Here is a 72,089-nt window from a genome sequence, read left to right as displayed (position 1 = left end):
CGATAAAATTTAAATTTATGTATTAGTTTAGATCTCGGTTTAGATTTTTGTGTAATTTTATTTTGACGATTGTATGTAACTTTTTTCGGTTACTTAAACATAATAAAAGTTATTATTATTATTATCTACTTTAGTTCTTCCTTAATTGTTAAAAAAAATACGGAAATTGTGCTGGCCGATGAGAAATTATTTATATTGGCTTAAAGCAACTTACTTGAATAAATTATTATAAACCAAAACCACAGCTAAGTATAAATTTAAAATCAATAATCGTAACCATTAGCTGCTATTATCAAAACTTACATGCGACTTATTTGTACTAAATCCAAATGCAGTTATAGAAAAAGAATCTTAGATATTACTTCCATTGACATTTGTTTAAAAAATTCGGTTAATGCGTAGTTGATTAGAACCTTTCGTGACTAACTTTTGTGTAATATAAATGTAAGTAAACTAATACAGTAAAGTACATTTTTTGTCATATATGCTTCAGAAAGTTTCTTTTTACAGCATTTCGGGTGGGAAATATTTCCAATATATAGTATAGTCACTATTATAGTACAAGCGCTAGGAAGGGTGACATGCTTTTAAATTTTTATTTAAAACTACCTAAAAAATATTCTCAGTGAAATTGAATATTCTCAGTGTAAAGGAAAAAATTTCTTTGTCTCTTTATGGTTTTTGACAGGACCCGCCTCCATGTTGTTTTTTTTTTGGACTACAAAATACCTGCAATTGCCTTAGTAATGTTGAATTTCTTAAATATCACCTTCACTCAGGCCATAATAAACTTCTTTAATAGGCAAAAACAGACGTATGTATGTTGCAAATAGAAAACTGGTAAACAAACTTTTTTTTTTAAATTTATTTATTATCCCCCTCTTGTTCTGGGCCCTCAACAGGCTTGCGCCCAATCTTCATTGTAACTAAGGCGATGAAAAACACTATCCAAGAATTAGGAATTCTTAACAGTAATTATCAGTAGCTAATTAGCTGTGTTACAGAAAACCTCGTCTGATTAAGTTGTTTGCTATCAAATGAATGGCGCTTAATTAACATGAATTTTAAGACTAGTCCCTGATTTTTATGAAGACAGAAAACCGATAAATTAATTACGGGAGCTTTTAATTTTGAGTGTTATTATTCCCGAGTTCGCCGTGTTGTTTGTGGAACACGGTGTGCCTAATTCCCGACAGAACAGCTTCCCAGATCAAACAAAGAATCTTAAGATGGGAGGTGTAGGCGAAACACAAAATGTTATTATTTTCCGATGTAGAATAAGAATACGCAACCAAAAGTATATGTTTCTGTTTGAAAAAATTAAATTGCTCTACACTCGACCCTTAAGGAATATGAGGAATCATTTACATAAATCACTTTTTGATATCTCCGCTAGTGCGCAATAATCGACTGTCTCAAGATAAATGGAACACCCTGTATAATTAAGCGACATTCCAATATAATAGTACGAAACTGGTGGTAGTAGCAAAGTTTACAGCAAATCACAAAATAAATGACCGCTACACCCCAATTCGTCTCGTTTATACATAGGCAGTTAAATCGTCCCTAGAAATTGATATCTTTTCTTGGCAAAGATGCTTGCTTCAAAAGTAACGTATATATCCCGTTATTCCCAATTACATGCCTTTGTTATACTTTGATAAATTGATTATTAGGATAATTATGAAAGAATGTAGTGCACGTAAATTGATTATTAAACATTTGCTTAAATTAGAAAATTTTATAAATCGTTAAGTTAAAAGTGTTACACGGAAGACAGCTTGTGCCTTTGTACCCATTAGTATCACATTTAAGGAAAGTTCTAATTGGAAGGCGGATACCGATCTCCAAGTGGGTACTAAAAAATGTACGATCCCTCTGATAATGGCTTGAAATGCTAGACGATTGTGCATTATTAAAAGTTTTACATTTGATCCGACAATATGCCATTGTAAGCGGAAGTTTGAGTTTAAGATCGAGTTTCAACAACATCATTATAATAATCCAATTTACTGATTTTAGATCAACCCGCAAGAATTATTCTAGACACTTGCCCCTAAAAGTTTTATATACTGCGCCACTTTATGTACGTATAACGAAATTTTTAATCACGAGCGCGGCGGCGCGGTAGTTAGAGTCGAAGGGATGATCTTTTGACCGAAAGTTTTAATCGTTATAATAAAACGCCAACTTGTACCAGTAAAACTTTAGCCCGAATTGATATACTTTAGCATGGGATAATCAAATGGAAAATAACTACCTTCGGGACCATAACATATGGCTCTTTAAACTAATTAAATTTTATCACTGGCGTTTAAGTGGGAGTCGTAAAACGGGATAATAACTCTTCACTGCGAATATCTGCCAGACAAGAATTTACTCTAAACAAAATTCAGGGCACTTGCTTCGAACTTTACGTATTGGAAGGACTTTCAATGCAAATCCAAGATTTCAACTTCTTTACAAATCGTCAATTAATTTAAATTAAACCTGCCTACGTAGATATTTTGGGAGCTACAAGGAAGTATTGAGATGATAATTGACAAAAATTGATTTATGGCCCAGTTGTTGCCATCGGATATTGAGAACTGGAGAAAGGAAAATCTCGAAGTAAATTTTACAAAATTGAAATTATCCAAAAGTATAACTGAAAGCCACCCTATAATAATCACATCAACACCTTTAATTATGTATTGTTACATTTTAAAATAAAAAGGACCCTCTTATATTGGTCGATATTTTAGAAAATATAGTCACGAAAGCTTCTAATCAACTATGTTATAGATGTATTTGGTAACTAGGTAAATGGTAGGACTTAATAACGTTGTTGATATTAGACAAATTTAAGCATTGTACATCTTTAAATTATATTTGCAATCCTTATAGTAATTAATATCAAGAATTATAACAAACTACAAAGTAATCCTAAATAAGCAACTCTGTGCCCAAAGTATTTTGTCCTGTAACTACGTTTCAATTTAGTACAAATACATCGCATGCAAATTTCGATCATATCACCTACTATAGCTGTAACTATTGATTTTAAAATTACCCTTTATCGGTAGTTAGTTTATTATAGTGAATTCGATATGTCGGTTATAGCATAAGAAACGTACACGTGACAAGCGACTTCTATTGCTCCTAGCAGAGAAATAAATTGCTTGCGCATTAAATTTAAATAAGCAAAAGATTGGAGCCCGCTTTTAAATATCATTAGAAATATTACACCCTGAAAAGATATATGTACTTGAAATGTTTTTTTTGGTCGATTTTTGGTGCTTTGTACGCACAATTTGATTTTCTGCGAATTTACCTAAATCTGACAACCCCAAAAATATTCTTGGGCGATTTTAGAGAATATTCTTAGTAGTTTTGTGTAAACCACGTCAGGCAGATTTTTTATTTGGCTTCAGCACCTGCAATAACGAGTGCTTGTTAAGTTCTTGGTGCGACAGAACGTCACAATTAGCGACCAGGTTTTTGGGTTATGAAAAACTGTAAGTAATTAAAATTTCGATTGTCTATCGATCGCTTGCATGCGTGGTATGTGTCAATCTTGTGCTCCGAAAGCCGCTCTTTCTTTAAACCTGTTTTTAATTTTTTTATGTTTTACTGAATAAATTTTTATCTTTGTTTTTTGCAAAAATTGCCTTGCGGTGTAAATAAATAAATAATTTTAAAAAAGCGACATCGTATAGGGTTCAACGGAAAGAGAAATTGTTTTAAATAGCAGATACGGGCATGAAACGAGGCTTGTTTGGTGGTGGACGTTAATCGTTACTGTTTGGTAGCCGATTATTGTTTAGGTGATTTACAGCTCAACAGTATTTAAGCGTATTCTGTTACAAAACCGCCGGTTTGCCATTTGTAGCATGTTACAAAAATGCTATTCGAAGTGTTGTCTTCCGAGCGGTTGTAGCTTATGTGAACCCATTCTCAGTACACATTAAAGGGAGTTTTTACATCATCAAAGAACCAATCATCAGTTATAGAAAGCACAACTGACCGGATATTTTGAATTATTAAGACGTTAAGGTAATTTTGAGGTTTTAGGAAGAAAACCAAGTAAAGTTTCGGATACATTTTATGCTAAATCAAGATCATTTTCTGCTAAATCAGGATTTAATCCAAAAGTATTTGTTTTCTGGTCAAATATTGTAAAAGAAATCTACCGATTTAGTGAAATAAAACTTAGTAAAATTGGATGGATTTACTTTATTTAAAAAGTAGGTACATGAAAATTGAAGTACTGAGAACCATGCCGTGTAACCTAAAATATAATTATGCGGTTTCAGATTAACTAGTAAATCGTGGTCTACAATTCCAAATTAACAGGAAGTAGAAATGCAAAACGCCGTTTTCGCCATGGGAAGGATTTTCAATATACGAACACCGTAATCGTATTTTTCTTTTATCATAAAGCGTTTTGTACACCTAATCCGCTTTGGCTTAGAGGTTTACACCTATCCTACTAATCCGAGTTGTTATTTCATAAGCGGCAACCTGCTCTCCGACTTTCCATTTGCCCTTAGATTGGGTTAAATTGAAGTTATGTAGTAAACTGCTTTATTATTTAATACAAATTAAGCTATACAAAAGATTTATATTCACAAAAGACCCTTTCAGAGCAAAAATAAAGCGATTAAGGCCTTATATGCTCATTTCGAGTCTGATTCGGGGCGCGTTTAATGTTTCATCCTTATTAATTTTTAGTTATTTCCTATATGCGAAGGATAGAAGTAATGTAGTGGCGCTCTAACAAATTTTATAAATATTAAAATGTAATTTGCGAAGTTGGGGCAATTTAAAATGAATCGTATGAGTGTATCAGTCAAAGGTACTCGTTTAAAATTCCGTATTTACAAGTGAAGAGGAAAGTAATCGTATCCATCCTCTTTCCGTAATCCCTTTAAACGGCACAAATTGAGTTCCCTAAGCGGGTCATTCATTATTTCACTTGATTCCACCTTTTCCACTTTAACCTACAAAAGCTAGAGGACCATAATTGCAAAATTTGTATGCTATCCTTTTCAAATGCGCTCTTGGATTTCTAGTTCCTAAAATTTTATGTGAATTGCACCTTCTTGTAACAATTTTGCTAAACCAATGGGTGGATAAAGGCTATTCAATAGCACAAAGTGGATTTTTACCTAGACTTTCTTCAATACTTCAGGTTAATTACATCTTAGCAAAAGACAAATCCAATTTGGTCTTATAATGAGTGGAGCGTTACTAAAAATATACACAATGTGCGAACTCACTACTGGAATACTCCACTACAAGGTAAATTCCTTTCAATTAACATTAATTAATTGAATTAGAGCTATCATATTTGCGAGTAGCCTTTATAAGGATAATACATAATTAATCTATACTTTATCGGGATTAATTAAAATTAAGCCGTTCGGAATTTGAATTTGAATTTAAGTTGCAAAGTCATGCTACCAGCTACGAACTTAATTTATATTAAATTTAACTGGACGGATTAGTTATCTCATTTTGCTTACTTCCCTTCTATTTGACTTAATTTTATTTTTAATATTTATTGATTCATAGAGCAATTATTGCATTTTAAACGTTGAGTTTACCATTCGTAAATGGATATATAAATAAGCAGTACCTTGTTCTATAAATTTGCCGCGTGTTGTTATTATTTCGCCTACGTTGCTCCGCTAATGAAGTTTGGATAGTCTATACGAAAATCGAGACTTTCTGATTTCAGCATTCCACTACGTGTAAAGAGAACTGCTAGTACATCTAACTCAAACCTGAATTAAATTAGATCGCGTCTAGTTTTGTGCGCCCTATTTAACGATTAATTACTTAGATTAGAACAATCGTTAAATTGTGAACTAATACGGTTTAATCATCTGGCCAGCAGGAACATTTTTATTTCAGTTAGGATTAGACTTTGCGCTTCTTTTTGAGGATATGTGACTTTAATTCAGTTCTTCTTAGAACCAAAAGAACGAGAAAAAAGGATAGGATCCATTCTAAGCAGAAATAATGCTTGAGATACTCGATCTCTATAAATATGCATTGAGAAAACTATTGAAATGATATGCACTTGCACTGTTCCTGTAAGTAGCTGGTAAGGATTCCAACCATCAATCAGCCTCTCCTTTTTGAATTGTATTATTAAGCTTAACGTAGTATTCTATCGTGCAATTCAAGCAACGTTAGAATCTAGATGCTGAAATACGTACCTCTTTACATAGAATACCGCAAGATTTTTCCTTCTTTTCTTTGTAGAAATGCATTCTTCCATTTTATACACGTAACCTTTCCACTTAAGTAAAAACTTTGCAGATGTGTAGCGCAGTTTACGTACACATCACGTACCCTATAAAAATAAAGCGTATGTGTTTATGTCCATCTTGGCTTTGGAAGACAAATAATTTCTCCTTTGGCAATTACTATTCCCCTTTAATAACCCCAAAATTCACGACAAAAGAGTAGTATTCTTATATTAGGCATTATTACAGTAATACCGTATTATTTATGAATTCCTTACAAATGCAGGCCACTTCAATTTGTGGCTTTCCTTTGACGAAACGCGAGCCATTTCGTAAATTTTCTTTGATAAATTCGTAAAAAAAAAGGTCTCGTACGCTTTTGATGTTGACAACGGCTGCACTTTACTGAAAAGGTGAAGTGGGCGCTTGTGCTTTCTATACCTATAATTTTAGAACACGCAACATCAATACCTTGCTTCATGTAAATGAGGAATGTATTTATGTACTTTAAAACTGCTCTTCATAGGCTTGCACTCGTCCTCGCATTGAGATGAAAGTCCTTGCGCAAAAACCATTAAATGGAGAGCACTTGAACCAAAATATCTTTAACGTCATCGTACTTGATTTGAAAGTTACATTTTACGAAGCTGAAGTGAGTCGAATGGAAGCGCAGCTTCTCTACAGACGGTCGTACTCTCGTTTAACGAGGTCGCTATTTTCATCATCGGAAAAATGAGTAGCGGATCTTGATATCATATCGCGCACCGTTCTAGATTGTTTTTGTGGATAGCCATTGTCTAAGCTCCTCTCTAAGGGCACAATCTAACAAACTTCTTGGGTTTGAGTAATTGCGTATCCTGGAAACTTACCGATTGCCAAAATTTAGAGGTTCCAAATGACTTTCGAGAGTAATAGTGGTTTTGAAAAAGTAAATTGGTCAACTGCAGTGCAACGGACGTGCATTTATTTCCATGAGGCTTTATTTCTTAATTGCTTTCGCCAATCGTGAGAGCCATAAAGTTGTTTTTGGGAATATGTATCTTGAAATCAAAGCTATTTAGGGAAAAATATGAAGATAGAAAAATTAAACCATATATAGGTATATATTTTCCTATAAAACCTACCTATATATTTTCCTGTACCAGTGGCGGAGTTATGATATTAATTTTGGTTATTTTTAAAAAGACTTTAATTTTTTAATTTTTGATTGAAATAAAAACAAATTTTTCAAAAATATTTAGTTCATTTAGTCACTATGCCAAACAAAATTTATATATGTTACGGCCAGGAAATTGATATCCAAATAAAGTCACGGATATTTAAAAATTTCAACATAAATTAGGACCTCTAAAAATGTTATTTTTGCCATGCACGCCATTTCTGGATCCGGCGCGCCACATTTGGGCTTTTCAACATAGGAAATATTATTTTGTTTATACTGTAGACCAGGAAGAAATATAACAAATGCCAGATTAAGGACCTTGACGTTCTCTACCAGCAATATGTAGTACAGCAAAATTTAAAATAAGGATTCTAATTTAGCATAGCTTTCACCGACTCTAAAGGCAGCTCAGTACCAATTACCATGCATTTAGGACTTTTAACAAGATTTTCTTTGAAAAGATTAATTATTATTAAAAAGCTCCTAGCGAGTTCAGAATTTTGGACTTTCTGTCCGTCCGCCCGTCCGTATGGGGACCAGATAACTCCCGAATGGTTTCGAATTTTCCAATTCTGTTTTCATTATTTTGTTTATCATCACCCAAGAAAAAGATGTTTAGTGATTCAGGAGCTCGTTTGCTATATTTGTTACAAGTTTATTTTTATTTGACTATATCGCTTCAATTCATCTGTATAGTTTCATTATACTTTCTTTACAAAGGCCTCAAAGCTGGAAAGTAATACTGACCCGGATGATTTTCATTTTTAGGTTCAAATATGGCTGAATAATAACTTACCAGTCCGGTAATGGACCAAGACATGGACCCCGAAGGGATTCTAAAGCAATTTTTTTACAACTGTTCGTCAGGCGTTTGCAAAAAAGCATGCTCGTGGCAAAAAATTCATTTAAATTGTACCCTAGCTTGTAGAATTGTAGACAGTTAAAGATTCTGACGAATTAGTATACTACAGAAATATCTAATCAGGTACCTAATTAAAAACTTATGCTATGCTAAGTATTCATTTGCCTAAACGGAACTTAATTTTGTTTAACTACCCCAAAATAAGTTACCCTACCGCACTGCATAGATATCTACCTACTGACTACAATATATTATCGTTTTAATGTACATACATATTTAAAAATGGATGACATAAAAAATTAGTACTTACGCCACTGTTATGATTTTTTATTTCATGAAAATAGGCACGAGATGAAGGTTTTTTCCTAAATATTTTTGAGAAATTTCTCTAGATTTCACAAAAAAATAAAAAATTAGATTTATTTTTTAAAATGCCAAAATTAACATTATAACTTTGCCACTGGTACAGCACCATACCTATATACGCTTTCATTCGTCTATCTTCACATTCTTTTGCAAATAGCGTTGTTTTCAAGATATTGACAAAAAACTAAAAAAAAGTCCGATTTTCATCACTTTCAAGGATTGTTTGGAGGTGACAGACACGGCGGTTCACTTATGGGGTTTGGTGGTATTTTAAGGACTCCAAAATCAACTTATTTATCAAATTTCAGCTTGTCACTAATTTGTTCACGGTTAGACTGACGCTTTATGGTGTAATCGGGGTTGGAAACTAATGGAAAGTTTCCACAATTTTTAACATAAAAAGAGGGATGTATGACAGATTCCCACATCAAATTTAAAAACAATTAATTTCTCTACAAAATGGTATTTACCTCGAGCTAAAGTGCAACTATCAGTGTTCGAAGCATTGTGTTGTGAATTTTCAATCGTTTTTAATAAATTTACAATATTAGCGGTCATTTTCGGAGATCCATTTTTTGGTACATTAATCAGCAGAATATCTACTCAGTTATTTTTTGATTGACAGAAATTTTATATGAAGGTTTTTATGGGGAAACGGAATAGATTGACTGGACTAGTATACAATATATTGCAAATCGCAGTAATTATATAAAGAATTAAGAAATAACGAAAATATACCAGCGCACGCCTATGACTGCTCACGTCCCCAGCATGTATTTCCGAAATCAGTACCATCCCCATACATTGGATGCTGCACACTTTTAATTTCTCACTTCAAATACCTTATGTTTGGTGGAAAATATTTGTTATCCGCTACGGCGCTACTTCTATGTAAAAATAATTATACTCTTTCGTGGGCCGGGTGGTTTATTACTCCTAATGCTGAGACGTACTATAAATAAATTTGAATGTTGTACGAAATGTAGCAAAAAAATTGCAAACATTCTGACGGAAAGACCAACCTTAATTACATACCTATACCTTTGTGCAAATTAGGCACATTAATTCTGAAGAACAAAAATACTGTTTACTTTTAATAAAAATTGTTGTTAATTTGAGGGTTCAAAATTGTGCTAACCAACGATAAATTTCGAATAATTTCAATGCTACTTTGTTTTGAGGTATAACAATTTTATCGTTGGACGGAATTGTCTCACATTTGTGTCCCATGTAATAATTGCCTAGGACGCAAATGAAGCGAGCGAAAGGTTTCCGACACATAATCACAGTTAAAAGATAAGAAAATTTCTTTGCATTTTTAGCACCTCCCATGAATGCATTTGTCTCACAAGTTTCTCTGTCTATATAAAAGTTCGGTAATTTGCCGTAATGTGACGCTAAGATACAGAGTTAAATATTGCCAAAACAGTGCTTCCGTTCTCCCCATAAAATTACAAAAACTGACTGTTCTTTCAATGATCTTTTTCAATGTACTAATAAATAAAGAGCTAATGTATGCCTCTCTAATAGTAAAATTTTTATTTTTTGCTTTTTTAAGAAGAAATTGATCTTTAAAAATCACTAAAATGTCGCAACTTTAACGCCGTATATTTTGTTTTTTTCGCTTGTTTTTAAAAACAATGGCATTAGAGAAGCACGGCGGCATTCTTGCTGAATCGATTTCAATCAACACATCAGTAAAATACCTTTGTCATACCTTAAATTTATTTATGTTTAGGCATTAAATATACGGAGTCATGTCCGAACCAATTGGAACCAAATTTTGTACACATATTTTTAGACATAAAAGGAAGAGCTTTTGTGGAACCAAATTTGGTACACATATTCTTAGAGATAATATGGCAGAATAGCGCATGTGCAGGTGTTCGGGTGATATCTATGCTAGTCCTAGCAAATTTATTTTATATCTTTTCAGAAAAAATGAAGAAAAACGAGTATGGAACTGTTCGAAATTTCCGAATTTTTAAAACAACTTTATAAAGCCATAAAATACGTAATTTATTCATAATCTAATGGCCTGTGTATCTCTTGTGTTCGAATTTTTCAAAGATTCGAACTAAGGAACCCCTTGGTCGTAATCCAGCCACACCAAGCTAGCTCGCAATCTTCATTCTCATTTCCAATTCTTCAATTTCAGGAAGTAGTAAGATTTTCACCCCAAATAAACACCCTTAGATAGCTTCTGTAAGACTAGAAACATTTATGTTCAATCAATAGAACATCCGTGACGGGTTAATAATAAACGAATGTAATTCCTATTACACGCGAATGCTATGACTCCAATAATACTCATAATAGGTAATTATCGATTCCTTACTTGAAAAACAAATAGCCCGTTTGGTCAGTATGTTATCCCATTTCTCTTACTTCCGCCAATGACGTTTGTCCATTAGTTGGAATACATTTAATTTGGTAAGCACCGTCCCATTAAAACACTATTTAGCACTGTCACATTATAAATATGAGTTTGGTATTTATATATTTTATAAGTCAATGTGGATGTGTAGGGACGATAATATGTCAATATTTTCACTATGTAAATGTAAGTACACTAATTACCGGAATATAGATTTTTTACTGTTGACGCACCTAGCAACGACAATTTTCTGGTAACATTATTTTTCATAAGGCAGTTCACTGACAGTAGAGCGAAAAGACAACCTTTTTGCCAGTTGGCCAAATGAATGAAGAGTGGCTATTCCGCATAGCACCTCGTGACGGATGAGATGAATATTTTAATCGTCTAGCGCCGGAGCGTCTTGTGAAGAATGTGTTAAATTTACTCCCGTGCAAAATATACAATCATACTGAGTGATAAGAAATACTCACTTCAAAAATCTTGAATGAACTCCTGTTAATTATATAAAAACCACCACAAAGTAACCCACAACTTGAACAAGAATTACGAATGAATTACATGAATTCCGACATGAATTCTAAATAAGTTTCATGAATTTCGTGAGAATTCCATGAATTCCAAAAGGTTGCACACCAGAATTCCAGAGTGGTTTCTTCTCGCTAAAAACTGAAGGCCTTGCGGAAGCAATCAAAACAAAATTACTCAATAATGGGCTGCCAAATCAAAAAAAAGGCACAAAAAAGCTACATTCGCAATTAATTTGGACATTTTCTAGGGACTGCAAATTGGAAAAAATGAATTATTGTTTGACTAACTGTCGGCTGTTCGGGCGCCTTATAAGCTATTTTTAAAAAATAGAATAGAACTTACGGGTTCTCAGCTATTGTGCTATTCCTGCATCGCTTAGTCTAAAAGCTAAATTTCCTTTAAATATCTCCGTTTATAAATCGAACGAGAGAGTCTTGGGGTTTTCAGCATTAGTTTCGTATTATAGAGTTGTTGCTGCATCGATTACACTCACGGCCGGTTACAGGAAAGCGAATTATAATCAAAATCCTACATTATTTTCCAAACAAGAATTTTGACATTTGATTGGCTGCATACTTCAGTATAAAGCCAATCAAATGTCTTAATATCGGTCTTTTTGTGCAACTGACTGTCAGAAAGCTAAAAGCCGTTGCTGAAGTCCTTTTAATTTACGAATTTTGATTTCATATTAAAACAAAGGGCGCCTGATAATTTGATCGAGCAATGGAACACCGTATAGCCTTGGGGATCACAGTAGGTTCGTAGTATCGAGTTATTCCTGCAGACTTAGTTCGAAAACAAGATATTGCAGAAGTTAGAAATGGATTGGTACCACCTAAGAGTCTATAACGTGGACAAAACCCGTACCATCTCTGCAATATCCAAGATTACTAGAGTCGTCCCCTTTAACCTTGCGTGGGGCGCAATAGTATTTGCAACACCACCGGGCGTAATGAATGCAATACATTGTATGCAATTTTTATTAAGTTTTGGCAAGTATCACATTCAAAATAGTTGGTAAATATACAAAAATAAATGAAAATGAAAACTTATAACAAAGTACACAGGAAATATGGGGCTTGGCTAACAAATTGGCACAAATCAGCCTCATGACCAGAGTTGTTAGGAGTGTAACCTTTTTCGAAACTACGATTCAGGAGGGTTGCTTATCCCACCCTATTTTTTCGTGATTTTGCGCTCAATTATTAAAAAAGTTATTTAGACAACGAACTTTGTTTAACAAGCGTGGCTATTTGTGATATGGATTCACTCGGAAAATCAAACGTGAGTTTTCCAAATAGCTTCAGGCCTCTTCGACTCGGATCTCGCCGATTATGGAAAAACATTTATACGTAACTGTTTGTCGTTACAATCTTTCAAATGAGGATTATCACATTTACAAAATAAATTACACATTAAAAAACAAAGGGGTTGTATCGTATAAATTAAATGAATTACATTTCAACAGTGGGCGAACTGCATCAGCTGTTTTTTAATGGCAAGCGGTGAATTTACCAGGTACTAAATTGTTCGTTTTAAAATCTGCATGCCCTTAGTACTCTTTGTCAATAATAAAAGAAGAGGAAATACGCAAAAACGTTCCTAAATATTTCATAATGATGTTCATTGTGGTTCACGTATCGCAAAAACGACGGAATGGAATTTTATGACGCTTTAAATTGATAATTGGTGAAAATCGTGAAGCGCTTCAATGGAACACTAAATGTAAAACAGGCCCAATTAAACCGTAATGAAAAAGCTCCAGATTTGGTAACCTCCACTATTAATTTCTCTTCTTCACGCACGTTGTCGCAATGTCTTTAGAGCCGAATTGAAACATGTAAATTTAATCGCATTTTACCATTTCATTACCCGGTCTCGATGTTGCGCTCTTTCCATTTGCGGCGACAAAGAAAAATGGTGGAAACGACGTTTTAGATAAATAAGGCCACCTGTTGCACTATTACAGTTGCTTTCGATAGACATGCTACATTTATATCATTTTGCTCTTGTTTTTTGTTACCAAATTACATCATTTGTCATCGGCCTCAACGTAATAAAAGTCGCTGTTCGCACGATACTGGATTGCGACACCCTCTCCCAATTTATGTGAAAGCGTCGATGTGGATTTCGGTACTGCCACGCGAATTTCGAAAAAAAATGTAGCTTTAAAATTGTTTTCCATAACTTCGTGCACTTGTATATAATGAGAAATTTGTTCGAGTGGAAAGTCACCATGAAACTAACGTCACATCTTGAACAAAATTCGAACTCGGACGGAGCTGTACCAAATGTAACGTACGTCGTAGATTAAATTTGTAAGTGTACATCATGTGTAAGTTGATCGAAGTTATTGTGTAATGTGAACCATTAAGTTTGACGCCATTCCAAAGTGACCTTGACTCGAGTGAGTTCTTCATCTCGATTTCAAGTTTTTCAATATTGTGTGATCATAAAAAGCGCAAGTAACAATGATATTACAATACCGAGTAACCAAAATTCATCACGGCGATGCGGGTAAACAATGACAAAAGGAGAAATGTATTTAAGTAAATAGTTGCTCGGCTTTTTTACAACGCAGCGACCAAAGTTTCTGGAAAAGTTTGATTTCCCAAGAGCTTTAAAGTGATTACACAATCGCGAAACTTCTAATTTGTATATTTGATTTAATTTCAACGTTAACAGTTGTCGGTTTTGCATAATTTTTTTTTACGAGGAGGATTCACAGATTTCAGTTTTGGTGAAAACTATTACTCACCAAAAACTAGTAGAAAAACGAAGGTGGCAGGAAACTGGTAGAGGTTGCTCATCATTGTTTTGAGCTCTTCACATATTGGCCGACAATTTACAATTCACCCTTACATTTAGGACACAAAGTTTGCGCGTGAAAGTTCACTAAGAAATTATTTTGTGCACGACTTTTGACCGTTTGGAGCACGTGTTGAGTTCAGATTACGAAGCGTCATCTCGTACGCGACCGGCACTAACCGTTTTCTACAACCACCGACGCGAAACTAAACTTAAAAGGCGGAATCGCGGCGGACGTCGCTTGCTGCCATTACGCGCTACTGCGCCGTTGCGACGCTAACCAGCAATTTGATCTATTTTCGAAAGTCAATGGTTTTCATTAACACATTTAGAGATACACCGTGAGACTTCAAATAGACAATCTAAACCTAGTAATTAACCGCGTTGGTACATCAAAGGCTGTCCAAATTACAGCGGTATGGCTGTCATCTAATTAGTAATATGGGTCCACACATGGAACACAAAAGATTTAATCATAGCAGAGCCATACAGGTTACTCCAAACTTGAATCAACCCTATGTCCATTCCATTTACACCTACGGAAAATCTCACAGTTCCATTCAAAGTGAAATTTTCTAATCGGAAGATTCTTAATCAAGAGTATGGGCACGCATCTCTAAAAAGGAGCAATAGGATAACCCCGATCCTCTATAGTTGGGTAAGTTTATTTATAATTTCTACCTTCACGTTATGCAATAAACTTTACAAATCACTTACAGGTACTGGGTTGCTAACAAAGTTATTTTCTACACGTATTAGCATATTAGTTTGGGAGTTGGCTCTCGAAACTTAGTTTGATTGTACAACGCCCGTTTTCGAACTACGTACACTTTCCTCGATTGGTAATAAAGATCTCTCGAGTTATTGGTTAATAATTGGGCAAATCTGAACGATCACTGTTGCCCAACAACGTTATGACGGTTATTGAATGCGGTATCACCGAAAGGGAACTCGCTTCGCATATGTATTGCCAAAAGGGATTTGATAAATTAGCTGTCATTGGGAAATTGGGTTCATTTAAGTGAATACACATGACGCACACATTCGTGTATTAAGTAAATGGACTCAAACGTGGATTAGCGTGGGTTTATAATTATGGGATGAAAATGTACTCGTAGGGAAAAAAATAAGCCCGTGCGGAATAATGCAATAAATTAATGTGGATGTTAGAAAATTGCGGAACGGCACAAAGATGCATTAAAATGTTTAGCACAGTTTCGAAAGACGTGTGCTCACTTTGCATCATGTGTTCTCTTATGTTTTAGAGCACACGGATCGCAATGAATCAGTAGTTGGTATTTTTTACGATTTCACCCGTGCTTTCGAGACTGTCAATCATAAATTGCTACTAAACAAACTGTATGGATATGGTGTTAGAGGTATAGTTGCCGACTGGTTAAGCTCATACCTGGTAGGAAGAACTCAGGAAGTGAAAATGGTTTGGCAAGGAGGAGTGGTTAAGTCGGACAAAAAAGTGGTGTCACATGGTGCTCCTCAGGGCAGTACGCTGGGACCCCTTCTATTCATTATTTTTATTAATGATATATTAAATAATAATAATAAAAGTTTTTTAACGTTATTTGCTGATAATATAATATAATATAATATAGTATAATCACCGGTAATGAGCCAGACACCCTGTGTAGCCGTGCCAACGAGAGTGTCATGGAAATCAGCAGGTATTGTGCAGATAATGGGGTTTTCTTGAACTCGAATAAAACTCAAGCGATTCAATTCTCAAAAAGTGGTCTTAATAGCAGTCTCCTAATTAGACTAAATAATCATACTATCAGGCAAAGCGATAGTATAAAATTTCTTGGACTCCACTTGGACAACAATTTCTCTAGGAATACCCAAATAAACATAGTTATTAAGAGGTTAGCTACTCATTTTTACTTAATTCGACAACTATATGATGTGGTTCACTATGACTGTCTGACTTCTTACTACTATGCTCATGTTCAGTCTACTCTCAATTACGATATTATTTGTTGGGGTACTAGTTGCAGAATGAACGAGGTAATGATTAGCCAGAAGAGAGTTTTAAGAGCCATGCATGGTAAACCAGCACGATATTCATGTAGGGAACTCTTTCTACAATCTAATATACTTACAGCTGTATATCTTTATTTATTCTTAACAATCTTGTATTCATACATAGTAAGAAAGATCTACATCAACCCGACTCGGTAGTTAATAATGTTAATCTAAGAAACAAGCGGAATTTGAGAATACCCAAGCTCAACCATGCTTATATTGCCAATCATTTTCCCGCCATTGCCATTAAACTTTGGAACAAACTACCGGAAAACGTAAAATGTATCCATAATCCATCTAGGTTTAAACAAACTATAAAAAACATGTTGGTAAAGATGTGCATTTATAGGTTAGCCGAATACTTGAACAGTAAAATTGTTGCAGGTACGTAATGTAACGTGTAGGTAGTGTATTTTTATTTATTTTTTACTTATTTATAATTTATACTTAATTATATAATTTGTAATTTATAATTTTGACGTTCCAATGCTTGTATACAAGTCTCATGGAGTAAACGGTATTATTATTATTATTATCATTCAAAAAACCGCAAAATTTTTGCAGTTGTGCCGGTTTTTTCAATATAAGCTTTATTGAAAAATATTTTTTCTATTTCGGTGTTACAATGAGAATTTTGTGCAACTGTTTTCGGCAAAAACAGTGTTTCAATGAGTTCCATTGTAACATTGTTTTTGGTAACTTTTCATCTCTAAGTTGGCAGTTCGCGAAGACGTCAACGTCAAATCATCCGATGTGAAATCAAATTACGTAAAATTTATGTGTTTTCCTTGATTTTTGGTACACGAAGAACTTAATACATTACAAATCAGCAGTTTTACACATCCACCATAAATAAATTTATTTACGAATAAAAAATTACACATTCGCGGAATTTAAAGTTTCCAAAGGTCAGTGTTGTGTTTATCTGCGCTGCCAACTTAAAATTTATCAACATAAATGGTGTTGCCAACTTAAGACATTAATTCTAAAGTTTCCTGTAGTTTTTCATAATTACTTTTTAATTAAATTAAAGCCCCGAAATAGAAAAAATAGTATGAAAAACACGTGTTACAATGCTTTATTGTAATACTCCTATCTTGTGGACACTCGTGGCTCCGCTTCGCTACGCCACTCGTGCCACAAAATAGTCGTATTACAATAGGTCGCATTGTAACACTTGTATTTCAATATACTATTCTACCTGTATTCCGTTTCAAAGTAGACTAATATGCTACAATCAGACCAAAATCATCCCTGTAGGATCAATAGTTACCAAGATACAACCCTCCAAAAATGAAAAATTTTTCCAAAAAAGTGACATTTTAAGGTTTGCTCAACTTTCGACCCCCATATCGATTAAAATACTACTTCAACGGGAAAAGTCATGGAAAACGATGTGGAAATGTAATTCGCTTTAATTTAAGCACCGAACCGACGTCTGTAACCCATATAGTTTACTCATGAAAATTCAAAAAGTGCAAAAACTGCATTTTTCTCTGTTATATACGAGGGTTGTCCAGAAAGTAGCAGACGCTTTGAAATAAAAAATTTTAAACTTGTAAAGAAAATCTATTATTATATACAGTCTTGGGCTATTTATCAACACAAGCGCCATTCAAATTGAGTCACCAGTGGTTGAAGTCTCAGGCGGCGGATTTATAACAAATGGAATCAAAACACTTGTGCCACGGTATGATAAGTGCCTCAATTTGAATGGCGCTTGTGTTGATAAATAGCCCAAGAGTGTAGCCCCCAAATGTATACAATAATAGATTTTCTTTACAAGTTTTTTTTATTTTAAAACGTCTGCTACTTTCTGGACAACCCTCGTATAATGGTTTGAGGGTAGTTTGAAAGGAAAAACCATATACATCCACAAGAAATTTATATTCAAACTATTAATACTGTATTCTATACTGAATGTAATTTTTGGTTGATTGTTCATTTTGAACGCTTCGTAGGTAGTTCAAAATTTTCTAATTCGGCTTGAAATTGTCGACGTCTTCTTCTCCTTCCTCGTCAATTTGAAGCTCAGCGACGTTATAGGTAGCGACACCGGAGTAACATTGTTGTTGGAATGAGCTCCTGTTGGGTGTTCTTCCATTCCCATTCAGTGGCATCAGTACGATCTCCTCCATACAGAGCTATTAAGCACTTCGCTCCGGCATCGGTTTGGTACACTGAATTAGGTTGGAGGAACACTTCGGCTGTGGTCATAACTTCAATGTTTTTCTAAATTGCAGACCACAGTTTCTTTTTCACACGTCAGAAAAGAGCTTGGAGAGACGACTCGAATCCTGGGAGGATTTCCAAATTTCCCCGATTGAACGAGGTGGATGAATCTTCCGTTCCACCGAATTCTCGCTTGTTTATTCCTAGAATTAATCCACTACCACAGTTTTTAACCGGATTAACTGGAAAATCGGCCCTGTAATTTTGGACTTCCCATAGAGTTTCTATGATATACCATATCTAAACTGTTCTACCCTTAGAAAAATCAAAAAGCACAATCAAATTCGAAAAAAATTTAAATGCAAATTTAGTTTCTCCTACAAAGATAAGTGCGTGTAAGTAGCGGAGTGAAGAGAGTACTAAGAAGTTATCTGAATAGGGAAATAGTTATTATTTATTTAATTATTTTAATTTTTTATTTATTTATTTGCCTTTATTTTTGATTGGGCGGGGTTTCAGTCAAGGCTGCTCTACCAACCCAACCCAATATACATTTACAAATATCCATGCCCGAACCCGGATTCGAACCAGGGACCCTTAGCACCACAATCCAGTTTAATCTAAACTGCGACACACGGGCCGCCTTAGTGAACGAAAGGGTGGTAGGTGAAAGGTAACGGTACACGTTCCAGAAACACGTCCATTTTTATTCCTTCATCAATTACAGTTAAAAAGTACGACTATTCGCATTATTGATATTCCTCTGAAATAACGTCGTCTTTCCAGATTTTAAATGAGACGGTATAAATACGTTGAATGGGGTTTCACTATCTTTCACGTAGGGCTTAAAATTTACAGATGCATTCAGGTAACCGCAGATATATATTGTCACGGCAGACATTGGACTGCGCTGTACCAAGAATTTTAATTAATTTAGGAATGCTATCGGAATAATGTGCAATTGCGTTTGAAATTAATTTACCGAGAACTGGTTGTGTAATGTGTGTTAGCAGTTGGAAATGTTATCTCGTCTCTGAGTCTCTAAATTTTTAACTCAAACAGTGTCCTGAAAAACAAGAAGTTGAAAGAAATGGCACAATGGACTGTAAATAGGGAGTTTAAAGGGTTTAATTTCAGTATTCCTTTCGTCCAATGTCGCTTGTGTAGAAAGTGAAACGCATTGTAAATTTGGGGCATTTCCTGACTCAGCTCATCATAGACCAGTTGCGAGAGAGGAGTTGTCGGTAAGAAATTTATTTTTTTTATGTGAAGGGGTTGTATGGACATGGTGAAACCATTTGCCAACTCGAAAACCCCAGAGTTAATTTTTTGTGACTGAAAAACCTCGAAACTTTAGCAGTTGTTTTAGTTTATAACTCAAAAACAGTTTATCCTACTGAAAATGTGATTTGGAGGATTGAATCTAAAGGACACCAGAACGTTATATTTCAACTAGAAAAGAAGGTTAAAACCGTCCATTCAAAACCCCGACGAAGTCGTTTTTATCGAAACCACTATTACTACTAGACTCACTTTTGAAAGGAAGGGAAGGGGGTGGCATATATAAGCAGGGAATTTGAACACAGGAGACTCATGATTGCTTGAGGGTTCTCGGGAAATTATAGTGAGTGATGCTAGGAAACAGAAAATACTAATCCATATTTACAAAAATGAATCAGATCTGTAGAAATGTTTTATTTTTAACAAGTATGTACAGGGTAAACCTAATTATATGTAAGCATCATACATAATACGTACATTTTCCTTGATTATTCTCAGAGTAAGCTTACAAACCATATACACGCTGTTTCACACAAACCGTTACCTAAAAGTATTTAGACTTCCATTAATAATTTCAATCTGAAAATTGGCACACCAACGTAGTTTTTCATGATCTATCGAGGGAAAATATAATCATGATCGTTTCACTTTCGGTTTTACGAGATGTAGATAGCAACCTTCTTATTTTAAATAGAACACCCTATATTTTATTGCATTTTCGAAATTTTTAGCGCCCTGCACCTATGGATCCGTTGACTTGAATTTCAAAAAGTCTTCCAAAATCAACAATACTGACGTGATGCTACATGCGAATGATTTAAATTTTGATCGGATGCTTATACAGACCACAATCTACACTACATACTTGCAAAAGATTTGAGAACCAGGCTTCAGCATTTAGAAAATAAAAGTAGCATTAGGAAGTGGGACTTAGGAATGTTCAAAACAGATGCGCCACACTTTAAATATCATGAAGAGCTTGGAAAAGCACCCACCAAGTTCAGATGTGAAGGAAGAATGGTGCAACATCAAAGAAGTAGTATCAAAAGCTGTGGAAAGTGAGGTGGGAAAAGAACGGAGGAGAGAGGATAAGAAAGAATGGATGTTGACAATGCTGGACAAGCCCGATGAAAGAAGGAACTTATTAAAGTGAGGAAGGAAGGAATAAGCACGAGCCAAATAATAATCAAAGAAGACGGGAATGTGGAAAGGATAAAGAACGGTTGATGGAAAGCAAGTGCTTAAAGATAGAGGAAATTGATAAACAAGGGCGTATGGAGGAAATGTACAAAACGCCAAAGACAGTGACCACAGAAAACCAATTAGTAAAAAAGGCGTAAACAATAAACACGGTGAAATGTCATCAAGTATATAGAGAAGAATAAAAGCGTATGGAAAGAATATATACAGGCCGATTCAAATTTGAGGGCCACCATGGGGATCTCGGGAACTGTAAGAGATAGGTAGTAGGTAGTTTAAATTTGGCAAAGTTTCCTATTTTGATGCTTAACAAAAGGTAGAACTTAAAAAATTCGGACTTTCGGAGATACCCGGAAAAAACGAAATTTTGCAAAATCGTTTTTATTTTTTACCGAAGTTATTTAAAAAGATATTTCGAAATAAATGACACATTATTATGGTCACTTTTTTCCCTCTACCTACAAGATGCTGCTTTTAAATTTTAAGTTTGACGTTTCGTATCCAGTTAACCATCATCAACTTTGTTTTTTCTTATGGAAGACATTTTTGCATTTTGTGTTTTTTCTGGTTTCAAGTTTCAAAGTTTTTCTGGGGCTTTCTAGTTGCCAAACTTGAGTTCATCATGTCCATACGATCCCTTGACACATAAAAAATTAAAATCCTTACCGACAAAAGCTCGATCTCTCTACGCGCTTCACACCTCACACAACTGCTCTAATTAGGATTTGTTAGTCCTAAAGGAAACTGCAAATGAAAATGTGAAAAGCAATGACTTTCTGGGGGGCGTGCTGCATCGTTGATGAGAAGTTGAGAAGAATTTGTCAACCATTTTATGGGAGCTTGAGCAGAAAATAACAAGGTTAAGGTATAATTGTTAGACCGACTATGTGGCCCAGTGGTAGAACGTTGGGCTACATAGCCGGAGGTCGGGTGTTCGAACCTAGGCTAAGGTTATCCATCTTTATTAGGAAAAGACATGGATAATTTTGAATGAGGTAAGAATTTTTCATCTCAGACATCAAAGATATGAATTCCCTTAGATCAGTTTCAGTAACATGGAATACATCATCAGGTACATGAGCATGATCATTACAATTTCTTAGTCCTTCCAGTTTCCCCCAAGGGGTTAAGACTTAAGATTGGTCAAAAATATTAACCGTCTGGTCTACCACTCAGCCCCAATACGCCATAGAGAGGTATACTTCAGTCGTGGAAATCTACCTACATCCATTAAATTGTGAAAAGGAGAGCAAGTTATCAGTCAATGATTCCAATTGAGTAAGATGGTACAAATGTACATTAATTATAGGTATTATACCATAATACACCAGAATAAAGCTTACTTTTGATTAAGGTTTTGAACTGTGCTAGCGACATAGATGAAAAGTTTTGTTTAGATAAAAAGCTATTAAATAAGAGAAAGACCTTTCATATAATTGAAGATTATGCTTAGGGATTGTAATAAGTAAATCCTTTCTTCGTATATTAATATTATGAGTGTCAGTTCTGAACCGTATTTTGTTAACGAGAAATTGTGGGCATTTATTGACAACTATTTTATAAAAAGTGCAGTAGCCCAAGATTTTTAGCACTATCCACAAGTGGGAGTATTGTACCGTTCATGGGTACTCGAGTGAGATTTATTAACGGCAGTCTATTCCTCTTACTCCCAAAAAGCATAACTTTACATTTATTAGAGTTTAACGTAAGATTATATTTATCAGAATTTGTTGACAATTGTTGGAGGTCCAGATTTAGATTGTTTACTGCACTTTTAAATTCACTTTTAGGGAATGAGATATAGATCTGAGTATCATCCGCGAAAATAGGGACTTTGGTATGCTTTATGTCTTTATATAAAAACGCGGTGTAAATCGAAAAAAGTAGGGGACCGAGTATGGAACCCTGAGGCACTCCCGACTGTACTGTAACAGCATTTGATTGATTATTTCCCAGGCACACGATCTGTTTTCTATTACATAAATAGCTACGAAAAAATGCAACTGCTTCAGCGTTAAGACCTAGGTAACCTAAAATGAACACAAGCAGAGAATGATTCACAGTGTCGAATGCCTTTGAATAGTCAAGAAGCGCTAATAATAAACAGTTACCTTGATTCAGAGCTTTTAATATATCATCAACAATATCGAGAAGTGCTCCAGGGCAACCATACCCAGCACGAAATCCGGATTGCGTAGCGGGGAGGATATTAAGTTCATTAATATAGTCAGTCAACTGCGCAGAAATAACTTTTTCCAGTAATTTTGAGAGGGCAGGTAATATACTTATAGGACGAAGATCGGATATACCACAAGGCGATGCCACTTTCGCAATAGGTTAATGCGGGGTCACTCTGTAATTGAGCGAAACCCTGTTGAGGGCCCAGAACAAGAGAGAAATAAATAAATAATATAAATTGACCAAGAAAGCATTCGTATCTAGAACAATTTTTCAATAGGAATCTGCCTAAGTAGCAAGTAGCACCTTCTGCAGCCTGTCGGGCACCCCAGGGATTAACACCACTTGGACTTATTGTTCATAATTAGTACCAAAAAATGAGTGATTGACGTTTTTCCCGTACGTGTAAATTTTCTGTAGCTTCGACAAAGGAGATTTTGGTTACCCACTTTTAAACTTTTTGATGGAAACTCTTTAACATTATTAAGGATTGAGCTACCCTAAGGCGCACTTCAAAAGGAAAACTTTTCGAAAATATGGAAACCCTTAAATTAATATTTTGTGATATATAATGGAATTTTACTTCTGCTTTGATTGTCATCAGGTCATGATTGAGTTAAATGATTCTGAATTAGACTGAATGACAGAAATTAACGCGAATATTTTTTCTTTGGCTGCGTGGTGAAATAATCCTGTCAGTTGTTGCTTAAGCAAGTTGAGTCACCCCGCAAAACCACAACTTTGTCTAATATTTCAGTTTAACAAGTTCCCTTCGATAGGCTGAACAGCAAAACCGAATCGATAAATCCCTTAAAGGTAATCAGTAATTTTCTAATTCGTTCAGTAATTTAGGCCCGTGAAGAAATAATTTTCTCTCGCTAAAATTCCTCGTAGTTAATTGCGAAACTTTTTCCCCTTTTTTTCTTAATTAAACTCGTTTGTACTTATTTATCTGTTTTAAATTTAATATCTACAACGTCTTCAAATTCCGTTGGAAAAGTTTCCACTAAAAATCCATCGTTGCTATACTAAATTAGATCTTTCTACATCGGGAATTATTTAGTGAATATTGCTCGAATAATTTCAGTAATGTTTTTCTTATATACTCGTAGCCTCCTTCGCGTGCTACTGATGTATAAATTGTAAGCAAGGTAGAAGACTTGCAGCAAGGGAATTGCATCACTCTTAGACTATGTAACAGTAGCTTCCTAAGGAGATTGAATTTTTTGCAAATTTTCTTAAGGTTTAAATATTGAGTACTATGCAGGGTAATGTTTACAGATAATGATCTGATGTTCTGGATTTCATATTTTATTAATTCAGTAATTTTGCAAAACAATTTTTCTTTCTGTACGGCGAAGGTAGTTGTAATAAAAATTTGCGCTATAAGACGCGTTGTAACAAAATTGCAACAGAAGCCCATCGAATCGTAAAGGCAAATTGTTATTGTAGGATATCCAAATTATTGCTAGGAAATGATTATTGGGGTTATTGGAGAGGTCAAGTACTACTACTACAAACATGTTCGGTTATTTTTTCCCAAAGAAAAAAAGGTGAAGTAATCGAAATAATTTCCGTCTCTAATAGCCACCACGTTGGCCCATCTTTCAGGCAAACCACGGATTCCAGATCGAAAGAATTCCTGACCTTTCAAAGCGATCCATCCATCGACCTATTTTCAAACATCTCCAAAAGAAAGTCCAAGAGCCATCGACGCAGCCAAACGAACTGCAATAATTGAAGGTAATTATGATCCCTTTTCGAATTACATAATTGAAAAGATTGATTTATAATTACAAGAGGGGGCGTCATTCTGAAAATCTAATGAGTAACTGCTATTGTCACCATTAGCGCAAATTAAATTCCGATTCTTAGTCGCACTTACAGCAATTTAACACCCAGTCGCTTTCGATAAATAAAAATTTGTCAAATATTTAATTTCAGTTCGTGCGCGGACAACGAAATGGCAATTTTCTACAATCGAATAACTATCAAAAGGGAGTTAAATAAGGATTGATGCGGAGGTGTGAACCTCTCTTCCTTGTTAAATTGACAATTTGTGATTCAATACAGATAAATCCAATTTCGCGAATATCGAGTTACAAGTTTAACAGAAATAGAATCGCTACAAAAGGATTGAGATACAAAAGAAAATAGCGTACAAAGTTGATATAATAAATTTTACCATTACGTCAAACGTGTCTGCAATGAGACATTCGATCCACTTTCATAAAGAGCACATCTTTGACATCCGAAGCGCCTGTATAGAGAATTGGTAACGATCGCGAGTAACTACCCTCCATCAGTTTTCAGGAACAAAATTGTGCCAAACTTGTACACAAGTCTCCAATACAGTACGGAATTTGATTAATAAATCTATACCATTCACTTGCTAGACCAATTCAGAAATTTTCATCAATCGCTCGACTATTATAGTTGAGGTACAGAATGGGAAACGCCAAGATAAATTGAATTTTCTACAAGAAATCGTTCTCGTGTAAAAATTATCTCACCTCTCCATTTTCGGTACAAGCCATTTAGTGAGGTAAAACCTACCCATTTACGGCATAGGTCTGGTATCTTGCATTTGACAGGCGCCAGCCACATTGCAAATAATTCGAATTATTTTGTGAAGGGGATAAATTATATCTTAATAATTATTTTTAGCTTCAACTTCACATATTCTTATTGAATTCCGTTGCATTTACAAACGGCATTTTCAAAAACCAAATAAAAGCATCTTGTAATCGCTTTGTCTGTCCGTTTGTCCCACCATAATATAATTATTCATGCAGACAATTTCACATTTTATCTTTATTTCATATGTACGTGTTAAGAGTGTTGTTGTTAAGAGTGAAGGTGTCCAAATAGAGAAGAGAAGGAAGTTGAAACTAGAACATACAGGCAATAAAACAAATAAACAAAACAGGCAATGAAAAGGTATTTGGAAGACCGTTGTAAGGATGTGTTAATAATAGAGGGAAAATTAGAGAAGGTATACAAAACAATTAAGCATTTTTTTGGAAAAAGTAATTTCATTTTGTATGAAGATAAGGATATTGCAAAAAAATTGAAGCAGGATAAAGTACAGGGGTGGGTAGTATTGAGTAGAGGTAGGCTTTTTAATAGAAAGTGATTTTAATGAAGAATAACGTCATTTAAAATGAAAAAAGCAAGGATTAAAAAGAAGTCAATGATGAAGACAATGATGAAAACCGAGAAAGAATATGTCTCTGCTATGCTGAACATAAGATTGATCAAATAGAACCAACAATGATAGAAATTATAAAAAACCAGGTGTCAAATTCTTGACAGAATAGCTTCCTAGCTGAAACCAAAAATTGCATTTTTTACGCATGCGTTTTGTTTGCTTTTATTAGAGGGACCTACCATCCAATTTTCGTTAAAATTGCTCCATAAATAAGAAAGTTGGATGTTGCACATGCGCAACTCGATTTTTTTGCGCATGCATTTTGTTTTCTTTTATTAGGAGGACCTACCATCCAAATTTCGTTTTAATTGTTCCATAAATAAAAAAATTGCATTTCTGCGCATGCGCAACACGATTTTTGCGCATGAATTTTGTTTGCTTTTATTAAAGGGACTTACCATAGAAATTTCGTTTAAATTGCTTCAGAAACAAGATCGTTGCGTTTTGCACATATGCAACACAATTTTTGACTTTGACAATTTTTGTCTCCGTTTTTTGATAATATAACCCGGCCCAATTTTTTGTAGGTTGTACACAGGAAAATAAGGTCTTCCAAATAATAGAATAAACATTTTAGGTTGCTATTTGAAAAAAAAAGTTCGATGCCGTTACGGCGCTCCAAAATTTTTTTTCAAAAATCCGGCCCGTTATTTTTCTGTTCGGTATGCCTAAAACATATATACAAAATTTCAACAAAATCCGTACGTACGTACATACAGACGGAAAAAAATTTTATTCTTTAAAAGTTGCTTAAAATGGTCTAAAACGTCGACATTTGATGAAATTTTGAAATGTTCAAAAAACGGCTATCGCAATAGCTACCTAGCACATGCTAGGAAGCTAAAAATGCGAGTAAAAATGTGACATTCGTTGGGGTAGTTATAGGCAGGGCAGTTCCATTAAAAAGTTGGTTTTCCAAAATTTGTTATTCTAAATTTAGTTTAAGTCGATAATTTCCCAAATGAATTGAGCGCGTTTTATTTCTGTAGTGCAAAGAACGCAATAAGCCAGGGGACGTTTTAATGACGTGATAAAGCTCAGTCGCCGCGGCGGTGAATTTTTTTTTCGTTTGTTTGTACCTTCCTCTTTTCAGCGAGCCACTAAAGAGCACGATCGGTCAATAAATAACTGAGCTGTTAATTTTTCTATGGGTTCACCTCAAAATTTTTTTCAAAAAAATCCCAACCTTGAGATGACCTTCTAGAAAAATTAAAATCTCGGTTATTTATCGGCAGATCGGGCTCATGGAAAGAGGAAGGTTCAAAGAATTGAGAAAAAAATCACTGGAGTGGTCCATCACAGCAGCGGAGCAAAGTTTGCCTAAATTTACTCCGCTGCTATAACGGAACCTTTCAACCGATCCGGCGGTGAATTTTTTTTCGATTGATTGAACCTTCTTCTTTCCAGCGAGCCACTGAAGAGCACGATCGGTTGATAAATAACCGAGCTGTAAATTTTTCTATGGAGTCACCTCAAAATTTTTTTCAAAAAAATCCCAACCTTGAGATGACCCTCTAGAAAAATTAAAAGGTCGGTTGTTTATCAACCGATCGGGTTCTTTGATAGCTCGTTGGAAAGAGGAAGGTGCAAAGAATATTTAGAAAAAAATCACTGGAATGGTTCCATCCCATGGTTCCATCACAGCAGCAGAGCAAAGTTTGCCTAACATTACTCCGCTGCTATGACGGAACCTTGCAACCGATCCGGCGCCGGCGCCGGTTGGCGTTAGAATAAGTAATTACGAAATAAGTAGAGTACCGGTGTTTCGCATTAGGTAGTTGACAAGAAAGTGAGGCAGCTTGAATTTTGACTAATGTGTAAAACGGGGGTTAGCGGGTTTTAAGGGGGAGGAAATTTAATGAATGCGCTTGGTGCTGTCGTAGAGCTCAGTTCCAGTAGTTTTTTTAAGATGAAAAGCGCATTAAAAGTCAAAATCTGTTAATTTTTTTTGTATTTCCAAACTATAATACCTATATGGATTCGTTTTGGTTCCTTTTCTCATCAAAGTACTGACCTTGGTTAAGAATGTTATAGAAGGAGAGTACGTTGAAAATACCATATCCAGTCAAAAATTGCCCAAAGGTCATATTGCACACATGAATAAATTAAATCAGAGATAATAACGCCTATTTCGAATAATTCCAACATTTATTTTTAATGGTAGTTGTGATTTCAGCACAGCTGATCTTTCCAGTGGAGAAACGCAATTCCTTGTTGCTAATCAAAGTAAACATTTAGTTACCCTTCAGAGATCTAATTACCATGTAGGCGTATTCTATACCTCCGTAAATGTAAATCAACATAAACATGACTTTCCGCAACTGCAAGCTATCTGCACGTTTTAGCATAGGAACCATCGAATAATAGAGTGTAATTGCAAATTATACGTTAATGATATGTGTTTACTGCATTGGTATGTAGATACAGGCAAATTAATTGCATTCATCATCAGTGCCAGCAGCACGATCTTCCTCTTGCAGGCAATCACGAGGGCACTAATCCACTTTTTCTTATCATTACTCGGCACGGTTTATAAGAACGCTACGAAAACGGAAGGGAAACTAATTTCTCGTTACTTCATCAAACAATAACATTACAACCGCATCAGGGAGAATATTAATTAAGTTTCAGAATTAAACTAATTCCAACGTGCGAGGATAAATAGCATGATCCGCCGAATGTGCTAATCCGGCCCTTTAAACGTACAGCGGCAATCGTAAAATCTTCCCCATCACCTTAAAATATGGAAACCCTCCCCCGACATATTTCTCCCAAAACTGCGCCGGTAATCTAAGTAAAGGATAAATAAAAGATACCGGGTGCGGTTCTTCGTTTTCAAATGACACTACAAAATACGAATATAAAAGATATAAACGAGTGCTTGTCAGAGTCGCGTCAAAATAAAAACATGAAAAGCGACATTGAATATGTATTTCGTAACATGAATGTAAAAACATAAACAAAAATGATCCCAACAAATTCTTAGTATAATAACATTTTATTACCCTCGTTGTATTTCTATGCGAAACATTGTGCAACAAAGTGTATAAAATACTAAACAATCAATTATCACGTTAATTTACATGTTAATTCCTATATTTAATAATAGTTTATGGCATAAAATGGACGGTTTTAATATTATAATATAGAATGCATTATAGGTTTTTACTGCGTGCAACAAAGTTATCCATTTTACATGCTATTGGTAACCTGGAAGGGTGTAGAGGTACAGACATAAAAAAAATGTATAAACGGCACGTATCTTTTATCTGACTTTACACGCGACCGTTTTAATATGCTGGATATATTAGTTTAACTGATACTGCGAGGGTAATGATTGTTATTTTCCTGTCAGTTTGCTTTCATTGATGTTTTAGTTCTGTGGGACTATATTAGTTCATTGTTACTTTTACCGCCCTATTTCCATGACATCGTGATGAATCGTTACAATGACCCAAACGAATAAAAACTTTTCCGCTTCTGCTCTTTGCCGACTAAGAAATTAAAGTCAGGATAACGGAATTGCGGCGTAATAGATAGATTTATGCTAAGGTTTTTCTACTGCTCTTACTGGACACTTGCGGCCTTTTCCAGTTATTATCTTCTATTACGGGCTATAAGAGCCTTAACGACATACGTTTCACAGGGGGCTGCCACTTGAGTTTATCTTGAATCAGATTTTATCTTGACCACCCTTTGATTTCTTCCTGAAATTCCGTCAATTCGTCAGTTCTTCATGAATTCCTTACTCGCCAATTGGAACGCATTCTCATAACTCGCGCTTTTAGGTCTAAATCGCTTCTTATTTTTTTCTTGAATTCATTTCCCCCTTAAATCTTGAGACTTGAATTTTGTACTGTCATGTTTGCAAGAATATTTTAAATTATTTTGTTTGGCGCTTGAAATCCCCTCTTTTCGTTGTGAGTGTGTTTAGTTGATAGTGATTGAGAATTTGAACATTATTATTTTGATATTGTTACAGTCCACATATAATTATACCGACTTAGGTTAATAAGTGTTTTATTCATTTACCTAACATTTTGGTCCTTCGAGCCGGATAAGAAGATATCAGAAAGCAAAGTCCGAAGAGCGTCAATCTGATAGTCTGCAAGTGTCCACATACCGATCCTTTCTTATCACGTAAGCAATGTTACCTTTACCATTTTATAGAATTTTGTGTGGTTTCAATTTCTAAAAGATGCCTAATGCAAGTGGGTCTTAAAAATAATAAAAAAGTGATTAAAGCGAATTTAACTCGTTTTAAAAATTATATTGAATCAATTAAAGATTTAGGATATGATGAATATACATTGGTTCAATTAAAATTACGCTTAGATAAAATAGAGCCTTGTTTGGAAAAATTTAATGATTTGCAAGCGGAGATAGAGTTATCAGAGGGTGGTGAAGTTGATGAGGATGAAAGATATAGTTTTGAGGATAATTATTTTGACATTATGAGCGAAGGTAAAGCTTTAATTAGCAAGTTAGAAAAACATAGTTTATCATCACAACAAAATGTTTCTGTGGTTGCAGATAACTCAATTAGTAATAATAATGGTGGTAGTGTTAATTCTTTAATAGATACGGTTACCTCATATCAGATTACCAACATTTGACGGTAAATATAGCAATTGGTTAGAATTTAAGGACACATTTATTGCGTTAATAGATCAAAATGAACAATTGACTGATATACAAAAATTTCTATATTTAAGGTCATCCGTTGAAAAAGACGTTAAGACGATAAAATAAATTAAAATAAAAAACTTATTGTATATAATCACATACGCGAAATATTAGAACCTCCAGCAATTGTAAAAGAATAATTTGTTGATTTGAGAAATCTTTACGATAGTATAATGAAGATTCTTCGGTGTTTAAATAATTTGAATGAATGAACCGACAAGTAGGGATCGTTTATTCATTTACATACTGTCCAATAAATTCGATGGTAGAACTAGACGCGATTGAGAAGCTTATCGTTATCGAAATGAATTACCGGACATGGAAGATATGCCCAAATTTTTAAATGCAAAATGTGACGTTTTAGAAAAGATTGAATTATCAAAATCTGAAAAATCCAAACCCAATTCACAAACTGTGCAAGGTGAATTTTATTTAAAAAGCAGGTTGTCAGTAAAAGTTTTGCTTCAACGGATAAGATACATTTTTGTCAATTTTGTAAACAAAACCATCAAATTTATAAATGTGAATCTTTTTTAAACTTGAGCGTTTTGGATAGAATAAATGCAATTAAGCAATTAAAATTATGTCTAAATTGTTTACGAGATAAACATTTTTCCTTTAATTGTAAACTAAATAAATGTTATAAGTGTAAAAAGGCGCACAATATTTTATTGCATTTAGATCAAGACAAATCTAGTTCGGGAATTGAAGTCGACTCTAACCATGATAACCAGGTGGCTGAGGCCCATTCGTCGAGCGTTAGTTGCGTATCAGAAATAAAGTTAACAAAAGCTGTTTCACAAGTGTTATTATCTACAGCAATTGTTAAAATTAAAAATCATAGAAATGAGTACATAACGTGTAGGGCTTTAATTGATCGCGGATCGCAAAGTAAGTTTATTTCAAATCATTTGTGCCAAAAAATTGGTGCACAGCCTCATAAAACTAATATCCTTGTAAAGGGTGAAGCTGAAGCTTTAACGAATATTGACAAGAGGGTATATGTGTCAATTAAGTCTTGCTATAATAATTTTACTATTGATATTGACTGTTTAGTATTAACCAAGGTAACTGATGAGTTACCTACTGTATCGTTTGGGAGAAATCATATTATGTTACCAAAAGGGGTACAATTAGCTGATCCTAATTTTAATTTGTCTTCTAAAATCGACATATTGTTAGGAGCTTCTGTATTTTGGTCCAGCTTATGTTTAGGTCAAGATCGCCTAGGTACAAATATGCTAGTTTTACAAAATACCCAGTTTAGATGGATTATTGGAGGAAATTTAAATTTACCATTAAATAGCACATCGGCTAGTTTTTTAAATATTAATTACGCAGACAAATTGCTAAATGATACGATGGTTAGATTTTGGCAGATAGAAGAAGTGGAACAGAAAATGGTAAGGTTAACTGCGGAAGAACAATACTGTGAAAATTATTTTAGGGACACAACTAGGAGAAATTATGAGGGTAGATTTGTTGTCAAAATACCTTTTAAGCAATCTTTACTTGAGTTAGGGGATTCGCGAGATAGTGCTTTACGTAGATTCGAGCTACTTCAACGGAAATTCGAGAAAAATAAAGAATTAAAGTCCGAATATTACGCATTTATGTTAGAATATGAGAAGTTAGGCCACATGGTAGAGAGTAGAGATAGTTCGGATAGTTTATTAACAGATTATTATATGCCTCATCATGCTGTATTTAAAACCAGTAGCCTTACTAGTAAATGTCGCGTAGTGTTTGATGCTTCCGCGAAATCAAGTACTGGTATTTCTTTAAATCAAGTGCAGTACGTTGGTCCCAAACTACAGTAAGATCTTTTTTGTATACTAGCACGATTTAGAAAGCATAAAATCGTGATGACGGCAGACATATCTAAGATGTACCGTCAAATTTTAATTAGTGATGAACAAACTAAATTTCAAAAAATATTTTGGCGAGCTGACGTATCGGATAGAATTAGATGTTTTGAATTAAAAACATTGACGTATGGTACTGCATCTGCACCGCTTTTGGCGGTAAAAGATGTTTGGTAGAATTAGCAAACGAATGTAAAGAAAATTTTCCCGAAGTAAGTAAGATTATATTAAATGATTTTTATATAGATGATCTTCTCACTGGAGTAGAATCAATAAATGATGCTCTTCAAATACAAAAGTGTTTATCTAGAATTTTATCAAAAGCTGGTTTTGAATTACGCAAATGGTTGAGCAATAATAGTGCAATACTGAAAAGGTTTGAAATTAGTAAGGGATTAGATCAAGGTATTATACAAATAGGTGCGAACAAACAAAATAAAACTTTAGGAATTTTTTGGAACTCCAATGACGATATTATTCAATATTCAATTAAAGATAATTTTGTATTCGATAAAGTTACAAAAAGAAATGTGTTAGCTGTAATATGCCAAATATTTGACCCTTTAGGTTTATTAGGGCCAGTCATAAGAATTGCAAAATTGATAATTCAAGAACTTTGGGTGCTAAAACTAAAATGGGACGAAATAATTCCGGAAAAATTGCAATCAAAGTGGAGGCTTTTCTTATAATGATTTGCCTATTATTAATAATTATAAAATTGAAAGGCGAGTTGTGATGTCAGATTGCCTAGAAATAGAAATGCACGGCTTCTCAGACGCCTCTGAACTAGCATTTGGAGCTTGTATTTACATTCGATGTGTAAGCTTATCTGGTAGTATTTATACCAAATTACTATGCACAAAATCACGCGTGGCCCCATTGAAAAAGATTTGGAAAATAATAATTTATGTTGGGAGGGACCTAAATTCCTGAAGTTGAATAGCTGTGACTGGAAATTTAATTACAATCTTATAGATACTGAGATACCAGAATTACGTACCACAGCTTTGGAAGTTCAAACAGAAAACTGTCTAAATATTATAATAAAAAAAATTTCTAAGGTTACAAGAATTGTTAGAATTGTAGCTTACGTAGTTAGGTTTATAAAAAATTCCAAGCTACCAAAAGATTCCAGAAATTACGGTGTTTTGTTATCAGACGAGTTGGATAATGCTCTCTATAGTTTAATAAATGTTGTACAAAAAGTATGTTTTCCTTTAGAGTATAATTGTTTAACAAAAGGTATTAGTTTAAAATCTAGTACCTAGTAAAATTTTAAGTTTAAATCCATATTTGCATAATAATTTTATTAGAGTAGGCGGAAGAATTTCTAACTCTAAACAATGTTTTGATCAAATTCATCCTATAATTCTTCCAAAATATCACATACTTACCGAGCTTATCATAAAACACGAACATGAAAGGTTATTACACGCTGGTGCACAAATGGTGTTATCGTCACTACGGGAAAAATATTGGCCCATTTCGGGTAGACAGCTGTGCAAACAAATTATTAGAAACTGTGTCAAATGTTTTAAGGCTTATCCAAAATCTTCAAATTATCTGATGGGAAATTTGCCGGAAGTAAGAGTTAACAATTACCTACCTTTTTATAACGTTGGAACCGACTTTTGCGGTCCATTTGATGTCAAAGATAGAAAGGGTAGAAATTCAAATCCTAATTTTGGGGGTATATGGGAGGCTGGTATAAAAAGTTTTAAATCTCATTTTAAGCGAGTTGTTGGTAACACAATTTTAACATTTGAAGAACTGAGTACGGTACTCAATGAAATTGAGGCTATACTAAACTCTAGACCCCTTTGTCCATTATCCTCAGATCCCTCCGACTTATCAGCGTTAACACAAGCTCATTTTTTAATTGGACGTACGCTGACATCATTCCCTCAGGGAAATTTAATGGAAATACCTGATAATAGACTCTCAAGATAGCAACGACTTCAGGCTATCGTCCAACATTATTGGACAAGGTGGCAGAAAGAATATTTGTCAGAACTACAAACAAGGGTTAAGTGGAAAGAAAATTGCACGAATTTGATTGGAATTGATTCACTCGTCTTACTGAAGGAAGATCACGTCTCTCCGCTTAATTGGCCGTTGGGAAGAGTGTTGAAATTGTATCCAGGGCAAGACGGTGTAACGCGAGTTGTCGAAATAAAGATGCGCGGTGGTGTCGTCAAACGTGCAATTAATCGTGTATGTGTGCTACCAATAGAGCATAATGTGACCTGAGAAAACAGATATGTATAAAATCTGTTTGAGAATTAATATTTGTTGCGTTTCTTCAAGAGAACAATTTTTTCTTGTTTTTTTTTCATGTACGGCGAAGTACGGTAACTGAAATTGTACATTATTTAATTTTTCTGCATTTATGTACATTAATGTATAATTGTACACAAGTTATATCTACCTTTTATGTTAAGATAAGGCATTGTACGTACTTGATTTTTGATTGATTTTTTTTGTATAACCGTATTATATAATTATTGATTTTGAAAGAACTGAGTTCTTCCAAGGGGTGCGATATGTTTGCAAGAATATTTTAAATTATTTTGTTTGGCGCTTGAAATCCCCTCTTTTCGTTGTGAGTGTGTTTAGTTGATAGTGATTGAGAATTTGAACATTATTATTTTGATATTGTTACAGTGCACATATAATTATACCGACGGTACATTGCCTCCACAATTTTTGTCTTCAAAATTTTACACAACTTGTTATACTCTTCCGAATTACTTCAAGAAATTAAGCTTAAGGTACCATTTGTTAAGCTGAGGCAAAATAATACTATTTTTGTAGTTAACAACACAACTTCCCCACTTATTAAGATCTTGATCACTTTAAATAAGTTATCCTCAGTTAATGATATCGACTTTTTTCACGATCCCCTAAATTCAATAATAAATAAAATTAGATCTTAAGTCCTAATATTTGTTCAGAGCCCCAGTGCCATGTAATTGGAATTTTTATTCTGTATGGTTTCTGGTTAAATAAATAAATAAATAAATATGACAAAAATTGTTATTGACTTTACTTTGAAATCCTGTTGAATTGCTTATTTACTGCGTTTCCTTAATAGAATTGTATAAGAATTCTACTAGAATTTTCTGTGAAGGATTGCTGAATTGCTCTAGACATCCTCTTAGGATTCTCTCGATGTTACTGATTTTCCCCCTGAATCCCAATGAATTTGCCTTGAAACGTTCATAAGAAACATGGGCTAAAATTCCTTTTTAACTTTGCATAACCTGCTTCTGGACTACGATAGGAGGGTGAAAGGACCCACGCTTACCTAGGCCTCACATTCGGGCCCCTTTGTACTACCTCCTTGATTCTGGGGTAGTTACGAACGTGACTTCACTGCCCTAATTGAAAATCTCTAGATAGTCCAGGCAAATTGGACTTTTTACAAAAGAAAATTGTTAATGGAGCTTTTCCAAGTGGACATGTTAAAATGGTCTATAAAAATACAAAAAAAAATAAATACGCGAGGAGAGGAGTGGGAGGAAGTTTTTGGGGATGGTGAAAAGGGGTGAAAATCGTATGACGGGAACTTTCCACAAAAATTGAGTGTCCAATGGAAAAGTTGTAGATCGCGTGAATGCATCTTCTCACTCTGCCATCAGTACCTTTGATTTTTAGTATATTCTTTTAAAGTGATTCGTGTGAATTCTTTCTATAGCTGCTTTTGTGTTGTTCATCCTCGTCGATATTCACAAATTAACTTTCCGCTTCTCTCCTTTCCACGAACCTTACCGCGCTGCGTCACCACTCTATCACATCTCCAATTTTCTTTCCTCCTCACACAATTGCATTAAAAAGGTGTTTTCTTATTCTGCACTCGTTTTTGAATTTTGCTCCCCTATTCCCCACACGTGTCTCATCGCAACTACTCCCGTTCTTCTTAGACGAAGCCTGTTCTGTTCAGCGCCAATGTAAGGATGTCCTTGGAAAGTTTTTGACTTGCTGAATGAACAGACGAGTCCCAGTTTCATGTCACGTCCCCTACCCTGTTGCGTCACTTACGTTTTAGAAGGCCCAAAGATTCTCATATTCAATAAAAAAGTTTATTTCATATTAAAGTCCATTTAGACGTCCCAATTCTACTCAAGCATCAACTGCCATGCCTTTGTACGACGGTAGATTGACTTGTCAGTTAAAACGTTTAATGCCTTTCCAAGAAGGTGGTAAGTAATCGCTTTATATGCCAAGTGCTCATTTACATCAGACATTATCTAAAACTTACCAAGAAATTATGCCAACATCGTCCGTAAAACGTTATAAAGAAATTTCCATTTAAGGTGATTTATGTAGTGTAATCTATTTACGCGCTCCTTGTATTCTCAGTTCAAACCTCTTAGGAGAAAAGATATCGACACGAGAAAAGGCAAAGATTTCATCTAGTCAGCCTTAAATGATTTTATGAAAGAACTTTTTTTTTGTATCTCCTCTGAAAATTCAGACGAATGCGAAAGTACAAAAGCATGATAGAAATCTCGCACTTCCATAATAAGATAAACAGAAATTGCTTTTGTTTCCTGCACTGAATTATTAAAAAAGACGCGCAAAAGAGAGTAATTTCATCTGAAACTTCCCATTTCGTATTTGCTCGGAATAACGTTATAACACGCGCCTACATTCACGCAAATATACATATGAAATGTCAGGTTCAGTTTTGTAAAATATCAACTTTTTGTAGTTTTGCAATTTGTAAGTCGCGCACGTTTGGCATTTTATTAAATTTATCCATCAGAGCCACATCATTATATGGTAGAAAAACGCGAGAATGCTCTCGAAAGCCGTTTCATGGTACTGAAAAGAACATAAAGCTACCGAAATACTTAGGTGACTTTCTAGGGCCTTTGGGTGCCTTGCATTGCAGAGTGACACGTTTAGAAGGCGCTGAAAATACATCTAACTGATAGGTTTTCTATGTGTATCTCAGAAAACGGAGCTCTTATGTTACAAGAGGTCGTGGCAATCGCGCTCGCTTTCCCAATACGGTTTTGTCATCGCTTGTTATCAATAGACATACTTCCGCTCATGTTTGATATGAAGCGTTAATTAATGTTGTTCTAGGTTGAACAAAATACAAATTCAAAGCAAGTTTTTGGAAAACGGCTAAGCGACCACCTGTTACAATAGGTTCCGAAAAGCATTGAAGAAAAATTTTGAAAGAATGCTAATAAGAATTTGAGACTCAACAATAATTTCCATAAAAATTTCAGGAGAACTTAACAGATCTAAGAGGGATTAGATTGATGTGGCAAACCAAAGATTTAATTTAAAAAATTTTAATTAACATCTGGCATGTCGATTTTTGGGTACAAATAGAAAAATCTGACCTCAAAGTTCTATCTGCGTTGCATTTTGGGTTCGATTAAGCGCACTGTTAATTAATTGACAAACACAACAATTTCTTCCGCAAAACATACAAGGAATTCAACTATCCAATAAATCTGGTTCTAACAAGTTTTCAATTTTCAGGCGCACTTAGAACTGACATAACCACACGCTCACAATTAATTACGTCTCCAACTGAACAGTTAAGGGCCAAAATAATCGGGTAACAAAAATCACGCACTCAAACCGTGATGAAAGGAAAAACGTCGTTTTTACGTTCTCTCCCGTATTTAAAGGAACTCCTTTATGAATTTTCATAATTAGACTTAAAAATTAAAAAAATTGCACCAACTTTGACAGAACGAGAAACACACATATCCTCGTAAAACACCTGTATCGTCTTATCAGAACCACATGTGCATTAATTAAATTTTACGTAACAATAAAACTTCTTATCGCAAACGACCAGATGTGTCTTCTAGCACCAAGCAATTGAAACAATTTGCAAAAGGGACAAAATTAAAATGAGAATTACACACATAACAAATTTCTGAAAGGAAAAACAAATAGTGAAATACAAATGCAAACGGAACGATCACAGTTCGTGCTTATTTGAAAAAAACCTACCAGATTTACTTTAAAAAATTGAAATATGGGTGACCCAACTTTATTGAAGGTGTTCAAACCAAAATAACGCCTGCGTGACTCAGTTTACGCAACAATACATTCTATTACATTTTAAATTTTGCTTATTTCAGAAAAATTGATTAAAGAAAATTTAGAAAGACTGGAAAAGTTTACTGTAACAATGAATGAAGTAAGGGTAACTATGGCGAATGAGAAAGAAAATTTATTCTAGGTTTTGCAATGATAGTCCAGGCAAATTGGACTTTTTACAAAAGAAAATATTTAATGAAGCTTTGCCAAGTGGATTTATGTTAAAAAATATTTGAACAGGGGAGTGGGACTAAGTTTTTGGGAAGGGTGAGAAGGGGTGAAAATCATATGGCGGCAATTTCCGGCAAAAGTTGAGATCAGGGGCAAAAGTGTTCAATGGAAAAGTCATAGATCGTGAAAAACTCTACAACTTTCTTTCCAGTATCTTTCTCAAAATGTTTTTTGTTTTTTATTGTTCATTTCCGCAAATGATTTTCTTTTAACAAGACCTGGTTCAAATATACTATTTTATGATTCAAATTCTACAGATTTTTTTAATATGGAAAATTTCCGAAATATTTGTTGTCCTTCAGAGATTTTTCGTAAGGAGTTCTATTTGGTGTCATTTTCTTGCCTTTTTACTTTTTGATGAAATAAAACAAATTATAGTCCTTATTGAAGAAACTCAAAAAACGGAATAAATTCCAAAAATGACTTCAGTAACATTGAATTTTCTAGTAAATGTTGATAATTTGTTTAAATTGTGGAAATTTGTCAAAAACTGATTTCAGCATTCGATTCTACGGGAAGAAATACGAAAGGACCTATTATTTCATTGTTTGAACAGACACCTTCTTTTTGTATAGTAGTGTCATAAGCATATTTTAGGTCTCATAACAGAGCTTCATATGAATATGTAAAGTAACAATCTTTCCCAATTTTTGGCGCATTTTTGCAAATTTATTTGTAAAAAGGTAGCTAATTGAAGCTCTAGCTATGAGAAGTGCCCCAAAAAATTGATACTACTATTTTGGGGAGGGATTTTAGCGAAATTCACCAAAATGGCGCATTTATTTATATGACTGCGGGAGAGAACGATTCATAATACATAATAATTCATAATTTATTTAATTGCAAAATGTACATAGAACAATAAGCACAGAAAGCAACATAACGTCAAATACACTAATTAAAAGAAGCTGAAAGACGAAGGCTCGACAATTAAGAAATTCTTCTACACCATAAGGTTTAATATTTAAGACTAGGTGGTGTTCATAATTGTTGGTAGATGTATGAACAATTTGGTATCAAATTAGGTAGGTAGGTAAAAGCGAATTGTTTTCAAATTATTTTATTCTGCACAATTTTCACAATAATTACAAAATGGAATAAGAAAATAACATCGTTCTAATCTTGCCTTTTCGTCATTTGGAGAATCAAATCTTCATCTTTCTCAAATCCTGTTCTTCAAACTCCTCTTCGTCATCACTGAATTTCTCGGGTAATTGATTTTTTGCATCCAAAAGAAGACCAGGCAATTCCATTTGATGAGAAGTGTCGTGTGATTAATTTTTACCAAAGATACACTTGCAGAATTTTAAATTTCCCACTACTAATAGTTTCGCATCAATTGAGAGATGGCGCTGAAAAGCTTCTGAACCTTTGCATTGCAGAGTAGTTTCTATCGCACGGGCTTTGTGGTAAGCGTCTCCAGGAGTACAAATATCTATATACCTGAATAATACACCTAATAATACTATCAAGGAACAAAAGTCTCTGTTCAAACAATAAAATGTAGTTCCTTTTGCATTTTTTCCCGTAGAATCGAATGCTGAAATCAGTTTTTGACAAACTTCGAAAATTTAAATAAGTGATCAACATTCACTAAAAAATTCAATGATACTGAAGTCATTTTTGGAGTTTTATCGTTTTTTGAGCTTCTTATTAAATAGGAACTATAATTTTTTGGTTTTATCAAAAAGTATAGAGAAACATGACGGTCATTCCGCTTTAAAAAATTCCAGTATAGTATATTTCAGTAAACAAAATTATTTCATTTGAATCTTGCTAATATAATACTATCAAAGGAGAAAGTTTCTGTTCAAACAACGAAATATATAATTTCTTTTGTATTTTTCGCGTGGAATCTAATACTGAACTTAGTTTTTGACAAATTTTCAAAATTTAAACAAATTGTCAACATTTACTACAAAATTCAATGTTACTGAACCCGTTTTTGAAGTTATTTCTTTTTTTGAGCTTCTTATTCAATAGGAGCTAGAACCCCCTACGATTAATCTCTGAAGGACAATAATTTTCAATTAAAAAAAAGTTTTTTGCCGAAAAAAACGAATATTTCAGGAACCCTAATTTTTTATATTGAAATAAAGAATATTTGCGCCAGGTGTCGTTAAAAGAAAATCATTTTTGCGGAAATGAGCAATAAAAAACAATTTTCGGTTAGGTATTTAGAGGTTATCTGAGAAAGTGACTGCAAAGAAAGTTTTTCAGGATCTACAACTTTTCCATTGTATACTTTTGTCTCTGATTTCAACTTTTGTCGGAAATTGTCATTGTACGACTTTCACCCCTTTTCAGCATCACCAAAAACTTGGCGCCACTCCCCTGCTTACGTATTTAGTTTTTTGTATTTGTTATAGACCATTTTTACATGTCCCCGCCAAAGAAATGGTTAATTCGCCTGGACTATGAATAGGATATGCTTTGAAAATGTAATGTTCGTTTTGACAGGACGGTATAATCGAGGCCTATCTAGCTTTTAATCAGATAAAAAATCATCTGATTGGTTAAAATTTGAAACAATCACCAAGCTGATTGGTGATATATTAATGGAGTGTATTAATCACATAGAACAACTGCAACTTAAGATTAGTAAAGAAACTACCCAAGACAAATGAAATTGTCACCAGACTTGGAAGGATGTCATTGCAGATTTATTTCAAAAATTATTAATTAATTAATTAATTAATTAATTAGGGTAGCGTCTAGGTATCAAAATTACAGTGGTCACCGATCACACTTAGGTAAAATCGAAACTTACTCCGTACCTTTCCATAATCAACAAGACGTTAGGGGTAATTAAATATAGAAAACGAGCTCCTGGGTATGGCTATAGCATGTGCAAAACCAAATTTTGAACCTGGTGTTAATATTGCTTTTATTTAATGTTTTTCATTTAATTGCTTTCATAAATAGGAAAGTTTGCAAATCGGTTTATAAATGGTCGAGATGCCAAAAGGGCACTGAGAATGTTGATCGATTAGCCTCAACTTTTGGAACTGCAATTTCATGCAATTCGGTTCATAACTCACGGAGATTTCAAAAGGGGTTTCCATATTTTTTGGGCTACATTGCCAATTCACGAACTGCGATCTACAAATTTGATAAAAAATCCGCTTACAATATTTCATCGTAATCGGTCCATTCGTTATCGAGATATCGTGCTAACGAACAGACGGACAGACACCGCAAAATTATAAACTCGCTAGGAGCTCGTTAATAAATTGCATATTTCAGTATGGAAGTCATTTGAAGGTACGCACAGACGGAATTAATTTGTTTTCTAGATAATAGAAGGAGACCTCTTTAAGTTGCATTTTCCAGTAGGTGACGAAACAGCAGAAAAAGGTATAGGTAGACGAGAAATTTTTTGGTTTTGTACAAATTATACAGGCACCTTTTCCTTCTAATTTCGAATGGAAGAAGGTGTATCAGACAGACGGAGAAATATTGTCTCGTTTGTTACAAATTACAACTTAAAAAAATTGGAATTAATTGCATTTTTCAGTAAAAGGTTGGGTAAAGTTACGGTCAGAAGGAAGTGTAGACAGACGGAGATATTTTCTCATCTCTTACATTCGAAAAAAGCCACTTTTTAATTTCAAACTAATTTTTTTTACAATTAAAAGTGACCTAAATGAACACTCCCCGCTTTAAACATGGAAGAACTTGTGTCCTTTATGCCGGACTCCTTTTTACTATTTTTTTACGTTTTTGGTAATGAAATGACCACAAATAAATAAATAAAATTTCTAAGTTGTAAGTTCATTTTCACCTTTTGATTATAAAAGACGGTATAGGTATACGCAATGGAATTTTTTACCTATTCGCCGCAGTTTTTGAATGCCCTAGTACACCAAATTTATGTACAAAACCGAGCAATTAACTCAAAAATTTAGACTGTTCTCGAAAGTAATTTCATTTTACCTTTGATTGGCATAATAAACAGGCGATCCATTTGTTTTAAAAACTTCATTTCAACGGCCACACGTGTTAATGACGTGGCGCGTTATCTCTAAGCACATGCGGCAGGTAACAAATTGAGCTGGATAATATTAAGACGTTGAAAATTAACGTTATAATTACTAGTAATCCTGGTTTGTTTATATGATCAATAACTACTTTTTTTACATGAAATGAAGCCACTTCATGTGTGGCCACTATTCAGTTTGGAAGATGCTAATTTTTTGACATTGTTGACCAAAAACCGAGTCAAAAAGTTAAATCTACTAAATAAATGGGAAACGCTTTTTTTAATTGTTGTTTACGTAATAGGAATATCCCTTGGCCTACTCAAAGAAGGTACCGTTGTACCGTTGAGGGAAGGATTAAATACTCAATGGTTGTATCTACTTTAATACAACTAAAGTAACTCACCCTTAGCCCTTAATTCATTCTCTCCAAGGGGTGATTAATTGTCCATTACCATTGGAAAAACACGATACACTTCACTGCACTAACAAACTATTTGAACTATCGCAAACAAATGGCAATCGGTAATCGTCAGGTGGAAGGATAGGTGACGACGCAGAGTATAAGCAACTTACCGGCGTTCTTTGATAGAGGTTAATTTCGCGCAGACGCTCTTATCTATAGTCGCCAGTTAAAAGCAAAATTTATTCACAAATTTCGTAAAGTATGCGTTATAAGTACAGTTGGGTTCAAAACTTTTGAGTTACACGATTTTGATTTTTTATCGCATTTTTCCAAATGGTAAAGGCAACTGTTGTGGACATTTTTCCCATCAGTACCAACGATACTAACATTACTTTTTAGTGAAGCACTCTCCAATCACCTGCAACTTTACTAAGATGATCTGAAATTAGGTAAATGTTTCCTAATTGAGCATTATACAAACAAAAAACTCTGTCCCCTCATGTACCTTGCCTTTGTTTTATTTGTACCGTAAAGTGATACGAAATTTTATCAAGAAAGAGAGATGGTCATGGGCATTTTACGAAAAAAATCTGTCCGTACGTCTCCACATCTGTACACGCCTTCGGCTATTTTTTGAGTTGCGTTTTTGCCATTTTCGGTTGCCTAAAATTTATTCACAAATTTTGTAAACTATGCGTCCAAGTACAGTTTGGTTCAAAACTTAATTGATTTTATCGCATTTTGCCAAAAATGGTAAAGGTAGCATGTATGAACTTTTTGCCCATCAGTACTATTCAGTACTACTCTATACCGTGCGGTATATTTTTTCAATATGATGCTAGTTTCCCAAATGCCGCCCATTTAGTCCCTAAATATATTTTTTGTTGAAAGTGATATTCGATTGTATTTTAAAAAAATTACCCAAATTATAAAATAACTGATTTTACTTTTAAGGCTTTAAAAAGTACTAGGTATTCTAAGAACAACCACCCACTACAGTTTTACCCTTCTTACTTTAGCTCTTGCAAATTTGTCAATAAGGGACGTGAAAAGAAAAAGTGTTTTCCCGAGAAATTTTGGTGCAGTCGATTTTTGTTAAAAAAAGGAAGGTTTTTTTTTGAGGCCCGCAAAAAAAATTGTCTCAGATCGACCCGGAAAAAACATTTTCTTATAGAATGTGGCCAGTAGAATCCATAATTTCAAACAGTTCCAAGATTGGGCTACTAGTTCAAAAGTTACAGCCCTTTGAATTTTCTTTCGAAATTGGTTTCTAGTCTACAACTTTTGATTGAGAAGTCTGATCGAAAAAGTACGAATTGTTTTGGATTCTACACACCAAAATTAATAAGAAAAAAGGTTTTCCCGAGAAATGTTGGTGCAGTCGATTTTTGGTAAAAAAAGGAAGGTTAAGTATTCAAATACTATGCGAAGTATTCGAATACTTTACGAAGTATCCAAATACTTTGCGAAGTATTCGAATACTAAATACTTGTGAAAGTATTTTGAGTTACAAATACAAATACTGCTTCCATAAAAGTATTTAATTAAAGCCCGCTTGACATGGAGCAATAAAAATTGCAATTGCATGCAAGTTGCAAGAAAAATTGCGAAACGCATGCGCAGTTCAAAGCCAGCTGATCAATTGCTGCAAGAGACTTGCATGCAATTTTTATAGGACCGGTGCTATTTTTCTTGCATGAATCGTGCAATTCTAGGGATCAATCTAGTTGTTTTTGTGGCACCAACCTAGTAAAATACAGCGGCGGCAACTGTGATGCTGAGAGACGCACTCATTACTTGTTTTTACTAATCTTATTTATTCTTGTAATTTTCATGCTTCTTCAAGCAATCAAAATTTAATTTTCATTTGAGGTTAACAACTTTGTTGACAAATCCATATGTTTCTTCTGTTGGCAGACATGTGGCAATTGAAATAGAATTGCACCATGTCAAATACCATGCAATGCTTATTGCATGCAAGGATTTGACCTTGCAATTTCTTTCTGCAAGTTCTTGCGCGTAGTATTGCTCCATGTCAAGCGGCCTTAAAAAATTTGAATACTAAAAAGTATTTACAAAATCGAATACTGCCCAGCTTTGTTTTGCCCCAAACAATTTAAAACATCCAAAAATTTCATGGAAAAGTGTAACATTCTAGAATACAGGGTGAAAATGTTGTCTGGAACATTGAATATTGATTTTTTTTAAAGGAAGCTTTTTATGGTATCCACAATATTATAAACAGTTTGCTATCAATCTACGCTACGCACAGGTTTTTAGTATTTTGGTGTCTATAACATTGAACTTAAATTAAAGATGCCATATAAACACTGGACATTTTCGCTATGGGTTTCTAGAAGTATCAATCGTTCAGCGAATTAAGGGTTATATCAAAAATATAACTGAATATATGAATATAAATTGTATATGTACTAGGTGGATTCAACATTTTCTTTTCTAAAGTCAAAACAGTAGCCACGCCTGCAACAATCTTTCACAGAAAAGGAACATTTACAACATGTGGTAATAATTTTAAAAAAATAAGGAAGGTTTAATGTTACATCCGGAAGAATGTCAATTTGTGAAATAAAAGGGTTAAATTTTTGGAGGTTTGAAATTAATCAACAAGGACTTGGAATTGAAGCCGTTTAGAAGAAATTAATAATTTTCTGCCACCTACTCATTTATGCAAGGTAGTCGGATATTTCCGTACTGTCAGTGGTTTTTAAAGAAAAGAGAAAAATGGACCAAATAAATTTGCCAAGGTACAAGAAGAATTAATCAGTGGACTTCGAAATCTATATTTTTAATTCAAAGAAGGGGTTGTCAACCCCTTTTATTTTTAAAAAGCCTATTACATGATGTGTAAAAGCAGGCAAAAAAATGCAACTAAAGCATTCCACACAAATCTAGTTTTAGTATGGGGATCTCGTTTAAGTCATGGGCATCTGAAACTAAAAACCACTTCGGTATCAATGCACAAAACGGGACATGTGTACAAAAAGATCACAAGTCGTGTGGAAATTTTGGTAGCGAACTCAGGATTTAGGTTGGCACCAAAAATATTAAATTTTCCTTAAAAAAATTGTATTCGAAAAGATGTAGAAAGTTAAGCACAAGTTTATGCAAAAGAATCATAAATTGACAAAAAGATTATTGGCCTATCCCTTGCTATAAGGTACCGAAGAATGTTTATTATACTCCAAAGCCTGTGCGTCTGTGGGAATAAGTAATTTAAAAATTATCTATTGGGTCTCAAATTGAAAATGGATTGTATTCAAATCAAACATAAAGCAGCTCACTATTCATTGAAGATACATTCAAACCCTTAAATGAGGCTTAATACGGACGAGATAAATCCTTCCTTTTAAAATAGCGGCCATATCTTCCCTATATACGTTCGGGTCGTCAATATTTAATTTCTAAACTACGACACAAACGTAAATATTTACCTCGATCACAAATTTCCGCCCGTGAGATGTTTCGAATTCAATTAATCGATTGCGTCTCGGTAAACATTTGCCGAAAAAGTTTGCAAATCCGCCGATTTTTTTTTGGGGGTGAAACTAAATACCTAAGACGTTTCTTATATACCAATTGCGTCTTTATTTGTTGAACAAGCGTTATCGCTTTCGCCGACCTGCATATTTTGTATCCTACTCATTTATCAAAGTGTACAAGGAAAAGGCGTTAGGGATTTACATATTCAAACAAAAGGATGCTTACTTGCATAAAAAATGGAGAAAAGGGTTTTGACCGCCCAAAAATTACTTCAGAATTTAGTTAAATTTTAGCATTACGCCGCTCTTGCATATTTATACCCTTTAAACGGTGCTTATTGTTTTAGTAATTCTAATTTACATGGCGGATGAGATTGTGTTAAGATTTGCAACGGCAATTAGCATTTCGTGTTTTTTTTTCCTGGAAGGAGTCTGTTGTATCGACTTTAGCGCAGTAAGTTATCCCGTATGTATCGAGGATCATACACTGTAAACCGTATTACACGGGAAAACTACCGTTATATGTTTAATACCATATAAATTTTTATCAGGAGCTTCTTGGATATTTTATGATCTTGAAACACGCAAGTTGCATTTGCAAATATTTTATTCAAAGCAGCTATTTTGTAGCAATATTTATATCCGCCGTATACACTCACTTAAAAAACAGGCCAGTTAACACTGTAAATAAAAGATATTTTTCAACATAAATTTTTATTCACACATGAATGTCTCCGTGAAGTATTTTCATAATCGAAATCCTTGCGGGACCTTGATTAACAATTTTGCAAGAGTTGGTCGGTTATTGCATCATGGATGAACAACTGAATAACCACCATCTCGCACTCCTTTGTTATTAATATATTTATTTATTTATTATCCCTCTCTTGTTTTCCAGGATCACTTTAATGCTTAATGTGATGACGTTTTGAGACTTTGAGAACAGTTAGAATTACACTCCAGTGGTAATTAAAAATGTTGCTTGCTTGCAATCTATTAACATTGAAAGTAAATTTCCGAAATTATTCATCCAGAGGTCAACGACTCCCTTTCAAATTCGTAGAAGAAAAGTGACCACGAAAAAATCAATCAGTATATGTAAAAAATCCGAAGGAATGTTGTAGAAAGAAAACGTTGCAAGGGAAAGTATTGTAGTTCAAGGAGAGCCAACATAAGCATGGATTAGAGAAAAGTGCCGTTGCAGTGTATAAAATTCTTTAGCTGTAACTTTTGTTGTAGTTACTAGATCGTGTACTATCTGCACCAAATGAAAACAGCCCTTACAAAAATTGGCTACTCTCCTTGGTTTGTTTCCGTTACATAACAGTCTTAGGCCCGGTTGTACAATGTCAGGTAAACTTCAGTTTGGTTTAACCGACAGATTTGAGAAATACGATTGGCCAACTTGTGAAACATTAGCCAATCAAATCCTTTAACCCACAATTGAACTATAAACTGAAGTTTAAACTGACATTATACAACCGGGCCTTAGTATATAATTTCATGTCCGTGAAATATAGTGGCACAATATTTTTAATGCCGGTGTAAAGACAAGATTCTGACGGAGACAAAATTCCCCGATGTAGCAGTATGGGTTGAAAACTATTACAATGTAAAATTGTAAAATGGCATTTGAAAAAGGAGTAAGGAAGTGAGTACATATCTTGGAAGGTTTTCCTTCCACGTAATCAAGAAATCCTTAGAGCTGTTTTCGTGTGATTTTGGATTTGATTTCTTTTGTTATTAACGTTTTTAAATAAATTTCACTCTCTCCATTTTTAAGATATGTATGTAATAAAAGTCCCAACTAAATATAAAAGTAAATAATAAAGCTCCCTCAATAGTTGGGCCCTACGAATAGAAGACCCTTCGAACACGTCAATTGGATTGGTATTTATTTATTTATTGATTTATTTATTTACTTATATATTTATTTGGATTCGTTATTTGTATTTTACAAAGCATTCATAGCGTATTAAAGTAGAAAATTAAATTTTACACACCGCCAAATGTAGTTTAGTTGATTTAGTTGTAACTTGTCACATGTGGTAAGTTTATATCTGAATTGCAACATAAAAATTTGAATTGCAATTAGTTCCGAAATTGTAACTTAGTAATTTAATTTACAATTAGTATTTTCGAATCATAATAAGAAAGTGTAGGCATTGCGAATAAATAAATGTCTGAATCGCCAAGGCGTACTACGTAAACTGGGGAGCTTTTTGTGCAACTCAGCGTTAATAAAGTTTTGCTTTATGTATCATCATTTCCTATAATGGAACTAAATTGATAATAATGTTTTCACTCTAATGCGGTTAGGGAAAGTAAGCTTTCATATGCATAACATATTACCGAGACGGGAAGCGTTATTACACCAACATCAATCACTCGGTAAATCAACGTAATTGAAAATGCCGTCCAATTTTGTCTTAAGTGTGATTATTAAATTTAATTTTTAATGTCGCATTGGAAAATGCCGATTCATACTATATTTGCTTCGTTTTTATTTGAGGAGAGTATAATAATAGCATACCAGTCATAAAAAGTGTTTGATTATCTGGATCAAAATGTTTTATTTAGGAAAGGGACCGAATAAGATTGGAAATTTACAAGTTCAAAATAGCCTCAACTAGGCAAACCAGATTTCGGCTTCGCGTATCAAGACAAAGAACTCGAGGTAAGTGGCTTCGGATTTAGTGCTTAGATCTTAGATCTAATGTGGTAAATCACAGTTACGATCTGAGATTTTGGATTATTAATATACGGTAATTAACACTTCTTTTAATTAATTTGTTCTATCGGTCGTTTGCTGCGTGGTATTTGTATCTGGCCCTGAGTGCCTGTATTTGCTTCAGCTTACTTGATTGATTGGTGCCGAATAAAGTTATTTAATCTGTAAATGGTTAGTTTGATATTTAATCGAGCTCAAATTACGACCTAGGTAAGAGTGTTCATGTTAGATTTTTCTAATTCGTCCCAAAAATTACATCAGGTGTAAATAAACATTTAATAATCATTTCTTCGGAATTTTTGGAGGCGGTTAAGGCTGCTGAATTTCTCAAATTAGTGAAATTTTCCTGATTTTCGGTGTGGCCGAGGCTGGACGTGCCCTATAATAATTAAAATTGTTTTGTTTAAAGGTTCTGTCAGTGCGTAAAGTTAATTGATCCAGTTGGACAGGTATTTATGTGGGTCGTTTAGAGACCGTTTGCCTTTGCACATAGCAATATACAGAAATTATCGTTGTTTATGACAATTCGTTTGATGTGGCCTCCCTTTAAGTTTAAAATAATATATACGTGACGCCATTAGGTCCATAGTTAATCTCTAGTTTTTAAAAAAATTGTGTTTTCCTCATTAGCTTTTCACTTCTCTCTATGTAACTACTTCATCTTCAATTATCGTTAAATTTGGCTATATTGACGAACTAATAAAAATAAATCAAATTTCCCCGACATTTTCTAGTTATAAGCCTCAATATGGAACTGGAGAAAATGAACCTACTTCGTGGCCAATTATTTTCAATTATTCTGAGTTAAAAGCTACCCTCACGAAAAAACTTTCACACAATGCGTTCGATACGATTGACAAAAAGGTAAACCCATTGGGATATAGTCATTGATACTAAAACAAAACAAATTTTGACCGGAAAACAATAAACAAATCTTAAATAAATTTGTTCTTATGTTACAATTTATGTAATACATAACAGCTTTAACTAAACATTGATTCTTTAAAAAACTATTAGTCTTAAACGAATATTGCTTACGTAAATGGTCTTAAAAAAGATCAACCCTTTCTTTTATATAATGAAATATTGACAGTACCTCCTCTAGAATATCCTTCAGAAATTATGCCTTTTCTAACTTAATCTAGATAGACCAGTGAATCGGAATCGGGGGAACAACTACCCTCTGTCATTTTGAAAGTTTGATTTTGAAAGTTCGGGGGGAAAACGGGAAAATTGTTTATTTATCTGCGTCAGACGATATTTTCACTACTAAACTTGTTCAAAATACAAACTGCCACTAATTGAAACTTTTAAATTCCAAAAGGAGAACATCTTAAAATGTCATACGCACTTTTCTGGTGATGGTAACAAGTTCACGCAAAAACTTTATTACCAGTTCGACTCCTACTCGTTTTTTCACACAGTAATTTATTTGTGGGCAACAGTTAACCATATTCCTATTTGTTAGCGCATTTTTTAACGACACATGAATTAAATTTGTAACGAAGCACCTATTTTCGACCTTCAAGTTTCATACCCGAAGTTATGACCACACCGTATATTTGTGGAGTCGGCCAGCTCTGCTGAACACCCCGTATCTAGGAGCGTTTGGGTTACGAAAAGTGGCGTACCGAAAGTATTGTGAGTTGTGTTTCAGGTCCCGCTACCATAAATAATTCTGCAATTAATTCGCCGTTTGCAACCATTCCCGTCAAGATATTTCAATGGCCATTGCTAGCAGGTTTTTGTTTCTTACGGTAAACTAAAACGAGCATTAAATGTGCAGGGCCAAGAAATGTAGATTTTTAGAACGTCAGCTGGTCACGAAATTATTTTAAAAAAAATGGAATTTTGGGATGTAAATAACCAAATACGCTGTGTAGGTTGGAAAAACCGACGTTCATCATTACATAGCCGAATTTTATAAAAGGTTAAGAGGGGAACTTTGGCGTTCTCCCTTTTGGATCTTTGCAAATTACGTTGTTTTAATTTATGCGTTTACATTAAGTTTACCGCAACGTACCTATAGCTTTTGCTTTTTCGTGCAAAGTAATTTCTACCACTCCGTTTCATTGCAAGGTAAGCTTTTTGTTACTCGCCGTTGCATTAATTATAGGAGAGGGGAGGGGGCGAATTTTGTTTCGCTTTCCTGCACTTGTTTTCCCGTAGATACCGCTACCGAATCCGATTATTTACTGTTCTCGCTTAGGGAAATTGCTGTGCGCTTTGTTTTAGCATTCACCAGTAGCCGGCCACCGCGTGCCCTTTAGAATTCCTGGAGCTGCCGTTTATATCGGTTGAGTTTGTCAGTGTCTTCCGAGACCGATCCGCCAAGCCACTCTCCTATACTACTCTCTAGTTTAACCCCAGTAGTGTAACTATGACCTGCAAGCGACACTATTGAAATAGTGGGTAGCAGGTATCGGAATTAGAACACGGAAACGCAAGTGCAAAATTTACGAAGGGTTGCATTTAATGTAAATGCACTGTAATTAAGTCAAGCGATGCACGAACGTTGCATACTCTTCAACCCGCTTTCAACAACGGAAAGAATCGCCATTAATTGAAAATCTGTCATACCGTAGTTACCTAACGATATCAATTAAAACGAAGCGGTATTAATGTTTTATGCACACCCTATGCAGTAGAACTAGTAACCATTTCATTGTCCGACCTGCCGTATTTGAGGTAACTGCATTTTGTAGCTTTACATAATTTAAAAATTTATAAGCGAGTTTTGGCGTGGCGTGAACAGCCGGTGACGTACCGTGCGTGATTCACGCGTGCGGGGTAAACATGCAATTTGGAAAACTACGCGACCACCTTTGCGCTGGGTGGCGATCGAATAAAATTACATCTTTACAAACGAGAATTATAATAATAATAATTAGTTACATTTTGCTGACGTTTTCTTTATTACGTGTCAAAATGTTAAAGATTAACACATCACGGTCGTGTGACCGCTTCTTTGCATAAACGCAGCGGGGACCATATTTCTTCATTACGGCTACTTCCACGACGTTCGCGTACGCACTTCATTTGCATTTCCCTTAATTAAAATCCAATTTAGAAAATTAAAACGATAAAAAAGGAGAGGAAGGGATGAATACATTCCTTTCGAAAAAAAAAATGATCGGCCTCTTGAATCGGCTTTATCTCTCTTAATGAACCAAACGGTGTTGGCATGCATACAGGTATCTTCGGTATCGATTAGAATTAACTTTTAGTTAAAACGCACTTTTTCGTTATCCCTTACGAATTTATTAGAACAAACAAATTTGCGTTATACAGTAATCACGCATTGGGGGTTGGTGGTGGTAGGAGAGGGTGTATGAAATTGAACTTTACTTTCATCTGGCTGGCTTCGTTAATTACCCCCAAAAACCACGCCCAACTCTTTATACTTGGGAATTTAAGAAGTCGAAAAAGTACGAATTGATTTGGATTCTACGCACCCAAATTAATAAGAAAGGTGTTTTCCCGAGAAATTTTGGTGCAGTAGATGTTTGGTAAAAAAAGGAAGGTTTTACACTGCCTTTTTTTGAGCCCCGAAAAAAAAATTGTCTCAGATCGACCCGGAAAAAAATTTTCTTATAAAATGTGGCCTGTAGAATCCATAATTTCAAACAGTTCCAAGATTGGGCTACTAGTTCAAAAGTTACAGCTCTTTGAATTTTTTTTCGAAATTGGTTTCTAGTCTATAACTTTTGATTAAGAAGTCTGATCGAAAAAGTACGAATTGATTTGGATTCTACGCACCCAAATTAATAAGAAAAAGTGTTTTCCCGAGAAATTTTGGTGTAGTCGATTTTTGGTAAAAAAAGGAAGGTTTTACATTGCCTTTTTTTGAGCCCTGAAAAAAAAATTGTTTTCTTATATAATGTGCCTTGTAGAATCCATAATGTCAAACAGTTCCAAGATTGGGCTACTAGTTCAAAAGTTACAGCCCTTTGAATTTTTTTTCGAAATTGGTTTCTAGCCTATAACTTTTGATTAACTTCTGTTGGCTTTGTTTTTACCTTCGCCAACTTAATCGCCTCGTTAGAGCCAATACTGTTAAAAATCTGCGTCATATATTCTACTTTCACGTGTATCTCAGGCCCATTACTCGCAATTGGCGACGAAAGATTACATGACTTTTTTTAATGTGCCACGAAACTTGGAAACCGCAATAGAAGTGACAGTGGTCTGGTAGCCGGCAATTGCTGCAGATTTCTGTCACCCGGTTTGGCTATTTTTAACTACTGCCGTTTAAAAGGTCCCACGAAACGGTTAAGTCGATCACAATCTAAATTAGTTTTAGTTAGATCGCCCTATTTTGGGAAGCTAAATTTTGCGAATTAACAATTTATACCTCTCCAATTCTAATTAATACATCTATATTAGTTATCTTTTCCGTCCATTTGATGTTCATCATTCTTCTCCATATCCACAATTCAAACGCTTCCCTGATCTCTTTTCATTGCTGTCCACGTTTCACATGCTCTATCCTCACCCCGTCCATCATTACTGTTTATCCTCCCGCACTCTCACTTTCATCACTTTTGTTTTACTTTTATTAACAGTAATAATAATTGTCATCAATTTTCAGATAACTGAAACAAATACAAAACAAGAATTATACACTTAAGAAAAAAAGACACAAACATCGTTAAACCAAAAGGGGGAAGTTCAGAATGGTAGTGTAATACTACCCTACCATCTGTTCTACCAATTAACCCTGCTTTTTTACTTTTTCTTGGTTAGTCATAATGGCAAAAAGTTCGTAGGATAAATTGAAAATGAGAGAAAGTAGGAGAAAAAACCGCTTGCGTGTTCCGAGCACTCCTAAAAGTAGTCGAGCGGTTTATCGTGAGCACTCCGGCAAAGTGCTCGTGAGAAAGCGCTCGGAAGCGGCGCTTAATCCTCTAGCGCTTGAGGGCGGTTAAAAGCGCTCAAGGGCGAAAAAAGTGCCGGCGAGCGGAAAAAAAAGCTCATGAGCGGAAAAACCGCTCGCCGGCAGAAAAAAAAAACAATTTAAATTATAAAATTACTTTGCTGGTTGGAGACTGATTGTTCTATATATTCTATACATTTTTTTGTACCTTGCTTTTTAGCTTCTGATCAAAGAAAGTCCTCTGGCTACAGCCGACTTTTGTAGATTTCATTACAAAGAGGTTTAATTCCTTGGATTTCTTGCAGACATTTCAATACGTCTACGGGGATCTGCGTAGTTCAGATGAGTGTACGTTAGTCCTGAGTCCTGGGTTTGAATTCCAGATAATGCATGACTGTTTGTGATTGTACAGTGGGTTGAGTGGGGAGAGTAGCCCACTATAAAAAAATAAAAGTAATAAAAAAGCAATAAAGAAATAATTCTTCTATTATATTCTTTCTATCTTCCTAATACTTCGCTTTCTTATGTAAACAACTTGCCATCCTATTGTTATCCCTGTTATAGTTCCACCTTTTTTCTCCCTGTATAGTGTATCTTTCTTCACTTTATGACATGTATACCAAATTATCTCTACCTAATTTCTCAAGTTTTTTTACATCCTTCTGAAACATACTGTTCTTGCCCTATTCGTTTCTTTTCTTAGTTCAGTGTTAGGGTTTCTGTACATTTTTTTCCTTCGTCCGTCCTTAAAGAGTTCCTCCGCTTTATTTATCATTTTTCTTGTTTTCCAAAGTTTCTTTATCCTTGACTCCTTGCCTATGGGCTCTTTGCTAATGTTTATTATGCCTTCCTTTATCGTCTCCCAATGTTTTTTACGCTTTCTTCCGGCCTAGGTATTCCGTTCCACGCTTGTATTTCTCCTTTTATTTAACATTTCATCCTTGTCATGTGACTTTGACATGAAAATAAGAACTTTGAACATTTTGAAGAATGAAATAGATCTCAAGTAAATCTATGAGCTTTCGTACGAATTAGTGGCAAGGGAAACAGAGAAGGGGCGAAAAAAGCTGAGTTCATGATTCCTGTTATAGGTACTTGGGTGAATATAAAGCGCAAAACTTTAAGCGCTTCAAAAATATCGCAATAAAACTGACAATAAACGACTGAAACGAAATTGAGAATGTAAAGGTGTAAATGGAAGCAATACAGCCGTTACAAACTAGAACTTTGCGAGCAATAAACTTTGTTTCATCGCCTTGTGATTGTTGATTAACCGATTAGAGAGCCAATCTCTAAGAACGAACTTTAATGATCGCACGACGCCGCCCTAAACCCTTCGCCCAATAAATACCGAGATGAAAAGAATTGTTAAATGAGAATCTCCTTATAACAGTAAAAAGGATCGTGATTAATATTGCCTTATTTAATCTGGGGAATTTTAATTTAGCGGAAAACCCGTGTTTAGGAATAACAAGAGATTTAATTAAGTATAGAGTTTTTTTGTTCGTTTTCTTTGGAATTATTTATTATATTTTTTGTGGACGACTTAATTTTTTAGAATGGCTGATTGGTATTACGAGAATATCAAAGAGCAAGATAAAAATGATGGATTTATCAGCGTACGTCAAGTTAATTTTTCAATTCCCTTTTCGACGGCCGTACTTTCTATTTACGTTTCAGATTTATCTTTCGATGTTCAATTAGCGCAGTAGGAAACCATCGCGTGGCGGTAATAAATTGACTTCTAACTTTTTTTGCTGACTGGATTAATGCCTATTCAAACTATGAAAGTCTCATTATTTTTTATAATCTGTATTGTCCTCATTTTCCAAATTTGGTTTCGGTGAAACCTTATTAGTAGTAAGTTGTTGCTGATTTTAAAGAACCAGTGGCAGTTTCTTTAAAATAGAAGGGATCAGTTGTGAAATGTTTTAGTACTTATTGGAGTCAGTTTTTGTCATATAAAAAGTCACATAAATATCTGTTATTAAGAAAATCTATCACGTTCTCTAATTTGAACAACAAAAAGTTGAGTAAATAGAATCGGTTAGATCTATTTCTAACTTACTTAGTCCCCTCCACCTTGATTGAACGTTTTTCACCGCATCATGCTCGCTAGACCTTGCCCATACATAACTAAATTGTGCAAGGGACTGAGGTTTAATCCAGGAATCCTTGACGGAGATACGCTAAAAACTGTTGCATGTTCCTGGAAAATGTTCGCATGAAATGTCTATGTCAAGCAAATTTAACAGGAATTTTGAAGGCAAGCACCGTGTTCGAAAGTATGTTAACCGAAATTACTTCTAACTTGGCGGCTTTTATAACGCAAGATACAAATATTTTTCTGCCGAAGCTTTTGTCTAGTTATATGAAACAAGTTTCACGTTCATATTTACAAGCGTAATGTGCCTAAAACTCTAAAAAGTTTGATAAAAGAATTATAACTTTTAAAATTTAATATCAAGGACTCATGTACGATCCCGAAAAGCTCGTAAAGTAGTATTACTTCCGGAAATTTTCACGGGTAGACGCATTAAGTATATAAAAATCGCAATAATCTTCAAAAGGGTTTATGAATAGTGAAGCGCATAAATTTATATTGGAGGGGAAATTGTGGATTTTTAGGTGCGATAACCTTTACAACCGGCAATTCGTATGAGTGTTACGGTTAATTCGTATATCGGCAAAACAAGGGCTCGAAAAAACACCTTTCAGCGATATCAACTGAATTAATACCCACTTGAGCTGTTGCTTTGCCATTTGGAAATGTTGAGAAACGAGACGCGCTTTGCAAGTCATGTCTGTATGAATAAAATTTCATTTTTGTCTCGTAATTCAACCCCATCCAATTCTCGTTGAATGCGGCGTATGGGGAAGTGCACGGAGTAGGTATCATTTATAATTAAGTTGACGTTTTTACGCTCATGAAGTGAATTTCAAGACAAAAAACGACCAGTTTGACAATGTTTGATTAATATTGGCGATTGCGGTGTCTGAGGTTATTAATGGTTGGCGTATCGGGCGCATTTAAATTCCCCTTCCATATTCCATTAAAGATCACTAAAGTGACCGCACTAATGGGATAAATAGACGGGGTAAAATTTAATAATAGACCCTTCTCGCTTTCGATCTTGATACGGAAGTGCAACTGTCTGTTTGATTACATTTCGTAATGTAACTTTCCAATAACAACGGTTTGCATCAACCGGAATTATTTGTTATTATGAAGTATACCTCTTCTAATGCAAGCTTTACAGACGGTTTGAAAGACAAGTTGAATTTTACACAATCTTTAGTTGACTATACTATAGGATTTTCATTTGAGGAAACCCACCAAAAAAATATATAAATAAAGGATACAAGTGAAGGACTCTGATATTCGAGCAGGGAATTGTATCCGAAAGCGAAAAAAAGAGTGGATACGACCCCTAAAATGGACCATACAATGTCTCCAAACAACCAACCTGAAAAATTGATCACCGACCAATCTACAACGGTCCAGGAATTAGCTTAATCCTTAGCGTTCCAACAACGTCAAAATCGCCCCCCCCATATCATTTAATTTATACATGCGGGGAGATACCTTCTGAAACACCACAAATGGTCCGGCATATTTCGGTGCTAATTTTGGCGAAATTTGTTTCGAAGCTTCGGATTGTGGGAAATTTCTACGGTAAACCTTAATATCTCCAACATTAGGTAACAGAGAACAACGCCTTAAGTCATAGTAGCGCTTATTTAATTCTTTTTCTTTTAAATTATAATGTAATGCTTCCACATTCTCCAAATAAGGCATATTGTCCTGTAACTGGATATGTAGGTATATCTGTTGGGCAATAAATTATTATTATTATTCTGGACAGCCGCTCTAAGTGCAATGTCATCAAACCGCTTACATAGTTCTTTGTTTCTTGATTGATAGCTAAGAAAAATGTACTGAACCGAAACACAGAATTCCAGAAAAATTTTAAGTTTTCCTTGAAAAAACTGGGATACGTGGATTCCCATGCGCTTACTGTTTTTTCTTTCTTGTTTTTTGCCCAGCATTAAAGAAGTAATATTCCGTATATTGAACTGAATTACATTCTTGCAAATAAGACAGAAAATTCGTTTTGAGCACCATGAATAAAAAACGAGGAAGTGGTATGATTTCATATACAGAAAGAAATGCTCGATAACCAAGAAAAGTATGTTAACGGAGGAGTAGAACTTATGCCAGTATACTTTATTTTTTCCCTAATTATTGAATTACTTTTTATCATTACTATTGTTGTATAAATAATAATTTCGTGTCTCGTCATAATTATTGTTTCAATTCCATCAATAGGTTTCTAGTCAAATATCCATTACTTAATGTTTAAAAACTCAATTGCTAAAGCCCTCTTAATATCTAGCATCACAAATAATGAAAAAAAAGTGATTATAATTACACCAAAACGTCACATTGCATTTCCATAAATATTGCAGTTATATCAAACTTCTGGCTTCAAATTCCAGTGCAACTAACAGTTAGTTAGTGAAGTGAAGCACCATCTTATAGTTAATTAAAAACACGATTTTCAAATATAGTAGAATTACACTTTGGTCTTCCGTTTGAGACGGCGTAGAGCGTAGACTAGAAATATTCATTTCAGGCAAGTCATGAAAAGAATTTGGAAAATTTATCTTGTCAAATCACTTTTGTGATTACAGAATGTATAGGTACTTGCTTGACTACTCCTTCATAAATGAGTGAACAATAATTTAAGTCTCGTCTTAAACACTAAAACTCTGATGCTGCAGTTGAACACCTTCCATTCATAACTTTTTGCTGAACTAAAGAAAAAATTTCAAATTCATTGTATTTTCTCAGTTCTATAAAAATATGAAATTAAATTTCTGAAACTGTTTCCGTTAATACTAATTAAACTTACTGAATTTTGGCAAGTGAACTGCGTTTTAATACAGTAGGTGTGTATCCTAATGGTAATTTTTCTTTCATCGTTCTTAATTACAGCCTTTGTATAAGCAGAATCAGTACACTTATTATGTTCCTTTATACCGTATATAGAGGATGGGACCTTGCGACGTAAATTTTTCATTTCTCTTCATCCCAACCAACACACAGTTCCTTATATAAAGCGTTTATAATAGACTAAAACCCTACGTTTAAAAAACGTAATCATATACTAGTATACAGTATGCATAAATGTCCGGTGGATATTGCTATATTCTTGTAGAATATTATGCGTTTATAATTCCCTTTTATATACGATTTATATGTGTTTACTGAACAGGTTTAAATTTCGCATACGGAATATGTAGTAATATCTCTACGCATTATTCGTATTAAATTCGTCGATAATGTATACTGCTAATAAACGTATACAGGGTGACACTTTTAAAACCTTCAATGGGCGATATCTTTTTTTATATTAGAGGTATCACAAAATGGCCAAAACCGTTTCGGTAGAAGCGAGGGGGAAGCAAAATGGTCGTATAAAGAAGGAACCAACTTCAACCTCGTACCCCCGCCACCCCCATGCCTAAATTTTGAATTGTGACGTATCACTTGTGATGCATCATTGGAAAGCTCTTAAAAAATGCTTTTCAGAAATACCAACACTGGTGCATTTAAACTGCCCATTCACAATTTATGTAATAAAAATGAGTAATTTGAGTATTTGATGAATTTGTCAGTGTTTGAAATAAAAAAAATTTCTTAGATCTAGTGATGCTTTGGAAAAACAATGACAACAATTTTTAGTAAATAATAATTTTCTATTGCTTTATTTGTTGATCGGTTATTATTATTTTAGTCTCGTTTTTAGTATTTCTTGGCAAGAAAATTACAAATTTTGAATTTAACTAAAGATTTCATAATGGTGTACACGTTAGCCGAAAGAGTTGAAATTATTTTCATCTATGGTTCTAAAGCGCGATCTGCATTTAGAACAGCAGCTGTTTTTAATGCCCGACACCCAGAACGACGTGTCAGTCACACTTATGTTGCAATGTTAGTGACTAAATTTGAAGAAACTGGGTCAGTGGAAAATAAGAAAAGAGACGGACCAAGAATAATGGATGAGCTACTCAGATTGAAGTTTTAGGTCATTTTGCTGCAAACCCAACAGCATCTATTCGAAAAGCATCGACTATGACCGGACTTTCGCGAGAAACTGTACGACGAACTCTTAAGGTGCACAAATTCTACCCTTATAAGATGCAGATTGTACAGGAACTAACAGAAGACTACTCCGATCGAAGAATCCAATTTTGTGAAATAATGACCGAGAATATTCAAAATAATCCGGAACTGATGAAAAACATTTGTTTTAGTGATGAATGTACATTCTTTTTAAATGGAAATGTGAACAAACATAACTGCCGGTATTGGGACGATAAAAATCCTCATCTTTTTCGCGAGGGGCATACTCAACGGCCCCAAAAAATTAACGTCTGGGCAGGTATCTTAGGTGATAGCATTATTGGTCCTCTGTTTATAGAAGGAAATTTAACTGGAGATACTTACCTAAACATGCTACAAAATACCGTCGAGCCTCTCATCACTCATGAAATAGAGAATCAAATAAATCCAATTGACGAATTGAATTTGATTGAAGATTTCATACATTTTCAACAAGATGGGGCTCCTCCTCATTACTCTATGATTGTTCGTGAATTTTTAGATGAGAAATTTCCGGGACAGTGGATAGGACAAAGAGGTCCTATAGAATGGCCAGCACGATCTCCAAATCTGACACCATTGGATTTCTTTCTTTGGGGTCATTTAAAATCGGTTGTGTACAAAACTGAACCAGCTTCCATAAATGATCTTCGCTACCGGATAGTCAGGGAGTGCCTTTCACTTTCCAGGGAAGTGTTTAAAAATGTTAGAAATGAATTTGAAAACCGTTTGTGGTATTGTTTGGAGCAAAACGGTGAACATTTTGAACATTTTATTAAATAAAAGTTGTTTATTTGCGGAGTTCAAATTTTAGTGTAATAAATTGTGAATGGGCAGTTTAAATGTACCAGTGTAGGTATTTCTGAAAAGCATTTTTTAAGAGCTTTCCAATGATGTATCACAAGTGATACGTCACAATTCAAAATTTAGGCATTGGGGCGGCGGGGGGTACGAGGTTGAAGTTGGTTCCTTCTTTATACGACCATTTTGCTTCCCCCTCGATTCTACCGAAACGATTTTGGCCATTTTGTGATACCTCTAATATAAAAAGCGATATCGCCCATTGAAAGTTTTAAAAGTGTCACCCTGTATAATAAATGCAATATTATATGTGCTTGACACACAATTTATAAGCAAATGCGTACGTGAGTGTAAATGAATGTGCAAAATGAACAGTTTTATAATGTCTATAGAAATAAATTTAGCAATAAAACGGTCGTATATAATACGAAGTAATGCGATTGTACAAAATACGTATTCCGTATACCAATCTCAAAATTCCAGTACGTACATGGTAAATTAAAATCGTATTATATACGTTTGTCAGGTTAACACTAAAAAACGTTTATTTATGTCCATATTTTCAACGTTTCTTATACCAGTTTCGTTAGATTATGACATAAATAATACGTAATCTTGATACGTAAAATATGCCTAATTTTTTTTCGTATTTTGGAGGAAGTAAACATACCAATATTCCAGCACGGTATATCAAAGTGGTATTATATACGTTTGTCAAATTATTGATAAAAGAACGTTCATTTATATACATATTATCAACGTAGAACGTGAACTCTATGTCTTATATATACGAACAAAAATCGGATATTAAACGTAAGGTATAAAATTGGTCAACAAAAAATCGTATACCATACTACCAATACCGCCAATACCGAATTTATCCTTTCAAAACGCTTTAAAACCGTTTATTAAACGTAGGTGTGTTGGCTGGGATTGTTATATCACTTTACATATCAAAAATCTTGTACTGATTTGACTTCCGTCTACTGTTTTCTAGTGACTCTCGCAAGACAAGACAAGACAAGAAATGGCCCTTTCTTGTCTTGTCTTGTTTCTTGCAACTTCTTGCAAATTTATTTCTGGCACTTCTTGTCTTGTTTCTTGTCGTGCAAATTTTTTCAAGAACTTGGTCATTTCTTGTCTTGCAAGTGACCGTTTGGTATAGGAACTTACTCATAATAATAATGTCGGTTAAGCAACCTCATTGTCATTAATTTTGCGAATCATTTTTCTTATTTAAAGTAATACTTTACAAATATTGTGCAAAATTTTACGATAGAAATGCAAAAAGAATCCAGAATTTTTGTAATATTTTGTGAAAAAATGCTAAAAATTGGATAAATGAGAATATCACTATTTGATATTAAATTCGAACCCATAAATTTTGTGAGTTTGTGCAGAAGTTCAAATGGCAACCTTTAATGTTGAACAATATTATGCTAACCGAACTTACTCGATCTTTAGATTTCATGGCAGTAACGCTTTACCTAAGTACTTTTCCTGTAGCCTGTCACTTTACCAGATTCCTTTTCCTTTACATTGGCATAGACATTGTTAATGTCTATAATGACTCACTTGTCCTCCCATTATTTTATTTTTGGACGCGGATTTTTTCCCGAACCCGGATTCGAACCAGGTGCCCTTAGTACCGCAGTCGTGCTTCCACGCTACTGCACCACTCAGGCCCAAATTTTATATTAAAAAGACCATTTCTGGAAAAATGTACCTTACAAAACTCGGCAGTGAAGTGATGGTATACTTGACTCCGAAATTAATTTTATGTAATTAACTATTAGCGCGATTACTCAAGCTAGATATTTTCAGACGTGTGAAGTAAATACGTATTTTCAAAATCGATCGCCGGAACCTTGCAAGAAATGCAAGTAATGCAAGAAATTTCTTGTCTTGCATTGAGTGTTTCTTGTCTTGTCTTGCAAAACTTCTTGTCTTGCAACACCATGCAAGAACAAAAATGTCTTGCTTCTTGTACGGATCACTAGCCCAAAACCTCCATGTGTTGCTCAAAAGTGGCGGTAACAATTATAATGTAATCTTTTAAAGTAATAGGGCTTCAAATCCATCCCCACAACTCTGTCTATTAAATTAACCTTTGCCAGGTTGAAGACCAAACGGAAGTCTTTATGCATCTCCTACGATCCCATAGTACTTTTAGACCAAATGTGACTGTGTAAAACAGTACACCCAAAAGAAAACAGCGAAAATATCTTTAAAAAAACTCGTGGGTGGAAAATGTTACCTTTACTGGTGACGTCCCAGAATATACTAAATCTAGTAAAAGTGGACGCTTCACACTCTCTAATAAATTGCCTATCGCGTTTTGACAATGCGCTCGATAGGAAAAGGGTAATTTTGAGGATCGTTCGTAACCAAATATCATTAATTTTAGTTTTGTACGCGTAAAATACTAGTTTAAAAGCGTTAACCGCAAAACAAAGCCCACCCCTGTCAGATTTTCCGCAAAACCACACAAACACACGTAATCACATCGCTTGTTTACATATATTCAAATGCGCGACATGTTTATATTATTTTGCGGCCGATAAGAATGATTTGTGTAGTCGCCCCCAGATTTCCACTTGCGTAATTGATGCAATACGTGCTAACCCCGCATTAATCAGTCGCGTATAAAATGTTTTCATTAGGAGACTGCAACGTGAAAAGGTTAATTGGGTTGTAATGGTCTATAATTAGCGAGAGATCAAAGGAAGTAGACGCTTCTAATTAGTAGCAATTTCGGAAAAAAAATGCGGCTCTTTTGCAAATACGACGGTATTTGTGCGTGCCGCTAATCCGGCGAATACCCTTAAGAGCGTTCGGCTTAAAATTAGGGGATATACTCTATTAAACGGTGAGACACCGGGGACTGTGGCAATATTGGAATCATATTATGTATGGGACTTCGTGACATGCATATTCAATATTCGCCAACTAACCTTTCAGTATGCCATGTGTATCTAGACGAAATTTGATTAAGATGTCAAGGGGTTTCCACGTAAATGGCAGGTGACGCACACATTACTTCGCCTTTTTTAATATCCTCGTGGAGACCTTACCGAATATTTAGTACGTGTAAAATTGTAAGGAGTCGGTGCCGATACGGTATCTAACAAGCACCAATTAGGACTTTTGAAGTTTATGGGAACAGGTTCATTTATTTCACTCTTAATGGGGTAGTTAACACGCAAAATCGGAGGTATGGTCAGCTTAGTATTCATGCAAAAATGTTAAATTCACGAAACGTGGTGTGAAAGTGCAGCTAATCCTAGGTAGTAACCGCAAATGCGTGATTAATTGAAATCCGGTGCTTGTCTAGACGTAGGACGTTCTAGTCAAAATTTATAGCGCAAAGATTTTGCAACAAAGAAATACACAATTACTGTGAAATAATAATTACAATAATTGTTCAAAAAACTTCTACATTGCGTTCACACTGCGATGCATCCACACCAAGCGGCTCAAAGTATGCAACTGAAGCTTACTGTTTGAAACGAATTAATTGAATAGGGTAAAATATATTGCACATTTGCAATTATTTCAAGAACAAAAATATTTTTTATGAAAACCGCCACCTCGTTTAGAGGTTGATAAAATTAAACGGAGCTGAAATAATTATAGTTCCTGGAGAAGTAACGAAACAAGCGAATCAATGATTAAAGGTTGTCGTTTTCATTAATAAAACGCCATTTTGTGGGTGTTCATTCAAAAAGAATAGGTAGGGAGAAATCTGGAATAAAATTTTTGAAGGCATTCCGGATTGAATAGCGAGAGACCTCGCGAGATTCTTAATTAAGACGGAAGATTTTTTAAGACATTTCATTTTCGAAGGAGCCACGCCGTTCATCGCGACAAATCTAGGCAAAACGTGGTCCGATGCGAAAATTTTTCGGGTTATGTGTCAATATGACAAAATTTATTGGGTTTATTTCTGTATTTATTAGCTGCATTCAGAAAGAAAAGGAAGGGAAGGGAGAAGAAGCAATTTTTTTCGTGTGTAGACTTATCAGTATAAAATTTAATAAAGTTAGCCCTAGACTCTGACAATATCTTTACACGGAACCAATTCATTTCAAAAATTATTTAGGTAAACCCTTTTAATTGCAAAAACCTAATTGAACTACTGAAAATCTTTTACGTCTTTGCACTTTTTTAACCTGTGGCTATTGGTAGATACTACTGGATGAGTCCAGACAGTTCTTATTATTATCTATATATAGTACAATTGACAAAGTATTTTGTTCCTTTCTTTTTGACAACAGAAATGTTTCCAGGATATATAAATTGGCGATCTCAAGTAAAAATAAATTCAATTACTTTCGAAAATCTATGCTCAGAAGGCATCGCAATAGAAATAAGTCAAAGTTGGAACGTAACAGGTGTTCCTAATAGTCTCGCTAATAGTCCATATCATGTTGTTTTGTGCGTGCTCACAGTTTGTAACTTTCCCGGTGCGGATTAGTTTTCAACTAAATTAAAACCTATCGCACTTTCCATTTGTGTTATTAGTTCAATTTTCGAATGAAAGCAAGGAAGTTAATGGCCTATCGCCAGGTGATGTCTCAAATTTTTATTAAATCATCCCTCCGAGATCGCCCACATCTCCGCGATACAAAAGCTGGTCGCAATTGAAGCTCTAATGAGGTTTTCTTATCGTTGCACTTTGAGGGAGCTTTTAATACCGCCTCGTTAAATTTAAATGAGAAGGTTTGCGGAATAACGACATTTCAATGTAATATTTTAATATCTCTAGATTTTTGTTAGCCTATTTCAGCGCATCGACAGTAACTGTTTGATCAGGCTCTTGCGTTTCTTATTGTCTTGAGCCGATATCGTATTTGAGATTCAATTTCCAATTAAGTTTTATAATTGAAGACGGGGCGGCATGTTTCAATGATTTTCCTCTGAAGTGAAATCTTTTAGCTCTCTTTTTATCCTACTGTACTGCTCATATTTGTACACTACGACGACTTCAAACAATGCGCCTGCAGTGCAGTATAAAGCTACTACTACTAAAGCGTCATTTCGTAGAGCTAACTTTGAGAGACATTAAGTTTATTAGAAGTTATTGAAATGATAAGCTTTGAAAGTGAATTGAATAAAAATTAAAGGAGAATTATTTTTTGTTTTGGTAAAACATGATAATAACGGCTTTGGTGGCCTTTTTAGACATCATTCGCCTGTGGAAATTTTTTTTTAATGGATTTCGGAAGCCCTTGAGCTGAGATTTATATCGCATTTCTCAATCTACAGCTTTTGATTGGTTGAAGATAATATAGTACATAAAATTAACGGAAATTTAATACCCTGCAAGTTCGTTTCTGAAAATTTTTCTGAGAAACAATCGTTGGAGGCATTAGAAACATAAGTTTGACAAAAAGAGGATAAACATGAATTTTTAGAATATTGTCGATATTCAATCATGTATATCTTGAAAACCGTTAAAAATTCGAGATGTGCAGGGAAGAAATTTGTCGGAAATTTAATTACTTTTTACTTTCATGTAGAAACTGTTTTTCTGTCGTCTACCGTTTCCGAGATATAATTAAATAACCAAAAAAGACGCCACCGCCCCGCTTACGATCTTAAGCTCACTTCGCAGTGGCGGGGACAGTATGTCAACTTACTTACAAGTTACAACTCTTATTAAAGTACTCAAGTCAAAAAGTTTCGCATATTTATTTATTCCACATCTCTCTATTGAGCACTGGACTATTATAAACACAAAACCTCTGCTGGAACATAAGATGTTTGTTTACCACCATAATATTGGCACGGAATGTAAAAGTGAATGTTTTCCATTAGTTCCGGGTCGCCACGCCTTTTTTCGAGATGATACCCGTGCACCAAATCAAGATTAGAATCATATTACTTTATTTGTATTTTTTAATCAATAAACACCTTAATCATTAGTGTTTATATTCTTTCAACATCCATCTTATACAAAAGCATATCAAGCATTTTATACACAGTCCACATAATAAATAGCGAAGCTTCATTTCTACACGCAACAGTGTAGTTTGAAAAGTTGGAGTAGGAATTTGCAATCGTGCTTCTAAAAAATCTAATTTTCAATCCATCAAGCATTTCATTCTTGGTTATGACCGGGAATTCCACTTCACCAAAGCTACGGGCTTGCACCAACATCATTCCTTAGTTAGATCTCTGTTTTCCTAATTTCGTTGTAAAAGAAATGCTAGCTATTTGCTGCATTATAAATATGTATCTGATGATATGCTCGCACTAAATCCAGAAAATGTGTGTGAATATGAGGGATGGGGTTTCCATCGGTAGTCTACCATTATTTATGTAACTGTTTTAAATTGATAGCATAGTTTACTCATTACGATGGCATAGAAAATCAAATGGCAACATCTGCTTTATATGAATGTGGCACTGCGACAGATTCCTTTAACCTAATTTATTTGATACTGGTACTTTAATAATCTCGAGGGAAACGGTGTGAATGGAAGAAATAGAAGTTAATTTAAAAATTATTGGAAAACAAATAAGGGTTGTCCAAAATTTGAATTTTGTTTAACTACACAGACATAAGTAAAGGGGTGAAGTTTTATCGAAGCCGAGATTAAAATTAATCACCGTTTGCTTTTCGCATCGCATTTAGATAATTAAAAAAGAAAACATAAATCATATCCTAATAAGAACCGTAGAGTTTAAGATGGGAGTTATTTCATTGTAAAATGAATAATTGCTTTTTCCTAAAGTTTAATTGAAATCCGTTTTTGATTTGAGTCCGCTGCCTCGCAGGAATTAAATATCACTCCAGAAGGCATACCTTAACCTGAACGTTGGTTGTTTTGGCAACTACAGGGCTTGCATTTATTAGTTTTGCATTTTCCGAAAATTGAACGGAGCAAACACGCCCTCGAATGTTATACATCGACCTCAATATACCGAGTTAGTGTTGACTTTAACATCGAAATTGCTCCTTATTTCATAATTGTTTAAACACCGAAGAATTATTAATACCCTTGACAGTGTACCCTTACGGCGAATTTTAGCTTAAGTAACTCATTAGCCACCCGGAAACTTTAAACGTAACCAACTTGCTTGTTTTCCCGCAAAACCGTTTTAGCTCCCAATTCAAATATCTTTCGTATTTACAAACGGAAAATCTACGTATAATATTTAAATGGAAATTAAGTGTCTGGCGAAATGAGCATTACGTGCTTGATAACACATAACTATAAAAGTAAGAAAGTCAACTTTAAGTACTAAAACAATTAGTTATGTGTGCTTATCTAGTTTGGAACGACAGCGATGCGGGCTGCATTGCGTCTCTTGGGAATTAAAGTTACACTAACTTTGTGTGACACTCCGTGTAAACTAAAATCATACAATCATGAGGAAATCCTGCACAAGAATTGCGAGGAAATAAAATTCGTAAATGTGCCGCATTCCTTTCTTTTTTCCTTCTTTCGTACAGACTCTATTCGTTATAGACAAGGAAATTAAATATTGGTTTTTAATAAACTGGGGAGTTGCGCGGAGCAAGGCTAAATTGACGTAATTTCGACGATATAGGAGAACGTCACGAGGGTTAAAACCTCAATTAGTACCCGGTAGTAAGGAAAATTGACTTTAGGTCCTTACATGAGAGTTTCAATTTTTGGTTACAGGAACGATATGGATCTTCATGGCGCAACACTGTTTTCAGTTTCAGCCTTTCCTCGATGGGGTCCCTGTGATTGCCTATTAATTTAATTCACATTGTTGTTCTATTTAGACAGTACAGTTAAAAAGAGAAATAGACGAGACAAGGATGATACAGGAAACCGAAATGGATCGAAAGTAATATTTGACAAGTGTAAGTGCATATTTAAATTGTACAGTAAAGGAATGTGATCATGATTTTATTTTTTTAAGATTAAAATTAAGAAGGAAAAATAGATAATAATTAAAGGGCAGAATCAATTAATTATATAGCGAGACAAGAATAAGTGTAAGGATAAGACGGCAGGAGTCTTAAGTAGTCCGGACATAAAAAGGCCTGAGAGAGGGATGTCCACTTAACCAACATTATTTAATATGAGAGATATTGAGAAACTATTGAGATAGGATCCAAGTGGACGAATCCTACATTAATAAGGAAGATATTGTTCCTGGCATACGCTGATGGCCGTAATAATGGCAACAGAGGAAAAAACGGATGTAGGAAATTGGAGGAAAAGAATGGAATTGAATGTCTAAAAATCAAAGCGAAAGGGGGGTAGAATAGAAATAGAAAGCGTAGAGAAAGTAAGAGAATTTAAGTATTAGAATTCTATTCGCAACGAAGCAGTAGGGAAATGCACATATCAAAAAAAAGGGGGAAGTGACGAAGCGTAGGTTTAAGGAATAGGAGAGAGGAGATTCAAAAATAAGTTCAGAACCTGAAAGTTATGGACTAGAAACTAATTTCGAAATAAAATTCAAAGGGCTGTAACTTTTGAACTAGTAGCCCAATCTTGAAAGTGTTTGAAATTATGGATTCTACAGGCCACATTCTATTAGACAATTTTTCTTGCGGATCGATCTGAGACAATTTTTTTTCGAGCCTCAAAAAAAGGCATTGTATTACCTTCCTTTTTTGCCAAAAATCGACTTTCTCGGGAAAACACTTTTTCTTATTAATTTTTGTGCGTAGAATCCAAAACAATTCGTACTTTTTCGATCAGACTTCTCAATCAAAAGTTATAGACTATAAACCAATTTCGAAAAAATATTCAAAGCGCTGTAACTTTTGAACCAGTAGTCCAATCTTGGAACTGTTTGAAATTATGGATGCTACAGGCCACATTCTATAAGAAAATGTTTTTTCCGGGTCGATCTGAGGCAATTTTTTTTCGGGCCCCAAAAAAAGGCAGTGTTTAACCTTCCTTTTTTTTGCCAAAAACCGACTGCACCAAAATTTCTCGGGAAGACACTTTTTTTTATTAATTTTGGTGCGTAGAATCCAAAACAATTCGTACTTTTTCGATCAGACTTCTCAATCAAAAGTTATAGGCTATAAACCAATTTCGAAAAAATATTCAAAGGGCTGTAACTGTTGAACTAGTAGCCCAATCTTGGAACTGTTGGAAATTATGGATTCTACAGGCCACATTCTATAAGAAAATTTTTTTTCCGGGTCGATCTGAGACAATTTTTTTTTCGGGGCTCAAAAAAAAGGCAGTGTATAACCTTCCTTTTTTACCAAAAATCGACTACACCAAAATTTCTCGGGAAAACACTTTTTCTTATTAATTTGGGTGCGTAGAATCCAAAACAATTCATACTTTTTCGATCAGACTTCTCAATCAAAAGTTATAGACTAGAAACCAATTTCGAAAAAAAATTCAAAGGGCTGTAACTTTTGAATTAGTAGTCCAATCTTGGAACTGTTTGAAATTATGGATTCTACAGACCACATTCTATAAGAAAATTTTTTTCCGGGTCGATCTGAGACAATTTTTTTTTCGGCGCTCAAAAAAAGGCAGTGTATAACCTTCCTTTTTTACCAAAAATCGACTACACCAAAATTTCTCGGGAAAACACTTTTTCTTATTAATTTTGGTGCGTAGAATCCAAAACAATTCGAACTTTTTCGATCAGACTTCTCAATCAAAAGTTATAGACTAGAAACCAATTTCGAAAGAAAATTCAAAGGGCTGTAACTTTTGAACCAGTAGCCCAATCTTGGAACTGTTTGAAATTATGGATTCTACAGGCCACATTCTATAAGAAAATTTTTTTTCCGGGTTGATCTGAGACAATTTTTTTTTCGGGGCTCAAAAAAAGGCAGTGTATAACCTTCCTTTTTTACCAAAAATCGACTACACAAAAATTTCTCGGGAAAACACTTTTTCTTATTAATTTTGGTGCGTAGAATCCAAAACAATTCGTACTTTTTCGATCAGACTTCTCAAAAAAAAGTTATAGACTAGAAACCAATTTCGAAAGAAAATTCAAAGGGCTGTAACTTTTGAACTAGTAGCCCAATCTTGGAACTGTTTAAAATTATGGATTCTACAGGTCACATTGTATAAGAAAATTTTTTTTCCGGGTCGATCTGAGACAATTTTTTTTTCGGCGCTCAAAAAAAGGCAGTGTATAACCTTCCTTTTTTACCAAAAATCGACTACACCAAAATTTCTCGGGAAAACACTTTTTCTTATTAATTTGGGTGCGTAGAATCCAAATCAATTCGTACTTTTTTGATCAGACTTCTCAATCAAAAGTTATAGACTAGAAACCAATTTCGAAAAAAAATTCAAAGGGCTGTAACTTTTGAACTAGTAGCCCAATCTTGGAACTTTTTGAAATTATGGATTCCACAGGCCACATTCTACAA

The sequence above is a fragment of the Photinus pyralis genome, unplaced genomic scaffold (genome assembly GCF_008802855.1).
Source record: "Photinus pyralis isolate 1611_PpyrPB1 unplaced genomic scaffold, Ppyr1.3 Ppyr1.4_LG8, whole genome shotgun sequence".
Lineage (NCBI taxonomy): Eukaryota > Metazoa > Arthropoda > Insecta > Coleoptera > Lampyridae > Photinus > Photinus pyralis.
The sequence above is the reverse complement of the archived record's forward strand: the minus strand, read 5'-3'. Positions refer to the sequence as shown.